The following is a 71,361-nucleotide window of genomic DNA, read 5'->3' as shown; positions in this document are numbered from 1 at the left end:
ACTCTCAAATCTCGGGAATCATTCCTACCATAACATTAGAATTTACAATTCTTGGAAATTGAATTCCGCTCCCGTTCCCAAATTTCAATTTTGCGTTTGGTACAATTTAACATGGGAAAATTAATTAAAGGACCTTCGTGGAGGATTTCTTTCTAATTTTGTTCCTTAGTTTTTGGATTTCTCTTAATAGTCTATTTAGTGAGGTTTTCTTTTTTAATCAGTCCTTAAACCCCATTCATGATATTTCCCACCATTGAATGCCCTAATCGTTCGATCTCATTGCTTTCATTAAAAAAAATTTGATTTTCGACCTATCGAGTTTCGGAGAATTCATTCCGTCAAGAAGGATTTAAGAAGGAAGAAGTTATTTTCAAATATATTTTTTTTCAAATTTTTTGAAGATGTATGCAAAAAAAAAAAAAAAAAAAAAAAAAAAAAGGATTTTTTAAAATTTTTTCTTTATTTTTGAATGAAAATCGATTAAAGATGATTCTATTGGTTTGAAATCATGTAGACAAGTCATTACCTCAAGTTTTTTCATATATTTTAATTGGAAAACTCGAAAAACGAAGTTGAATGGGTACCAACGTTGAGTTCACCAGTTTTTATTATCGAATTAATAATAAATATTGTTGAGCTCGCCAATGATGAGGGATCATTAAGAAAAACAAAAGTCTTACTAAATGGATTACTCAAAAATCGTCTAAAACTTAGGGATTATTTACAAAAAGATCACTCAATTAGGGTCTTTTAAGTAATTTTTCCATTTAAAAATTAGAGATACCCCTGTTTTCAAACTGATGGAATGTCATTTCACCTTTGACTCCCACAAAAGACTAGTGAAAATGACCTAAATGCCCTTATATTCAACTTGTAATTTTTTTCTTAAACCTCTTCTAACGTCTTTAGATAAAATGTTTTATCACATCTTCAATCTCAAAATTGCACATCTTTTAATTTTCAATACTCAAGAGAAGAAAAGAATTTTATTTGGAGTGTTTTTTTTATAATGACTAATAGAAAAAGATGAGAAGTTTTCCAACGTGCAGTACAATATATCTGGATTTTCTTCGTAATAAAAATCAAGAATTTCTGACAAGAGGTTAAACATGAGATTATATAAGATACAACATTTTACTTTAAAAGTTGAAGCCAAGTGCATTTTGGTCAGTCTATCATAAAAGACCAAAATCAAGGGTAAGTATGTCATTAACTTGGAAACCCTGGGATCTCTAATTTCCTCTAATCTACCTAAATATAGCTCATAACGATCTTCATAAAAACTAAAGAGTACAATCCAAGGCAAGAAAAGAAGAGGGACCCTCCTTAGCCGTAAGAACAAAAAGCAAGGACATATCCCAACATTTGGAACTTTACTTTTTGGGATAATGTTCCCACCGTCTTAGATTGTGGTCTAAAACCATCCATAGAGGCACAAGAGCTACATAAAGTTGTTTTGCTTAGATTCTCTCTAAAAGATGATAGATTTCATTAAAAAAAAAAAAAACAAAGGGAAGGCGAGCCTTCTACTTCAACCTTCCCATGAGATGATATAAATAAAAAGGGAAAATACTGGAGTAACATTCGAATTGACATCATTTTACACATTGCTGACATGGATGTGTGTATAGAACAATAGATGCTTTTCATCTAGATACGAGTGAGAAGCATCTATGGTTCTGTGCTAGTGGTGTCAATGGGTTGGTTTCGGTTCAATTCCTAAGGAACTTGGAACCATAACCATTAATATTAGTTTAGTTCGGTTCCGGTTCTTATCGGTTCCCGGGTCTGGTTCCAAAATAAATGGAATCAGAATCATAAAAAATCACGGGTACCCATCGGTTCCGATTCTCAAGAATCAAATGAGAAAAAAAGTATTTCAAATCATTATAATAGAAAATTTCTTTAAAAAACTTTACATATTATCAACAAAATTATTAACTTAATTATTATTTGTTATACTAAATATACAAATTAATGAATTTTTTTCAAAAGTAAAAAATTTATCTTTGTTAAAAGTAATAAATTTTTAGAAGAATAACTCATTTTAAGCTTCAATTGATAATCTATACGAAAAATTGAAGAATTGTATGTAAGATGCATTTATTTTGAAATAAAAATACCTTAAATCTTCTATAGTATGGAAATAAGTGACAAAATAAATCAGTTTCAGGTACCCGCGGTTCGGTTTTGGTTCCATTTATATTGGAACCTAACGGTTCTGATTCCTATCGGTTTGGTTCCATTTTAAACCCGGTCCTAATCGGTTCCAATAAAAAGGGATCCGGAACGGAGTTTTCAGTTCCAGTTCTGATTCAGTTAAATGGGTACCCATTGACACCCCTATTCTGTGCACACCAATTTGTGAAACGATGTCAATTTCAATGTTACTCCAGCACGACTCATAAGTTAAGTGACTGACTAGTTGCACACCACTCATAAATTGTTATTTATATTAATATGAAAATTTCCTATAGTGCCCTTCAGGTGATATAATTTAAGCAAAGTAATATAGTTTAGAGTTGACTTATCGTTTTGATATTTCTTTTTACAACTTTGATCAAATGAAGCTATACGGTTTAGAAATCCTCTATTAGTTAAATATGTATTAATGCCAATACATAACTAATTCATGCATCACAGGTGCATTCCCCAAAGGATTGATGAAATAGATGCATTTTGATAATGTTCAACTTGCAATGGTTTATGGCAATGTTTTAAAAAATTTGTGAAATACATAGTTTTAGATTTTCTGATCTGCGCTATCACATGTTATATGGCTTCGGCTTGAGTTTTTTACGACTCTTAAATGTGAACATTAGAAAAGCTCATTTTCTCGCACCGTCGCTTAGTGTAGATGGAGGTGCATCTTTTGGTTTTAAATTTTGACTTTTATAGCAATGTATGTGAAAATCTAATTGGAGACATTTCATGTTGCTTCTAGTTATCTGAGATTAGAAAAACTCAAAAATTATCTGTATTGATGTTACTAGAGTAATCAAGTGAATAAGATAGAAACCTTAAAGAATACTTCAAATAATATAAAGAAAAGACACCAAAATTGATTCCAACTGGTTGAATCATTGCAATTACCGGATGAGTCAATGAGTTGATATGGATTACTCGTTTGACTCGGACTCGTCATCCAACAAAGCACTGCTTAACAAGCAAAAGCCTTTTGATGACAATGACGAATAGTTAAATGTACTAAGATGCGTTGCTTTGCTTAGCATGGGCTTGTGGAACTATGCCTATATGTTGTTGGTTTTGCAAACCACTCCTATAAGATTCATGTTCATACTTTAATATATTCATTGCTTACTTAACAAGTCCAAAGTACATATTTCAAGTTTCAACTAGCATATTAAGCATGAAGATCATATTCCAATGCTGTTCATATCACTTTCTCATGGATCCTCGATTGTTCGATGCAGTGACATCAGGCGAAATCAATGTCCTCAAGCAACTTGCAGATGAAAATCCCAATGTCCTCCTCCAACAAACTCCACAGAAGAACACAGCCCTTCACATTGCAACCACATTTGGACCCATTGAGTTGGTTCAAGAGGTCCACACCAGATGTCAAACACTATTGATGCAACCGAACTTGAAAGGTGATACACCCCTACATATAGCGGCGAGGGAAGGTAGGTATGATATAATTCAACTTCTGATTAATTATAAGAGTGGTACAACATTCTATGGAGATGTCGAAAGTGGTGGACTTGATGCTGCGGCGGGGGTATTGAGGATAAAAAATATGAAGGAAGACACGGCATTGCACGAGGCACTGCGAAGTGGTCACCTTGAGATTGCTAAGTTGCTGATTACAGCTGACCATGAACTGCCGAGATTTGTTAATTGTACTGGCGAGTCAGCAATGTATTTAGCTGTGGAGAAAGGAATGGTCGAGATCATAGATTTGATCTTTCAACATTGTCCCTTATGTGCACATTGTGGTCCCAACGGGTGGACTGCTTTGCGTGCATCAATTGTTCTTCAACATCATGGTAATTACATGCCAAAAGCTTTGGGAATAAGAGCCTAATTTTTTCGACCCCACAAGATCCTCTGGAGCACAATAATCCTTAGCCCTCCGGGAACACATCTTTGTGTAATTTTTTTTTTCTTTTCTGAATTACTATCCAGAATGGTGTCCTGTTCCTATAGCAAAATACGGTGTCAACATGGGAGGTGTTTATTCAAAAGAAATACATTGGGCTGCGTGCCAAAACACACCAAGTAGAAACTGTTTTTGTGCTATAGGAACAGGACACCGTTTTGGATCCTGACTCTCTTTTTCTTAGCACATATCACTGTATCGTCATTTGTCATTGGACATGCGTCCTATACCCCCTAGGAGGAGAGTGGATCCTCTTTAGCATGTTTTTCTTATAGCACTTTTTTGAAAAAGTGCCACATTGAAAACAATAACACCTCAGCTCTCTATGGTTTGTAGCCTCAATCAGATTTAAAATTAATAATAATAAAAATCTTATTTTGACTTGATCAAAGGCTTTGAAAATGGACAATCAATGAACTTACATGTTTAAATTGAATGATTTTGTTGTGTTGGTGTTCTGTTTTTCTAGGGTCCAACATATATGTTAAAGGTATGGACTACATGGGAAGAGAAATACAGATTACCTTGCAATCGACTAAGGGGAAAAAAGAATGAAATAGACTGCTTAGATAACCTGTATTTCTGTTCCAATTTCAACTGATTGTTCGTGCTGGAATTTCTTTTTTCAGATTGTTGTACTAAAGGTACAACCAAACCATCACATGGTCTAAAATTTACAAAAATGGATAAGTTATTTAACTACAATAATCCATACTATCAATATCTATCTCCATTAAAAATAAATTTTATCGAAAATTTTCATAATATGTAACATTGACTTTCAATCTATTAATTGGTTTAGTATTCACTTCTGTTCTTCAATTTCTTTTTAATGATATGCTAGATATCACAAAATTACTACTTCTCAAAAGCCCAAGGCTAATCAAAGAGGCAGATAACAATGGCTGGACTCCACTTCACTATGCGGTACACTTGGGTTACATTGTGATAGTTCAACAGTTACTTGAATCCGATAGCTCTGTTGCCTACGTCTTAGACAGTGAAAACATCTCAGCTCTTCACATTGCAGCCCATCAAGGTAACATTGATGCAGTCAAAATGATCATTCGATTCTGCCCAGATTCTTCTGAACTGCTCGATAAAAAAGGTCGAAATGCTCTTCATGTTGCCACCTTATTTGGTCGAGATAATGTCGTGAGATACTTCTTAGAAACACGAAAACTGGGAAACCTTATAAATGAGGCAGATAGTGAAGGAAACACACCTTTACATCTTGCCAGCATCTATGGCCAATATAAGATTGTGAAAATTTTGATGCAAGACATTAGAGTAGATTCTGCAGCCATGAACAAGGACAACAAGACTGCTCTCAATGCTGCTGAATCAGAATTTAACAAGGGCATAGATCTACTAAGGGTATACTCTCTTCACAAAACTAATCATCATCTTTTTCATCATCATCATCATCATCAATTTAGTGCTGTCAATGGGTCGTCTGATTGGGTTTTTATCAGATCTCAATATCAAGATCCAAATCTAATTTGATAGCAATTGGATCCAGAACGAATTGGATCAAACTCATTTTAAATGAGCTTCATATATTTTGTTGAGTGTTGTATTATCCGCCTCCGCTCCCGGGTGTAACGTGCTCACATATCGTGTCCCAATTCGACCCGTGACCCTCTTATATTAATAGTTGTGCCTCCCCTATAAGATTTGTTTTTTGGGGTAAATGGTTTGTCAACATGGTATTAGAGCACTAGGTATAAGTCACCGGTTTGCTTGAAGGAATTTCCCACCCAAGGTGTTGAGTGTTGTGTTATCCACCTCCGCACCCAAGTGTAATGTGCTCACGTATCATGCCCCAGTTCAACCTGTGACCCTCTTATATTCATAGTTGCGCTTTCCCCGTAAGATTAGTCTTTTAGGGTAAATGGTTTGTCAACATATTTAAACAAAATATCTATATGATAAAACACAAACGGTATGTGGATCCCACTCCAGCTATAGTGGAGTGGAGTCCACATTACCCCACTTTATTGCCTTTCCTCTCTCTCCCCCCCACATCAACTTTTTTTTGACTGATCCCCCTTCAACTTTATTGTCGTTCCTTTCCTACGCCCCCCCCCCCCCCCCCCCCCTCTTTCAATAAGAAAATGTTGAACTAACTTCATTGGACATTGCATTGACGTCATAGCTCACAAAGAATCATTTTTTTTTCATTGTATGATTCTCTGGGCACTGCCATGTCAGTACAACGATGAACGTAGCGTCTAGTGAAGTCAATCTAGAATGACTCTTTTCAATAATATCATTCCAATTAAATTTTTTTTTTTTTTGTTTTTTCCAATCATACCCTCTAACATTACTATCTTTCCTGTTTTACACTTTAACCCCATAGAGGATGCCCTTGTCATTGGCATGGGCTAATATAATATAATTTACATATTTTCTCACATTTTACTTGATGAAGGCTGTATTGGTTATGGTTGACCCAAAACCAATACGACATATTATAAAATCAGATCATTTTGGAACTCAAATCCTAGATCCAAATCCGTAGTTATTGGATCAGATTTGGATCTCAACCAATCCATCGACAACCCTGATCATATATACACACCTAAAACAATGAGGAATATTGTGTAGTGCAGTTTCGTACCAAATGGAATTTGAAGAATGGGGGTGCAAAGTGGAGTCCTCGGCCACCGATCAAAGGTGGAAATATGGATGCACAAAAGCAGTATGTCTGTAACTACAATATGTTGATAGCAAATGCAAGGATGCATGTTCTCAAGGACATAGGCACAACTAACTTAGTTGTAGCAACGATCATCGCCACTGTTACCTTCGCAGCTGGTTTCACAATGCCGGGTGGTTACAATGGTGATGATAAAGGGCCTAACCACGGCATGGCAACCTTGGCAACAAGTCTAGCTTTCAAAACTTTTGTGATATCGGACACCATAGCTTTTTGTTGCTCAGCTATCTCTATGTATCTTTTCTTGGTTGCTGTCCTTTGGGATAATCTGATTCCTATGGCTTACACTGTGACGATTGCAACACAGCTCACGCTCTACGCTATATGGGGGATGCTAATAGCATTTAATTCGGGCTTGTATTCAGTGTTAGCTCATGCCCCTGCACTTGCCATTTCTGTGTGTGTTATCAGTAGTACTTTGTTCTTAATTCTTTCTAGTTATACCAAGTGGATTCTTCCACGCTTGTAATCATCGTCGAGATGTTTTATTTTATTTTTATTTTTTCTTGTTATGCAAGTGATATCAAATAAATGGGATTTGTTTAAGTTGATCCATATCTCCATGAGATAATTTTTATTTTTATTTATTTTTATTATATTTTTTCTTGGCATTCAGTTAGAAGTGGATGGATTTTTGGACTGAAAAATGATCGAGGGCTTCCCTGGAGGTCATCCATCTTAGTACTATATACTTTAGTCTAAACACGCTTAACTATGGAGTTCTGATGGTTTGACATTGAAGCATGTAATTCGCATTCTTACAATTGGCTCGCCCAAGTCTATACTTTGAGTCATCTAGTAGGTCGACTCAGTCTACATGAGCTGAGTTGAATCGAATTGAATTATTGAGCCTTAAAACTACGCCATAATAGGATAGCCAACCTCAAGGTCCATCACTTCCCACCAATCTAGAACACAACACAACAGAACAGAACACTAGTCACGATCTGCCTTTGGAATGGATTCTCGTTTGTTCGATGCAGCAACATCAGGCAAACTCGATCTCCTCAAGAAACTCGCAAATGAAAATCCATGCATCTTGTTCCAACTAACTCCACAAAAAAACACTGCCCTTCACATTGCAGCAACATCAGGACACAGTATTGAGATGGTTCAAGAGATCCACTCCATATGTCCATTGCTTTTGACGCACCAAAATTCCAACGGTGACACACCACTTCATAAAGCTGCGAGGGCAGGTAGGTGTGAAATAGTTCAACTTCTCATCAATTACATGTGTAGGGATGTCGAAAGCTGTGGGAAGTTGTGGATAAAAAATATGAAGAACGACAACGCTTTGCACGAGGCACTTCGAAGTGGTCACCTTGAGATTGCTAAGTTGTTGATTATAGCTGATCATGTACTGTGGAATACCATTAATAGTGCTGGCGAGTCACCACTTTATCTTGCGACGGAGAAAGGAATGGTGGAGGTGGTTGATCTGATCTTACATAAGTGTCCGTCGCCTTATTATTGTGGACCAAATTTATTGACTGCTTTGCACTCAGCAATTGTTCTTCAGTATCATGGTAATTAATTGTTGGGTGAATTACCATTTCGTGAGTTGAAAATGAGTTATATATGATTCCAGCTCACTGTTCATTTTAATTATCAAAATGTGAATGATCACGTTTTTGTTAAAAAAATTTCAGAACAGTAACAAATTCGGCGGTTTTAAAGTGACTATTTCGCAGGTTTAAAGTGACTATTTCCAATTAGTCACTTCAAACCTGTTAAATTATCACTCAAAAAACCTTTGAATTCGTTACGGTTCACGTTTTGGTAATAAAATGAACGGTGAGCTGGAATTGTAAATTCATCAAAAGTTGATCACTTTTTCGTAAATCTCCCTTAATTATTTAGACTTAGATCATCTTAGGTTCCATTTGGAAGAAGCTTCGTGTTATACTAACATCGTTCCACACTGAACTGAAAGAAATCTATGGTTATGCTAAACGCAGTGTGGAACGAAGTCAATTCAGTGAAGAGTTGGAAACTTTGAAAAAAGAGTTGCAATCATGGACTCATGGTTTTAAAAGACTCGCACTAATGCTTTCAAAAAGCAACCGAATTTAATAAAAGAAAAGGAGTTGAACAACACTCACTTTCTACAACACTCTGCCTTCAGCATTTCCTCGAGTGTACAAAACCAGTATCTCGAGGGAAAGCATTTATGGTTATGTAGACATAATGTTGAGGGTACTTGTAGTGTATGTGAACACCTTTGTGAAGCTCACTTAATAATTTGATCAAATGCCTATTGAGTATTTCACCAAACACCTATACCTTCCAAGATCTTATTTGATAGTGGCAATGAAGGATAACCCAACTAATAGTAGCAAATGCAAAGAAGATAAACAACCACCAAAAAAAAAAAAAAAAAAAAGAGTAAGAATACAATACCCACAACACGAGATCTTATGTGGTTCACCTAAACGTTACGCCCATGTAGGTATGAGCATTGGAGCTTGATTTCATTATGAAGAAAACAGGGCAAATTGATACAAGGACTCCCTTTATCACTTACTTCACCTTCTTCTAGGTCTCAATCTTCCCAAACCTCTCAACCTTTTCTCTCTTGGATTTTCTCTATTTCTCTACTCTCTTCTCTAGAAAAGACTTAGACTTAAGGTTATATTTTTTACAACAGAAGTAAACAAAAATCCTTCTCAAAGAACCACATAAGTGGGATACTTATATAAATTACAAGCCCAACCCAAATTACCTTGGACCGACCCAAAAACACATAAACACTTGGACAGAGCCCAATATGTTTTGAGCCATACCTCAACAATGTTATCGTCAAAGAAAAGAGTTTTTCTTAAAATTTGTCCAAAATGGATGGCCACCAAATTCCAAATTTAAAATGCAAAAGGTGAAATTTAACTTTTATTTTTCAAATTGTTTTAAGTTCATGAAATTTTGAAATTTTGTGCTCTACGTCATCATGTTTACAGATCCCTTAAGGTGGTGAGGTCAGCACTAGGTAAAAAAGAAGTAAATTCCACGCGACTCTTTTAAACACTATTTGAAAATAGGACTACATTCAATAGACCTTGGCATTGAATTTACCCTTTTTCACATAGTGCAGGAAGGTGTTCTTCATAATTTTAAACCAATTTTAAATAATTGACTTGTCTAAGACGATTTGACAATGTGTTTTGAAGCCATGGTTGCAACTCATGATTCAACCCCAATTCATTGTTTGGCCCACAAAGTCCTACAAGTTGATACGATTCCAAGAACATCGCCAACTCCTAAATTTGGTGGAGTTGCAACTCCCACCTAAAAGGGTGGGAATTACAATTCCTTCCCTCCAACTTTGCTTGGACCAACTAATCATCTACTATTTAACCTGCACTTACATTCCTATTTCTAGCCTCCTAATACTTACTAATGAAAACTAAGCTAATTATGCGTCAAGTTTTGCTCTGATGTTCTTTTATTCCTTTTTAATTGGTAGATATCACAAAATTACTACTTCAAAAAATTCCAGAGTCGATCAAAGATGCAGATAGCAATGGTTGGACTCCACTTCACTATGCTGTACACTTGGGTCATATTGGGATACTTCAACAGATACTAGAATCCGATAGTTCTGTTGCCTACACCTTAGACAGAGACAACATCTCAGCTCTTCACATTGCAGCCCATCAAGGCAGCATTGATGCAATCAAAATGATCATTCGATTCTGCCCAGATTCTTTTGAACTGCTCGACAAGAAAGGCCGTAACACTCTTCATGTTGCCAGCTTATTTGGTCAAGATAATGTTGTAAGATACTTCTTAGAAATCAAGAAACTTGGCTACCTTATAAATGAGGCAGATAATGAAGGAAACACGCCTTTACATCTTGCCAGCATCTATGGCCAATATAAGATTGTGAAAATTTTGATGCAAGACATTAGAGTAGATACCGGGGCCATGAACAAGGACAACATGACTGCACTCGACGCTGCTGAGTCTGAACTTGCCAAGGGCCTAGATCTCATAAGGGTATATTTCTCTATATATAAATTACACATCTTTTTCACCATTATATCATAGTCATCTATGCTTTATCCCAAATATTAAGTTTGGCTACATATATTCAATTCTACTATCCAATTATATTTGGGCCAAAGGTAAGAGAAAATATATAAATTACGTGCGTGTCTAAACCCACAAAAACAGAGATATATCACTAGATGGTTTGCATTTGAGTGATTAATAAATGCATTTTAATCCTCCAACTAACTAGAGCAGACCCATTGACAAGTTCTAAGACGCAAGTGATTGGGCTGCCAATACGGATCGTGTTTTGAATAGGAGCAAAGGTGAATCCATAACCAATCCAATAAACAATCAGATTATATATTTCATAAACAGGGCATTTTTTTGTTGTTATTATTTTTGTGTCTTTTATTGCAACCATTAGAGGATGTTTTAATTTAACTGTTATGATAAAGTTTCTTTTTGTAACGTTATAAAAATTGCCTGTGGGACAGTTTTTATTAATTATTGAGTATTCTTCTTCTAGGATTTGATATTGATAAGAGGGGTGTATTAGGGTTTCAAGGCTTGGGTTTCAAATAAAACTTGAGTGTTTTTGCATATATTGTTCTCATTTGATTCTCATAGTGAATTTTAAAGGCGAACCATGTAAAGTTTAGTGTTCCTTGTTTTTTTATCTTTAGTTATTTTAATGTATTTAATTTACTCCGTATATCGTTTTTGAACAAGTACCTCCAAAATCTCGACAATTTTAAATTAAACTATACATATTAAATTTACAAACTACTTGTATGGGTGGACTACCATTCCTTAATTTATTTATTTTCATAAAAAAAAATTAATGAAAAAGCCATATTAGGTCTTACACTAAGTGCATCTATATCTAACATCTGCAAGCATTCATGCACACATAAACATACAGTATTTTATATAATGCAGCTTCGTACTGTATGGAATTTGAAGAATGGGGGTGCAAAGAGAGGCCCCCGACAACCGATCACAAGAGGAAACATGGATCCACAAAAGCAGTATATTTGTAACTACAATATGTTAATAGCAAATCCAAGGATGCATGTCCTCAAGGAAATAGGCACAACCAACTTAGTGGTAGCAGCGATCATCTCCATCGTCACCTTCATAGCTGGCTTCACAATGCCCGCAGTTTACAATAATGAAAAAGGGAAATATTTGGGCTATGCTTTTAAAACTTTCGTGATATCGGACACCATAGCTTTCTGTTGCTCAGCTATCTCTATGTACCTTTTCTTGGTTGCAATTCTCTGGGATAATCTCGTATCGATGGCTTACACCGTGACTATTACCACAAAACTCACGCTCTATGCAATATGGGGGATGATAATAGCATTCCTTTCAGGGTTGTATGCAGTGTTGGCTCATTCTCCTGGGCTTGCCCTTGTTGTTTGTGTTATTGGTAGTAGCATGTTCTTGTTCTTTTCTAGTTATACAAAGTGGATTCTACCACACCTGTAATAATCTTCTGGATGTTAAGTCTTCTTTCTTTGCCTTTCATGTTAAGGTCTTGTTTGGATACAAAGTTAAAAGTAGAGAGTAATCGTGGATTAAAGAAGTTTGCTTTTACTTTTAAAAATGTTAAGATTTTTACGTTTTTAAAAGTAATTTTTTGAAATTAATCCAAATAAGTTTTTTAGCTTTTCAACTTACAAAAGTAAAAGAAAAAAAAATTAAGTGTAAGCAAGTTGTGATTTAACCTGTTATAATATTTGATTAAACAGGTAGATACCTCCATGATATCATTTGGCATTCAATAAGTAAGTGGTTGTGTCTTTGTATTCATACGCTTGCGTGTGTTCATGCATGCATGAGGGAAAGATAATCATAATAGCTGGGTTTGACACTAAAACATATATTTACATTTCTATAAAGGATCAGGATCAATCCATAGACTCTTAAAGAAACATGAAATCTTGATCATTAAAACACGAAATCCAAGATTTGTGATAAAACATCTATCCTGGTTGAGGATATATTATGTATCCCATAGATAATTCATGACAGTTGGATTTTACGCTCAAGTGTTGGGATTTTGTGTGTTTTGAAGCAATTTCATATTATATAGAATGGAACCCCAAGGGGGTTGTTGTGTATGTGAACACCTTTGTGAAGCTCACTTAGTAATTTGATCAAATACTTATTGGGTATTGAAAAGTTTATTATGAATTGAAAACCCAAATCAATGATCTCAGGTTTAAACTCTTAATAAATAAAAACTTGATACATATAGTTAAGTAACCACCCGAACTACAATATCAAACTGATTAGGTGCATGGAGTTACAGCATAACTAACTCCATGATCTCCCAACTAAACTAAGATAATGATTTGATACTACTTGAAACACTCTAATACAATACAACATAAACTAATGCTCTAAAAGGTATTTCACTAAATACTTTGTAAGTCACACCTTCCAAGACTTTGTCTGATGATGACAATGAAGGATAAACCCTACTAATAATAGCAAATGCAAAGAAAATAAACAATCACACAAAGAAAATAGTAAGAACACAATACCCACAACACGAGATCTTACGTGGTTCACCCGAAGGTTACGTCCATGGAGTTATGAGTGTTGGATCTCGATTTCACTATGAAGAAAATAAGACAAATAGAAATAATAACTCTCTTTATCACTTAGCTTCACCTTCTTCTAGATCTCAATCTTCCCAAACCTCTCAACTTCTCATCTCTTGGATTTTCTCTATTTCTCCACTCTCTTCTCTAGAAAAGACTTAGACTTAAAATTAGTTATAATAAAAGAAAATAAAATCCCTTCCTTTTAGAAGTATCACAAAGTGGGTTACTTACATAAGTTACAAGCTCAGCTTAAATTACCTTAGACCGACCCAAAAACGTACACTTTGATTGAACCTAATTTTTTTTGAGTCATACTTCAACCGGGGCCACCCTTAGGAAGGGTCGGTCAAGTAGTGTTTGAAACGCCACGAAACAATGAATTCCTTGGGGCCACCCCTCTAGGGTTTAGTTGATCCTAGACTTAACCAGTTGCATATAGGACTTTCCGAGGGGGTGGTGCATGTGAATGTGGGATTAGTCTCACCCAAAGGTTGGGTATACCCCACGATAAGGAAGAAAAAAAAATTATATGGAATAGTTTCAAGTCAAAGATTAACGGTGAAACTGTGATAGAAAGAAAATTATAAAAATGCTTGATCACATAAAGCATTTTTCATCAAGTGATTTTAAATCATGAAATTTGAGTATGTCTTGGACTACGTGATATTCTATATGATCCGCATCACGATCAATAATGGGTGGCCCAAACATTTGTGTGACAAGTATTCTAAAATTCAAAGGCCATGCAGCACAATCTTTCTGGTCCCTTGATCACTTGAAATATCTGGCTCACTATAGCTTTTTGTTGCTTAGCTATCTCTATGTATCTTTTCTTGGTTGCAGTCCTTTGGGATAATCTGATTCCTATGACTTACACCATGGAGATTGCAACACAGCTCACGTTCTATGCTACATGGGGGGATGCTAATAGCATTTAATTCGAGCTTGCATGCAGTGTTAGCTCATGCCCCTGCATTTGCCATTTAAGTGTGTGTTGTTAGTAGTATTTTGTTCTTAGTTCTTTCTAGTTATCCCAAGTGGATTCTTCCACGCCTGTAATCATCTTCTAGGTTGTGTTAAATTATTTATTTATTAAATTTCATGTTCTTCAAGTGATATCAAACAAATGGGATTTGATTAAGTTGATAGGGTCTTGTTAAACTGTGCCTTGAAGGCACACGTTAAAGTGCATTAAATACACATTGGAAACAAGCATTTGAAGGTATTTTTGGTAATAACATGACTTTTTTTAGGACAGTTTTGATTAGAAAATCAATTTTCAATGTGAATTTAGTGCACTTTAACGTGTGTCGTAATTAACAATACCCAAGTCGATACATATCTCCATGAGATTTTTTTTTTTTTTTTGGGAGATTCAGTTAGAAGTGGTTGGGTTTTATAAGTGGGTGTAATATAAGAACTTCCTAAGAGATCATCTATCTTAGTACTATATACTTTTGACTTTGAAACATGTAATTTCCACTCTGACAATTGACTCCTTCGAGTCTATATATATATATGGCGCAGTGTGAAATATTAAAAGATTATTAAAATCTGGAATCCAAAAAAAAAAAAAAAGCTCTTAAAGAGAAATTTTATTAAATTTAAGATCATCGTTAATCGCAATTACAACCCATTTTATAAAAAAGAACTTTTAATTCTAGCAAAACACGAAATTTGCCTAAAATATCTAAAAATAGTAAAAACGACCTAATCATTGAAATCAGTATTTTAAAAATTGAACCGGACTTATGGCCGACCGGGTCCAACCATAATTTTTTATTAATATCAGTCCGATTCATTTAAAACCGGAGATTCCTGGTTGGAGCGTCAAAAGCGATGATTTTTGAACTGTCGGTTTGAAAACTTCTCATATAATTGCGGAAAGCTTCTGTCTTTTATCCAACAATGACAATGACGTCTGGATTCCTTTCCCTTTGCCTTATCCAACAATGACAATGACCGTCAAAATAATATCTTTTTATGGGTAATTTAAATTTTTTAAAAAAGCTGAGTCACCAAAACATCAAGGTCTTTTAAAAAAATAATTACATAAAAGGGTTGAGTTATAATATGCTAAGAAATCCTTAAATTTCTAATTTATATTTGTCATTCATTCAATAATATTAAAAATAAAATATTTTATTTTATTTTAAATTTATATATTGTTATAGTATGTAATTCCTATTAAGTGAAACATGTATATAGAGAAAGCAGACAGATACCGAAGTGGAGAGAGGGGAGTGTAGCGTTCCGAGCTCTACTCGGAATGCATAACGTAGTTGACGAAACAAAATGAAACGATGACATCCGCTTGCTTTTTCGGATGATTTATTATTTTATTGTCAGGGACGATTAATAGATTGGGGGTGCAAGGGCAACGCTTCCGCGATACGGTACATGAGTATTATTGAAAATTTTTAATACCTATTGTATGGCTAAGGTTTACTATAAATTCATATGATGTAACCTTAATTTGACATATAGTGAAAATTCACCTCCTCGTTCTTGTGGATGTAAGTACACCGTCGAACCACGTTAAATTTGTGTGTTCTTATTTTTATCTTTTCGTACTATTCATCATAATTGCCGCACATAGCACAACATATATATTTATAATTATTTAATAAATAGAAATCAGTCTGACAAAATTGAACCTCAGTCGGACGCCGATCCAACCAATTAAGCAAAATTTCGATTGGATTATTAGTTTGGTTTTTATAACATTGGTTGAAATAGATATTACTTGACCCTAGAAACAAGGGAGAATCAACGGTTTGCGATTCTAACTTTTATAACTAAAGTTATTAACAAAATAGAAATTATCAAAAATAATAAAATTGCCTAAAAAACAAGATAGACGAATGAATTGGGCTTAAAAACAGAAACTCAATCACAAAACATTGATCTTGACAATCTTAACGTTTCCATTTAAATATAGGTATTCTCGGATGAATTTGAATTCGATACCCCTCCGGGTCCATAGACCCATGTGAGTTTAAGCCTTACGTTTGGACTTTTGACGATTTAAACATTGTATAAATTCTTTAGCAACTTATCCTACATCAGTATACTAACTTATAAGTCGAATCGGTGTACATCTGAGTTGAGTTGAATCAAATCCAATTGTGAAAGCTTTAAAACTAAGCCACTAACACTTTGTTTAAATTGAGAGAAGTAAAGAGTAGAGAAACTCACCATGTTTGGACTGAGACAACTTTGGAATTTTAAAATATTTTAAAAGAGTTAGGGGCATAATTGAAATTATAAACATTGAGTCGTGCTGGGGTGACACAGGATTTACTATGATTCTCACAATTCTGATGTGGACATGTATACATAATCTTAGATGGTTTTTACTTGTATTGTGAGAAACACATTTATGGTTATGTGCACATCCCACATCAGACTTGTGAGAATCGCAATAAATAAATACCCTATGTCACTCCAGCATTTTCCTAAAATATTTTAAAAGGATTTCTCTCTATTTCTTACCTCTTTGCTTTACTTTTGGAGTGAAAGAAAACTCACCTTTTTTTTCTTTTCCTCTTCTTCTCTCCAATTCTTTTCTCTTGTCTTCCCACTTAAGAATCCAAACAAGAGAAATGGAGAGAAACTCATTTATTTTCTCCTTTTTTCTTTCCATTTCTCTCAATCCATACAATGAGTAAGCAACCACAAAGTCCATGACTTCCCATCAGTCCAGAACAGAACACTAGTCACAATCTGCCTTTGGCATGGATGCTCATTTGTTCGATGCAGCAACATCAGGCAAACTCGATCTCCTCAAGAAACTTGCGTATGAAAACTCACAGGTCCTCCTCCAAGTAACTCCACAAAAAAACACTACCCTTCACATTGCAGCAACATCAGGACAGAGTACTGAGATGGTTCAAGAGATCCTCAACATATGTCCATCACTTTTGATCCGCCAAAACTCCAAGGGGGACACACCACTACATATAGCATTGAGGGCTGGTAAGTGTGAAATAGCTCAACTTCTCATCAATTACATGCGTAGGGAAAGTTGCAATAGTCTTGAATCAAGTTATGATGGGAAGTTGAGGATCAAAAATATGAAGGATGACACGGTATTGCACGAGGCACTACGAAGTGGTCACCTTGAGATTGCTAAGTTGTTGATTATAGCTGATCATGAACTGTCGGATTTCATTAATAGTGCTGGCGAGTCGCCACTTTATCTCGCAACGGACAAAGGAATGGCGGAGGTGGTTGATCTGATCATCTTACATAAGCATCCATTATGTGCTTATTACGCACCAAACAGATTGACTGTTTTGCACACATCAATTTCTCTTCAGTATCACGGTAATTAATTGTTTGTTTTGATTCATCTTAATTAGGTTCCATTTGAAACGTGGTTTCAAAACTCGTCCAAGACCGACATGTATCGCCCGAGTTGTCTTGACATCAGGCATGAACGAGATGAACAAGTCAACTTTTTGAACGAGATTTAAAACCCCACGTTCATTTTTCTGATTTTTGAACGAGACGTCTCAAACATATCAAAAACCTTGTCCGAGAAGACTTGGTATCTGGCATGCATGAGACGAGGCACAAAACGAGTTTTAAAACCATGATTTGAGAGAAAGAGAATTATAAAAAGAAAAATGTTGTAAACTTTAAAAAAAGAGTCGTGTTGGGGTGACACATACGGAGACACAAAAGTGACAAATGATGTGATGTCATGCACATTACTGTTGATGCTTTTCTACGAGATATGAGTAAAAAGCATCTACGGTTATGTGCATGCCACCACATCATTTTTAGCACCTTTGTGTCATTCCACCATTTTCCTTAAAACAAAAACGAGTTGCAATCATGTTTTAAAAGACTCCCAGTCTCCCACTAATGCTTTCCAAAGGAAAAGCAGCCGACTTTAATAAAAGAAAAGAAACAGGTCATGATGCACTACAATGACTTTCCAGTTTCCACAACTCTGCCTTAAGCATTCCTCGAGTATATATGTCCCTCGTATCCCGAGGAAATGCATTTAGGCTTGATTAATGCTGAAGTGACCTCAATCTATACCTCATATTACACTTCATGATGTGAAAGTGGACAGGAACCATATATGCTTTTTCACTCGTATCTTGATGAAAAGCATCTATGGTTCCTATCCACTTTCACGTCATGAAGTCCGATATGAGGTTCTAGCTAAAGGTCACTCCAGCACTTTTTAGGGTTTTGTACAGTGTTATTGTCAAAGAAAAATGCTACACTATCTTCCTAGCTACGACACCATGGTGTTTTTGTAGGATATCAGTGTAATGCACTCATTTGGTAATTTCTTGCCCAACCCATTTAAACTTTAGGAGTAGATCCTTTGTAGCACTTTTTTCCTGTAACGCCCTGTAGACAGTTAAGATAGTGTCACCTCAACCATACACTTAAATTATGTAGTTGAAATTGTTTGAAAATTAGAGGTTTGGTGACCATCCATTTCCAAAGTCTTGGATCTTGTAAAAATAAACATTTTTTTTTTCCAAATCTGATCTCAACCATGACTATAGATCTGAATATTTATTTATTTATTTGTGGACTGTAGAAGAAAAGCTACAGAGGATCTGTTCCCCTAAACTCTAATCGATAGATGATTACCATATGTATTCATTTTTTATCGGTGACCTCCTACTAATTGGGATGCATTTTGAGAAGTTGGGGTTGAACACCCTTGCCAAGGCTTGTTGGCTCCCTGTGGACCATCGTCTTGGTCAAACTAAGAAAAGAAAAAAAACTTTTCTTGATTTAATCAAGGGCTTTGAAAGTGAGTGGGCATGTTGAACTTCCAAATTTAAAAATCTAAATCCACTGAAATTTTTTTTTTCTAATTTATTTTTATTGTTTAATTTTGTGCTCTACATCCCTATGACATCTAATTATGTTTTAGAATGCCACAAGAATGGGTGATGTATGCTTCAACCCCGATTCATTGTTTGGCTTACAAAGTCCTACAAGTTGATGCAATTCCTAGAAAACCACAAACTCCTAAATTTGGTGGAGTTGCAACTCCCACCTAAAAGGATTGGAGATACAATTCCTTCCCTCCAACGTTGCTTAGACAACTAATCATCCCATATTTAACCTACACGTGCATTCCTGGCCCCCTAACATGTATTAATGAAAACTAAGCCAATTATGATTGTTCAATTTTGCTCTTATGTTCTTCCCTTCCCTTCTAAATGCTAGATATCACAAATTTACTACTTCACAAAAAACCATGGTTGATCAAAGAAGCAGATAACAATGGTTGGACTCCACTTCACTATGCTGTACACTTGGGTTATATTGGGATACTTCAACAGTTACTAGAATCCGATAGTTCTGTTGCCTACACCTTAGACAGAGAAAAGATCTCAGCTCTTCACATTGCAGCCCATCAAGGTAACATTGATGCAATCAAAATGATCATTAGATTTTGCCCAGATTCTTTTGAACTGCTCGATGAGAAAGGCCGTAATGCTCTTCATGTTGCCACCTTATTTGGTCAAGATAATGTTGTTAGATACTTCTTAGAAATCAACAAACTTGGTAACCTTATAAATGAGGCAGATAATGAAGGAAACACACCTTTACATCTTGCCAGCATCTATGGCCAATATAAGATTGTGAAAATTTTGATACAAGACATTCGAGTAGATACCGGGGCCATGAACAAGGACAACATGACTGCACTCGACGCTGCTGAGTCTGAACTTGCCAAGGGCCTAGATCTCGTAAGGGTATGTTTCTCAATATACAAATTACTCATCTTTTTCACCATTATATCATAGTCATCTATGCTTCATCCCAAATATTAAGGTTGGCTACATATATTCTATTTTACCATCCAATTATATTCTGAGCCATAGTTAAGAGAAAAATTTATAAATTACATGTCTGTCTAAACCCACAAAACAATGATTTATCACTAGATGGTTTGCATTTTAGTGATTAATAAATGCATTTTAATCCTCCAATTAACTAGAGCATCCCCCTTGAGAACTTCCAAGAAGAAAGTGATTGGGCTGCCAATGAACCATGCTTTGCATCGAAGCAAAGGACCATAACCAACCCAATAAACAATCAGATAATAAATTTCATAAACTGGACATTTTTTGTTATTTTTGTGTCTTTTTATCCCTACCATTAGATGATGTTTTAATTTAACTGTTATGATAAAGTTTCTTTTTGTAACCTTATAAAAAAATGCGTATGGGACAGTTTTTATTAATTATCGAGTATTATTCTTCTAGGATTTGAGTGTGACAGGAGGGGTGTATTAGGGTTTCAAGGCTTGGGTTTGAAATAAACATTGAGTGTTTTTTCATGTATTGTTCTCATTTGATTCTCATAGTGAATAAGATCTAAACTGTACATACTAAATTTACACACATTAATCATAATCATCAAGAATTGAGTGGGTTTTTGAATTTTTGAATGTCAATCCCAGATCAAACATCAAAAGATTTCCACCACAAAATGAATCACAAACTACTGATATGGGTGGAATACCATTCCTTAAAAAAAAGTCATCAAAAAATTAAACGAAAAAGCCATATTAGATCTTACACTAAGTGCATCTATATCTAACATCTGCAAATGTTCATGCACACATAAACATACAGTATTTTATATAATGCAGCTTCGTACCGTATGGAGTTTGAAGAATGGGGGTGCAAAGAGAGGGTCCCAACAACCGATAACAAGAGGAAACATGGATCCACAAAAGCAGTATATTTGTAACTGCAATATGTTGATAGCAAATCCAAGGATGCATGTCCTCAAGGAAATAGGCACAATAAACTTAGTGGTAGCAGTGATCATCTCCATTGTCACCTTCATAGCTGGCTTCACAATGCCCGCAGTTTACAGTAGTGAAAAGGGGAAAGATTTGGACTATGCTTTTAAAACTTTCATGATTTCAGACACCATAGCTTTCTGTTGCTCAACTATCTCTGTATACCTTTTCTTGGTTGCAGTTCTCTGGGATAATCTCATACCGATGGCTTACACCATGACTATTATCACAAAACTTACACTCTACACGATATGGGGGATGATAATAGCATTCCTTTCAGGGTTGTATGCAGTGTTGGCTCATTCTCCTGGGCTTGCCCTTGTTGTTTGTGTTATTGGTAGTATCATGTTCTTGCTCTTTTCTAGTTATACAAAGTGGATTCTACCACGCCTGTAACAATCTTCAGGATGTTAAGTCTTCTTTCTTTGCCCTTCATGTTAAGGTCTTGTTTGGATACAAAGTAAAAAATGTAGAATGTAATTGTGGAATACAGAAGTTTTGTTTTACTTTTAAAAATGTTATGATTTTTACGTCTTTAAAAGTAATTTTTGAAATTAATCTAAGCAAGTTTTTTAGCTTTTCAAATTACAAAAGTTAAAGAAAAAAAGAATAAAGCCTAAGCAAGTTGTGATTTTATCTGTTATAATATTTGATACCATTTGGCATTTAATAAGTGTTTGTGTGTGTTCATGCATGCATGAGGGAAAGATGGTCATAATAGCTGGGTTTTACATTTCTAGAAGGGTCGAATTGATCCATAGACTTTTAAACAAACATGAAATCCTGATCATTAAAACACGAAATCTAACATTTGGGATAAATCACATCAATCCTGACTCCCAAAGATAATTTATGACAGTTGGATTTTACATTTAAGTGTTGGGATTTTGTGTGTTTTGAAGCAATTTCATATTATATGGAATAGTGTCAAGCCAAAGATTAATGGTGAAAGCGTGATGCAAAGAAAATTATAAAAATGCTTGATCACATAAAGCATTTTTCATCATTGATTTTAAAACATGAAATTTGAGTATGTCTTAGTCTATGTGATATTCTATATGATCTGCATAATAATGGGCGACCCAAACATTTGTGGATAAGTATAGCAAAATTCATAGTCCATGTAACAGAATCTTTATTGTGTATGTGAATACCTTTGTGAAGCTCACTTAGTAATTTGATTAAACACCTATTAGGTATTTCACCGACACCTTGTATGCTACACTTTCCAAAATCTTGTTTGATAATAACAATGATATTATTGGGCAAATCTAACTAATAGTAGCCAATGCAAAGAATATAAACAGTAACACAAAGATAGAGTAAGAACACAATACTTACAACAAGATATTTTACGTGGTTCACTTAAAGACTACGTCCATAGAGGTATGAGCGTTGAAGTCCAATTTCACTATCAAGAAAACAGGACAAATTGATAGAAGGAAACACATCTATCACTTAGCTTCACATTCTTCTAGGTCTCAATGTTCCCAAATCTTTAAATCTCACCTCTCTTGAGTTTTCTTTCTTTCTTTACTTTTTTTTATAGAAAAGATTTAAACTTAGAGTTTTAACAAAAGAAAATAAAACCCCATTATTTTAAAAGTACTATATAATGGGCCACTTACATAAATTACAAGTCCAACACAAACTACCTTGGACTGGCCCAAAAACACACATACTTAGATTGAGTCTAATAATTTTGAGCCTTACATCAACAATCTTTCTAATCCTTTGATCACTTGAAATATCTGGCTTGCCCATAACTTATCGTTATACCAAAAATCAACTTGATTGGTGATTTGTAAAATTGGATATCATAGTCGAAGAGATACTCAAATTTAACGGATAAAAATACCAGTCCAAAAAATGCTCAAACATCCAAGTTTTCTTATGGGGATCCAACAAGGGTTAACAGATACTCAAGGGATCAGTGGGCAGAAATAGAAAGACTTTTCAAATATCCAACTACGTACGATTGATCTCACACAATGTTCAACATATGGCTGAGATGGTAAGAAATCCCCTTTGGGTTCAAAGAAAACAACGACTAGAATTTTCCTCAAAAAAACCCTCCATATGGAATTTGTTGGTGCACATCAAACTTTAACATTTGTGCGCATGTATTTTAGTTAATAAGGAAACTTATTAATGACACCTATTTAGTTTAATGTATAATAAAAACAAATCACAAGGCCTTATTAAGAGAAAATATTTCATGAACATTAAAATCTTGCAAAAATCTTTGGACATAATCATATCTTTACTATATCAAGTAAGGGTCCCGTTCGGCACCCTAAGTTTTACCACACACTTTAACAAACGCGTTTTGTCTTACATGGGTTAGAAGTTTCGGAATGAGCTGATTTTTGGTGAGGATGATCTCTATGGTGAGGAGATCATCCTCACCAAAAATCAGCTCATTCCAAAACTTCTAACCCCATCAAAATTGATTTACAAAAAATGGACGGTCCACGATTTTTCAACGTGTAAACATGGGGCTAAACATCTCGGAATGGGCTGATTTTTGGGGAGGATGATCTTCTAATCATAGAGATCATCCTCACCAAAAATCAGCCCATTCCAAAACTTCTAACCCATGTAGGACAAAAAACGTTTGTTAAAGTGTGTGGTAAAACTTAGGGTGCTGAACATTTCCCATCAAGTAATAATACATGCCTTTTGTAAATAAGGAAACTTATTAATGACACCGATTTGGTTCAATGTGAACTAAAAACAAATCAAGAATGATTATCGATGAAATACACGTTTCATGAATATTACAATCTCACAACAACTTATTCACGTTGATCCGATCCACTATCTCTGCGGATTTCCACACTCGATTCCCTTGATTCATACCATTGGATTTTTGAGCATCTAAATGGATTATAGTTTCTACTACATATATACACGGTAAAATGCAAAAAATAAGAGGGGAAAAAACAAGAATTGATTGGTTGGATGCATGCCACAAACACATCAAAATAGTTATATTGCCAAGAAAGATTTCATACAAAAATAAGAAAAAAGAAAATAGGAAAATTATTAATGACACCTACTTGGTAAAGTATACTAAAAACAAATTAGTAAAAAGAAAGATTTGATTGCTGTAAATCTTACAAAAATCTTTTGATCATTAGGTGTCACACATGTGTGGCATCTATATATAAATGACTTTCTATAAAATATTTTTCTTTATAAACCACACCATTGTAGGATGAATTGTGATAACATGGTTAAGAGGTATTCCCCTTTCATTAGAGATGGAGTGACTATTCTCAATTTGGTTTTCTTTCTTCGTGATCGTTAAGTTCATACCATTTCATGAATGTGTGTCAGGAAAGAAACAAAAGCCGGGAGGTTCCAGGCTTTCATCCACACTGATCAGGGCAATTTAAGTCCCATTTTATCGTTGTTCATGCCATCTCATTCTTTTTTTTCTTTTGTTGTGTATAAAAGAATGAGATCAATTATAGGCGGGCATTCTATTTTCATGTATCAACCATGTTTTTTTGTTGATTTGTATGTTTTTACTTACCATTACGAATATAATGAGATTAAGTTTTGTCACCTCTCTCTCACTCATATATACATGTTATAAAACACACCCATACCATCGCTCCTGGCCGACTTCCTATCACTACAATGACCTATAGGCAATGTAATGGCGTTTGTCTCTTTGGGGTGGGGCCATAAACCTCAGATTATGAATCCAAACAAGAAAAGGCAATATAAAAAGTGTAGTGATTTTCTAACTCCCCCTCTGATCAGAAACTCTCCCAAACTCCTGACCTGTTGTGCATAGAACCATATATATATTTTTTCTCAGGATACACAATTGCACATATTATGATGTGCAATTGTGTATCCCGAGAAAAATCTATGATTTTAGGCACAACCACGTCAGGAGAGTTTGGGAGAGCCATTTTATCATTATTCATATAAAAGAATAATGGTTTTCTGAAGCCCCCCCCCCCCCCCCCCCCCGACATATGCTCCGTGACATGGCATGTGCTATAACCATAGATATTTTCCTTGGGATACACAACTGCACACATTTATGGGGATGCACAATTGTGTATCCTAAGGAAAAAAAATCTATGGTTGTAGCCCATGCCATGTCAGGGAGCATATGTCAGAGGGGGAGTCAGAAAATCACGACTCATAAAAATGAGGTCGTGCCATATATTGGCCTGAATACAATCGTGTAGGCTAAGAACAAGCTGAACTTCAACCTCCATAAATTTTAAGGCCCAACCCAGCCATTAGATATGTCAGACTTGAGATAGGATTCATAGGCCATAGTGACATTGGTCCATCCCAAACCTTAATTCAGAGTGGTCGCTCTTTTTAAGATCACAGAGTTCCATGTGAAATGTGTCCTAGTGGATTGCAGGGTTGCAACCTGGGCGGAATGGAGGATAAATCTAGGCTCAACCCAAGTAGTAGAACCCTCAACCTGAACATCTGTCTTAAGCTCCCGAACCCAAATCCAAACCCAACCTGAGCTTGATCTTCTAAAATCTTGAGTTCGGGTTAGCCCGAATTAGGTAATTTATGGCCATTTGGTCAGGTTGGGCTAGTTGAATAATCCCAATTTCAGTTTGATTAGCAAATAAATTTAATACTTCAAAAAAAAAAAATATATATATATATATATATACTAACATCAAAAAGAAAATCACTAGTATATAAAAAAAAAATATGCTGAAGTAACCTCTGGCTGGAACCTCATATAGCACTTCCTGACGTGGAAGTGTATCGGAACCACAGATGCTTTTCATCGAGATATGAGTGAAAAAGCATATATGGTTCCTATCCACTTTCATGTCAATAAGTGCAATATGATGCTCAAGCTTGAGGTCACTCCAGCACGACTCTATAAAAAAATTCACACAACATTCAAATCCACCATTAAGATCATATTTAGACAAACCATACTAAATCAAAGCCTAAATTAATAATATTCAATTCTCCACAAGCCTGACAAATGCAAGGATGTTTTTAACTACGATATGTTGATCACAAGAGGAAAATTAGCATATTGGATGTCCAAAAGTAGTATGTCAAGGTCCTCGACAACTGATCACAATTCACAAGGGGAAACATATTGGATGCACAAAAGCAGTATGTCTGTAACTACAATATGTGGATAGCAAATGCAAGGATGCATGTTCTCAAGGTCATAGGCACAACTAACTTAGTTGTAGCAATGATCATCGCCACTATTACCTTTGCAGCTGGTTTCACAATGCTGGGTGGTTACAATAGTGATAATAAAGAGCCTAACCAGGGCATGGCAACCTTGGCAACAAGTCTAGCTTTCAAACCTTTTGTGATATCTGACATCATAGCTTTTTGTTGCTCAGCTATCTCTATGTATCTTTTCTTGGGGGCAGTCCCTTGGGATAATCTGATTCCTATGGCTTACACTGTGACGATTGCAACACAGCTCACGCTCTACGCTATATGGGGGATGCTAATAGCATTTAATTCGGGTTTGTATGCAGTGTTAGCTCATGCCCCTGCACTTGCCAATATTTGTGTGTGTTGTCAGTAGTAGGTTTGTTCTTAGTTCTTTCTAGTTATATATACCAAGTGGATTCTTCCATGCCTGTAATCATCTTCTAGATGTTGTTTTAAACCTTTTATTTATTTATTGAATTTCATGTTCTACAAGTGATATCAAACAAATGGGATTTTATTAAGTTGATGGGGTCTTGTTAACACGTGCCCTGTTAACAAGGCACATGTTAAAGTGCGTAAATACACATTGGAAACAAGCATTTGAGGGTATTTTTGGTAATAAAAAGAATTTTTGAGGGGAAAAAACTTTGAAGTGGGCAGCCGCTTCAAAATTCTGAAAGAACCCTCTCCATTGGATTACACATGACATTTCCAAGGAGGTATTTCAAATTTTGGTAGAAATATAGGAGCGTGAAATAAATTCTAAACACTGCGTGCTTTGTAATGGGGAGGGTTCCTTCAAAGTTGGATTCTTTTTTAGGGCAGTTTTGGTAGGAAAATCAATTTCTAATTGGAATTTAATACACTTTAACGTGTGCCCTAATTAAAAAAAAAAAACCCTCTGTGAGACCTTTTTTTTTTGTTGAAAAAAACTTTGAAGTGCCCACTTCAAAATTTTGAAGGAACCCTCTCCATTGGATTACGTGTGGCATTTCCAAGGAGGTGTTCAGTTAGACGTAGATGGGTTTTATAAGGGAGTGCAACATGAGAACTTCCCAAGAGGTCATCCATCTTAGTACTATATACTTTTGTGAAAACACGCTTAATTACAGAGTTCTGATGGGATTTGATAAATTATTAGAAGTAAAGTAAATGGTTGTTTGACATTGAAACATGTAAGAGTGATGATAATCTGACTTAGCACGTGGCAACTCAATCGACTTACCTGATGTGACAGGCTCGGGAACCATAGATGTGCTCTCCTCCTTGGGATACAGCACTACGGTTCCCCATAAAAAGGTGCAGTTTTGTATCCCGAGGAGAGCAGATTTATGGTTTCCAAGCCTGTCACGTTAGATAAGTCAATTGAGTATGCCACGTGCCTAAGTCATTCACAACTCAACATGTAATCTCCATTCTTACAATTGACTTGGCTGAGGCTATATTCGGAGTATATTAGCTCATAAGAAGACTCAGGGTACATCTGAGTTAAGTTGAATCGAATCTAATTGCGAAAGCTTTAAAACTACGCCACAAAGTCCATCACTTCCCAGCAATCCAGAACAGAGCATGAGTCACAATCTGCCTTTGGAATGGATCCTCATTTGTTCGATGCAGCAACATCAGGCAAACTCAATCACCTCAAGAAACTTGCAGATGAAAATCCACACAAAAAAACACTGCAGTGACGTAGTCGTAGTTTCTCTGAACAAACAGTGTTGTAGGATGTCAGTGTAAGACTATTCTTAATAAAATTCCTATAGATTAATGCTGGAGTGACCTCAGTGGGGGACACAAGGGGGACATCTTGACGTGGTGGCATGTGCATACCCATAGATGTGTTTTCTCCGAGATATGAATAAAACGCATCTATGGACATGCGCGCCACCATGTCAAGGTGTCCCCCGTGTGTCCCCCACTGTGGCCACTCTAGCACGACTCAAATTCCTAATGTGCCCATATGGTCATGAATCGTGATTATCTGACGCTCTTTTCTTTTTCGTACAATCCCTTCAAAGAATTGTAGGACATATATTTATGAAATTGCATGTTTCTATGAAGGGAGTGTACAAAAAAGGAGAGTCGGATTATCACTACTCTTTGGTTATTTCTTATCGAACCCATTAAAACTCTAATTGATAGATGATTACTGAATGTATTCATTTTTTATCAGTAACCTCTTACTATGGGGCTACGTCAATCAAAGCCTACTACGGCCATAGAGTTCTGTGTCTATCCCTCTTCGTTAGGTGGTGTATTCAATGCAATTTCGGATAAGCGTAAGCTAGTAAATGCAAAATAAGCTTTTTTGTTAGGGACTTTGGATCTGAAACAGAATAAGTCAGCTTCAAAGCCCTACGCGCTAAGGTTTCAAGATCTGGAGTGTAAACCTTTTAAAATCACCCTTGAATAAGGCTGGTTGGCTCCCTGTGGACCATCATTTTGGTCAAAAAATATATTTTTTTTTATAAAAAAAAAAAACTTTTCTTAATTTGATCAAAGGCTTTGAAAATGAGTGTGCATGTTGAACTTCCAAGTTCAAAAAAGACTAAGCTAATTATGATTGTTCAGTTTTGCTCTTATATTCTTTTCTTTTCAAATGCTAGATATCACAAAATTACAACTTCAAAAAATGCCAGAGTTGATAAAAATGGTTGGACTCCACTTCACTATGCTGTACACTTGGGTTATATTGGGATACTTCAACAGCTACTTGAATCCGATGGTTCTTAGACAGAGGCAACATCTCAGCTCTTCACATTGCAGCCCATCAAGGCAGCATTGATGCAATCAAAATGATCATTAGATTCTGCCCAGATTCTTTTGAACTGCTAGATGGGGAAGGCCATAACGCTCTTCATGTTGCCACCTTATTTGGTCAAGATAATGTTGTAAAATACTTCTTAGAAATCAAGAAACATGGAAACCTTATAAATGAGGCAGATAATGAAGGAAACATACCTTTACATCTTGCCAGCATCTACGGCCAATATAAGATTGTGAAAATTTTGATGCAAGACATTAGAGTAGATGCCGGGGCCAAGAACAAGGACAACATGACTGCACTCGACGCTGCTGAGTCTGAACTTGCAAGGGCCTAAATCTTGTAATGGTGTATATTTCTCAACATATAAATTAATGATCATTTGCACCATTATCATAGTCATCTATGCTTTATCCCAAATATTAAGGTTGGCCACATGCATCCAGTTTTACCATTCACCTATATCTTGAGATGTAGATAAGAAAAAAATATATCAATTACACGTATGAAACCATAGATCTAACACTACATGGTTTGCATTTTAAGTGATTAAAGGATCCGATACAAAGTGTTGTGTGAATTACTAGACCAGACCACTTGACAAGTTCCAAGAGGCACTTAGCCCCAAGGGATTGGCCTAGTGGCAAGCTGAGCCTTGATAAGCTCCTCAGGAAGGGTAGGTCAAGTGTTCGAAACCCCACGAAGCTATGAATTCCTTGGGACCACCCTCCAGGGTCAATTAACCCTTGACTCAACCAGTTTGCACAAAGGACTTTCCGAGGGGGTGGTGCTTGTGACTGTGGGATTAGTCCTACCCAAAGGGTGAGCCTACCTGCGATATCCAAAAAAAAAAAAGTTCCAAGAGGTGATTGAGTGATAGAGCGATCGATGGATCATGCTTTAATGGGATCTAGGTGAATTCATAACCAATCAGATAAACAATATTAAATTGTATCTCACCCCAAACCCGATTTGATTCTAGTAAAATTAGGTCTAGATTAGACCAGGTCTCATAAATAAAACAATTTTGTTGTAGGGTTTGAGAGAGATGGGGACTATGGTTTCAGGGCTCGTATTTGGGATTAAAATTTGAGTATTTTCCCGTGCACTATTCCATTTAGTTCTCATAGTGAAGAAGATCTGATGGATCACTCCCCATGGGCACAGGCTTCAAAGTCAAATCACTTAAATCTTGGTGTTCCTTCATTTTGATCTTTAATTGTTTTACTATTTTCTCAGGACATTTTATTCAACAGGTGTCTTCAAAATCTCTACAAGTTTAAATATAAATATACATATTATTCGTAACCGTCAAAAATTCAGTGGGGTTTTCAATTCTTGAATATCAATCCCAGAAAGAACTCAAAAAATTTCTTCCACACGACTAATCACTAACTACAGATGTGGGCGGACTAGCAATCCTACATGAATATTTTGTTCATAAAAAACAATGAAAAACTATATAATTAGATCTTAACAATAATTGTGCATCCTGCAAAAGCCAGTGCGTACCCACATATTTGTACATTTATGCACATATAAACATAAAGGTATTTTATAATGCAGCTTCGTACCCTATGGAGTTTGAAGAATGGTGGTGCAAAGCGAGGGCCCCGACAATTGATCACAAGAGGAAACATGGATGCACAAAAGCAGTTTATTTGTAATTACAATATGTTGATGCAAGAATGCTTGGGAGGCATGGCCTGAGGAAATAGGCACAGCCAACTCATTGGTAGCAGCGGTCATCAACATCGTCACCTTCATAGCTGGTTTCACAATGCCCGCAATTTACAATAGCCAAAAAGGGAAAGATTTGGGCTATGCTTTCAAAATTTTCGTGATATCGGACACTATGGCTTTCTGTTGCTCAGCTATCTCCATGTATCTTTTCTTGGTTGCAATTCTCTGGGAATATCTCAAGCCGATGGCTTGCACCGCGACTATTACCACAAAACTCACGCTCTATGCGATATGGGGTTATTATAATAGCATTCCTTTCAGGGTTGTATGGAGTGTTGGCCCATTCTCGTGGGCTTGCCCTTCTTGTTTGTGTTATTGGTGGCTGCATGTTCCTGCTCTTTTCCAACTATACAAAGCGGATTCTACCTAAGGCTGCAACCTGGGCGGGCTGGCCCGAATGCAAGCTGGGCTCAAGCTGATAGATGGGTGAGCCTGGGTCGAGTTATATAGAAAATAAGTTGAGCGTGGGTTTGAATATCTCAATCCAATTTTAATTCCGGTTGAGGGTACAAGCAACCCAACTCAACCCGAACCCGATGCCATATATAATATATAAATATTTTTATATTAATTATAGATATTTTATTCCATCTTATTATTATGAATTGTGGACAATTAGTTAATATTAATGTGAACTTTGGTTTAATATGGTTTGTGGTTTGTCTACAGATTCTCTCAATGATGGACGTGAAGATTGTATGTGATTTTATTTACTAGTAGTTTTGTTTTTGATTTTGTATATATATTTTTAATATATTAAATTTATTTGTTAATCAAAATGAATTATGGTTATTCAACTAGACTAAACCACCCAAAATTATTTAAACTTGGGCTAACCTGAACTCAGCCTGATTTTATAATATTAAGCTCGAGTTGAGCTTGGGTTAGTGAGCTTAGGCTCGATGGTCGGGTTGAGTTGAGCTCGGCTTGAGGGTTCTTCTACTTGGGTTGAGCCTGGGTTTACCCTCCAACCTGTCCAGGTTGCAACCCTAATTCTACCACGCCTACAATAATCTTGAGTATGTTAAGTTTTTTCTTTGCCTTTTGTGTCAAGGTCCCGTTTGGATAGAAAATAGAATTGTCTTGTCCAATAAAGGTTAACAAATGCTCAAGGGGTGAATGTCAAACATATGGAATTTTATTGCTTCACATCAAACTTTACATTTGTGCATGAATTTTAGCGCCCAATTTGTCTAATGAGTGTTTTTCACATAGCTCCCGTGGGATTTTATATATAAAAATGATGGTTATTGACTCTTATAGTCGGTTGATTTAAGTAATTTTAATGAGAATTTTGAGTAAAAGCCAAACATCCATAAATCTAGGAGTAGAGTCAGGTCTAGGTTCTGAGCATCAACCCACTTCCGAAAATGATACAAAGTTAGTTGTTTGGGTCATAATAGTATTAACCTGTCTAACACTATTATTAAATGGATTGGGTCTAGGTTTTGGGTATCAACCCACTTAATACATTTTAAAAAAAATGTCATTAAGGTGTAATTTTAAATATATCAACAATTATTTAAGAATTTTTTAAATTACATTTTTTCAAGAATTTCTAAAAACTTTTTCATAATACATTTTTTTTTTTCAAATTCTATAAAATATAAAAGGTGTTATTAAGATATTTTTAAAGTAATAAATAATTTAACTTTAATTTGAGAAAGAAAAAAAAAATTCTTACTAAGTTATTTATTTATATTTATAATTTTTTACTATTTTTTTCATTAAAATCTAGAGGTATGTAATGTTTGATTCATAAAATGGACAAAATGACCTTAAGGAGATTTAAGATCTTACTTAGTAAGGCTAGCATGTCTCATGTGATAATGAAACACACTTTGTTTAGCCAATAATAACATTAATAATAATATTGAAAAATTATTTCCTTACTAAGGAAAGTTTTATAATGACCACATTACATTCGAAAACATGATCTAATGCCACATGTTGTAAACGACAAAATTCTATGAGCTTTGAAAAAAAAATCAAAAGAAAGTTATTTTTCACCATTGAACTTGATTTACAGTTGTGTGACATTATTTTTATCAATATATATATATATATAGGGTCCCGTTCAGCACCCTAAGTTTTACCACACACTTTAACAAACGTGTTTTGTCTTACATGGGTTAGAAGTTTTGGAATGGGCTGATTTTTGGTGAGGATGATCTCTATGGTGAGGAGATCATCCTCACCAAAAATCAGCTCATTCCAAAACTTCTAACCCCATAAAAAATGGTTTACAAAAAATGGACGGTCCACAATTTTTCAACGTGTAAACATGGGGCTAAACATTTCGGAATGGGCTGATTTTTGGGGAGGATGATCTTCTAATCATAGAGATCATCCTCACCAAAAATCAGCCCATTCCAAAACTTCTAACCCATGTAGGACAAAAAACATTTGTTAAAGTGTGTGGTAAAACTTAGGGTGCTGAACATTTCTCATATATATATATAGGGAAATGTTCAGCAACAAACATTTTGACAAACATTTTGGCAAAACATTTTTCAAAATATGGGTTAGAGGTTTAGGAATGGGCTGATTTTTGGTGAGGATGATCTCTACGGTGAGGAGATCATCATCACCAAAAATCAGCCCATTCCAAAACTTCTAATCCATCAAAAATGGTTTACAAAAAATGGATGGTTCACGATTTTTCAACTTGTAAACATGGGGCTAGAAGTTTTGGAATGGGCTGATTTTTTGTAAGGATGATCTCCTCACTGTAGAGATCATCCTCACCAAAAATCAGCCCATTCCAAAACCTCTAACCCATGTTTTGAAAAATGTTTTTAAAAATGTTTTGCCAAAATGTTTGTCAAAATGTTTGTTGCTGAACGGGACCCATATATATATATGTGATTTAAATGAAACTTTTTTTTTTTAATAAAGATTAAAATTTTATTAAATAGGTAATATATGAATTGGGCCAAGTATACCTATTTATAAATGGCTTGAGTTTGGATTTAAGTTTTTGATACGATTATTAAATGGATTAGGTTTGGGTTTGATAAACGACCCGACCCATTGCCACCCTTTCACACAATGTACTACCAAACTGAATTTGTTGATGCAGTAATTTGATCTCCATCCATGGATTAGTATGATTAAATGGCCAACACGTTTTCTTTGTAATGCGAGTCATCATGAATGTTACACAAAAGTGACACCAACTATCCTCATGGGACCCATCAAGGGTGCAACTCAGCGGTAAAACGTAGCGACAAGAGTATGCTCCTCTTGGTCTTAATTGTGAGTTTGAAACTGAGTGGATAAAATTGACACACGGGATTGCAGGTTCAACGTGGGCCCCTAGGAGACTTAGTCTCACTAATGTGGGGATACTCCCCTAGTAAAAAACAAAAAACTATCCTCTTGGGAAAGAGATACCTTTTGTCAAATAAGGAAACTTATGGATGACACCTATTTGGTTAGATGTATACTAAAAACAAATCAAAAGAGGTTATTAAGAAAAAAAAGACTTCATGAACATCTAAAACTTGCAAAACTCTTTGGGTATTAAGTGCCATATCTGCATGCCCTTTGTTAATAAGGAATCCTATTAATGACACCAATTTGATTCAATGTGTACGAGAAACAAATCCAAAGTACCTTCCCAAAAAAAAAAAAAAAAATTCAAAAGTGGTTATTAAGAAAAAAAAGATTTCATGAATATTAAATCTTTGGGCATTAAGCATCAATGTATCATATCTAAGGGGGGTGGGGGAGAATTGCTTGGTTCAATGTATAGTACAAACAAATTAAAATAGTTATTGCCAAGATAGATTTCATACAACAAAATAAGAAAACAAAATAGGAAACTTATTAATGACACTTACTGTGCAATGTATCCTAAAAACAAATGAAAATGATTACTACAAAGAAAGATTTGATTAGTTTTTACAAAAATCTTTTAATCATTAAGTATCATATACGTGCTGTAATTTTCCATAGAAGATTTTTCTATATAAACCCCACCATTGTAGTATGAAGTGTGATAACATGGTTAAGAGTTGTTTTTCGATTTGTAAAGATGGAGGCAGTATTCTCAATTTGGTTTGCTATGTTGGGGATCGTTCTTCATGCCATTTCATACATGTCTGTCAGGATAGAAAAGAAAGCCGTGAAGTTTCAGGCTTTCATCCCCACCATGTATGGGATATTTATCAGTTATGGGATCGAGTCCTTTTTTTTTTATGAGAGATTCCATTGACACATGGACTTTTACTTACAACACACCAATCCTTATGAAATTACATGTAAATTGGTGTGTTAATATAATATATCTTCTTTTTATATTCTAAAATGACCCGAAGAGTTGAGTAACTTTTTTATTTATTTTTTTGACTTTAGTGGGCTGCACGTGACATTAATTAAATATACACTTTATATGGAGGGACACATAGAAATTCGAAAATATGACTTAGGAAGCAAATCCCGTCACTTTTACCATCTCAACTAACCCCTAGTAGGTGATTGAGTACCACCACTTAGATGAAGGTTTTGAAGGAAATACGAACTTTTGAAAAATGATCATGGGAATTTTATTTACTTTGAAAAAATGAATTCCACCGTCTTAGATTTACTCAAAGGAAAATATAAAAAAGAGAGTTGATTTTTATATTGAGGGGGTGTGGGTAGTCAGTGTGAGAATAACATTTGGGAAGGAAAATATTTTCCTGCAAAGTGGGGTTGGATAAGATTTTCTCTTCAAGGAGAAAAATCAGTTTTTGATTTTCAAAAAAATGCAAATAAAATGGCAAATCACTTTCCTTGAAGATGATTTTTTAAGAAAAGTCATTTTCCTACCCATTTTCCACGATTAATCTTTAAATGGTAAAAGAAGATGCAAATAGAAGTAAGATATAAATGTGACTACAAAACTAGGCAACCAATTCTTTAAGATCAACCAATCACACCTCAAACTAATGATTTTCAACTAGAAAGCCTTCACTTGGTCAAAACTCGGCTGATGTGGCAATGATGTAACCATAGAGCTTTTTTCCGGAGGCAAGACCCTAGTCAAGGTGGAGCTCTTGCCTCCAAAGAACTCACCTCCTACGATATTTTATACGCCGACTCCTTCTCAATCAAAGAATCGGAATAGAGAAATCTGACTACACTACACCTGATGGTACTACACTATCTATCAATAAAAATTCTGAAACTCTTGCATCGAAATATATATCTTTCCTTGGGAAACACAACTTCACATCCCTATAAAAGATGTGCAGTTGTGTATCCTGAGAAAAAAATATCTATAGTTACATGTCACTACCACGTCAGCCGAGTGAAGACATTCTAGTTAGAAAATCAGTACTCTTGCTACATAGTCTGAACTCTAGAAACATAACTATGCTAATGCTGCCACCAATCGACACCAATTTGAGTGTTTAAAAAAGGCGCCGAAGAAAAAATGTTAAAGCTAATGCACGATTTTGATACTAAGTGGAACTGTTTCTTTCGAGGTATGGATCCTGTGCTCTAGGAGTTATATAACTTTTCCAACTCCATATCTCCTATTTTTTCATTCATGTGACACTCTTACGCCAGGACCCACCTATCCACTAATATTTGACCTACTCTTTGATGTCCCTACAAAGCAAGAATCATCCTGATTGGTGATTTCTAGTCTCTAATTCAAACTTTTCTTTTAATTTCCATCATGGCCTCCTAAGCAATTAGCTCGGGTCAAATATTAGTCAGTGAGCTCAAAAAGGTGCCACCTGGCAAAAATTGGGAACCTAGAGTTAGATAAGGTTACCCAACTCCTGGAGCAGATTATCAGCTTATATGATCATTGATCACATATTGACTCATTAACCTTTGAACACAACACGCCACTAACGTCCAAAAAAATATCCACGTACCCACAACCACCGCACTTGGACAAGTGGTGGGACAAACATTCAAGAGCCAAGTGGGCCCAAAAAGGATCTACGTGGCACTTCACTACTTCCCGTACTAAATTACTTCCAGTCTTACCTTTTCATGTCTCTCCCTATATATATTAGTACCCTTAAGGAGAGGACTACAATCAAAATAAGTCCTATAGTTTCTTAACAAAGATGGCCTCCAATTCAAAAGTTTTATGTGTTTCTATGATAATTTTCTTATTTGCTTGGCACACTCACGTTAGAGAGACACATGGAGCTGGTGAGTGCGGGAAGACACCTGTTGGTACCGCAGCCGCTAGCTTGAGCCCATGCCTTGGGGCCGCGGGAAGTCTCACGGCCCAAGTTCCCCCAACTTGTTGTGCCAAGGTAACAGCATTGCTCAAGACCTCCCCCAAGTGCTTATGTGCAGTTTTGTTGTCGCCCTTGGCAAAGCAAGCTGGAATTAAGCCTGCCATTGCGATCACTATTCCGAAGCGTTGTAACATCAAGAGCAGACCAGCCGGGAAAAAATGTGGACGTAAGTGACCTACAATTTAGTCTCATTATTTCAATTAAAATATTATATATTATCTATCTTTGTTTAACATCTTCAATTTGCATGTTCCTTCAAACTAATAATTCTATTAGTCTTCATTTTACGTAATCATTTCAATTGATTTTTCTTAATTTATCACTTATTTAATAATTATTAGTTAGGAAATTTTGTTTGATCTAATATAGAGTATCTATGATTAAAAAAAAAAAAAAACAGATTGAAAGTATAGCACATAATGAGACCGAATAGAGGGTTGTTTGATTAGGAATGGCAACGGGGAGTGATTTTCACTATACCCAACCTCAGACTAGCCCCGATTACATTTACTCACCCTGAAACCGCTCTGACTCCGACTCAAGTCATATTTTTTTGCCCCACACCGGACCTTGCCTGTAATAGGTTTTCCCCGAACCAATCCGTCCCACCCCCACCAGCTCAGCCCATTCCATTGTCTATACATAAAAATTTTAAAAAGTACTTAAAGAAGGTTTGAATCTGAGATCAAATTTATGCGTCTTATAATTACCAAGTTAAGTGATGATTATTATTTTATATAATAATATATATTATCACAGTGGGAAATATCAAAATCGTCCTCGTCTTGAAATCGAATTGATTTTTTATTTTTAATACAAAATTACCCCAGAATAGTTTAAAGTAGTAAAAACCGACCCTTTAGGAGGCAGGGCACCGGCAGATCGGGGCAAAATTGCCATCCCTATCTTTAATCAAATAAAAATTATAGGCTGACTATGTTAGTCAAGCTAGAAGTCTTACTAGGGCTTCTGGGCCTTCCGCATGGAAGGAAAGTCGATTATATCTTGATTACTAACCTCATTTTCTCTCCATGCGCTCTGAAGGGGCTATAGCTGGTTTTCCCTCCAAATGGAGCGCACAAAAGCCGTACCAACCTTGACTACGTTAGTCAGGCTAGCCCTACTCTAAATCGAATAAACCTTACAATAATTAACATTAACACTTCAGACTAGCAAGTGTAATCCGTCCTATTGTGGGTCTAACTCAACTCTGACCGAATTATTAAAATATTCAATAATGTGGCATGTGTACCATAGATTTTTCCTTGGGATACAAAACTACACATCCCCATAAACATGTGCGGATGTATTAGTCAGTGAGTTGTTAACTGAGCCTCCGCTTATCAGTTAGAAGCCAAGGCCATCATATTTGCACTTATATAGCAAATATTGACTAATACAAAGGAGGGTGGGGTACTTTAGTACCATAAAATTATTTTTATCAACGAAAATTAAAAAAGTGTGGTAACATGGTTAAGAATATATATCATAAAACTATGAGTTGTGATAATATGACTCATTAGATGGCATACTCAATTGACTCCTTGACATTGACAAGTTTGAGAATCATAGATCTGTACGTATCGGGATACATGATTGCATTGCCTCATAAAAAGTGTATCCCGAGGGACTTATGTATCCCGAGGCATACAAATCTACTGTTCATGAACTTATCAACGTTAAGGAGTCAATTGAGTATGCCACCTAACAAGTCATATTATCACTACTCTAAAAATACATGTCCATCAACTTAAAATAAAAAAAAGTGTTCATAAGATGGTTAAGAATATATATATAGAATAATGTTGAAGAGACATCGGGAAAAGCATCTGTGGTTCCCATACACTTTCATGTCAGGGTGTACTTTTTTAATGATAACTAACAAATAATAAAAAATTCTTACGATAGATAAGATCAAAGAAAATATTTTCTCAAGAACTTAAAATTTTTTAGAAAATGGATTTCATCTTTAAATGTTTTTAGTTTTTTATTGCACCTAGGACAATGTCAATTGGTTTTCATTTTTGGGGGTAGGGATAATCATGATAGAATAACATTATGGATTTTTACACGTAACGGAAAATCATCTTTTTATGTGGTTGGGTGTGATAATATTTTCTTGTTAAGGAGGAAAACTATTTTCTATAAGAAAAATTGATTTCCCTACCAAATATGCAATCACAGATCTGTATTCTATATTTTTCTATATCAACGGTCAACTTATTATCAAGAGAGATTCACCCGACAAACCTAACTATTGCACTTTTATTACAAAAAGACTCCATTGGACTTCTGGCAACTCCAAAGGAATCTTGCTTTATGAAGTTCGTTACCCACCGAACCTCACTTTATAAAGTAGGGGAGTTTTGTAATAAAATTGCAATAGATAGGTCTGCCCAGTGAATCTCTCTATTATCAATTGAGAAACTCCTAATCTCTTTAATAAACTATTTGAATTTCTCATTAATCTCCTTGACTTTCCCTATACAGCTTATGTACTTCCATGAGGATGGGATCGAACTCCTGCAATGAAGAAGAATAGTAGATCTAATGTAAGGTTGATGAAACCATTTAAATAAAAGTTTTCATGTAGCAGGTCATGGGAGAGTGACCAATGTAACAAGTATCATCTTTAATGTTCTAGTTGAAGTAATAATAATTTTATTCTAATAAGAGCAAGTACTTGAAGCTTATTTGCTAAATGCCTTCCTCTTCCATTTTTATTAATTGGTGACTTACGTTAACGAGTCACTCTTGCAAATGAATTAAAACCTCGTGATTGAAATCCAAATCTAACTTCGTAAATCCATTTAGTTATATCTAAAGAAGTGTTGATTATTAATGTTAGTATACACATTGTCACTCTAACTACCTCAATTTCTCATTTTACTATCTAAATGATAAAAACACAACGGTTATCTTCTCCAATGTCGTCAATTTCACACAAGCTTAATGAATAAACTCAACTTTTTTTTATTGGTAAGCATGTTTTTAAAAGTTCCGTAACTTAGTGCTGGTGAGATTTGAATCCAAGTATTTGGTACCATCATCCAAAGACTTTACCAACTAAGTTGGTTGACACCTGTAAATAATTTCAACTTTATTACTTCTCTTCTCTTTTTTCAAGAATACTATGAAGGGATAAAATCATCTCACATCCAGATCGTTCATCCATACTATCAACACGCATATCGAGACAGACATGTGACATCATTTGAAGAGAATTTTATCTTATTAAAGAAGAATCTCAATTTACAAGGATTCTTTCCTTTTTTTTATGTAATTATTAATTTGGACAGAGGCAATGTGGTCAATTATAACTTAATTAGAGTTAAAGACTCTTTTTGGGATTTTTCTATTTAAAGGTCTAAAAACCATTATAAAGGAAGAGGAAAAAATGGAGGAAGAAGGTAGAGAAAGAGACCAAGGTGAGGAGGTCATGTAACCATGAGATCTATAGCGAAACGGCTCTCCAAACCTGTGAACGTAGATACGTTTGTCGAACCACATAAAAAAAATTTGTCTTCTTTGTTTCCCAAATTTTTATTATTATTTTATGGATTAAATATCAAAATCGTGATCCAGGTCGATTTATAACAAAATCAACCTCTACAAATACCCTTTAAATTTTATTCATAATTGTAGACATCCCATTTTTGCACTCGCCTGATTAATCAACTCGTCAACCTGATCGCAACGGTTCTCAATGATGGATGTTTATTCATTTGCTTTATTTTATTACCAGATATGTTTCAGAAATCCGGATGAGATATCTCAAACTGACAAAACTTAGAAATCACGCTATGCTATGAAAACACGACCCCAGAAACATAGAAATCATCATCTTGCAGACCAAAAAGAAGCTTCACGATTAAAATCACTAAAAATGATCAAATTACCAAAATACCCCTAACATCAAAACAACCCTAGAGCCTACGTTACGCTTAGAAAAACCCTTTCAAACACATAAAACAACAAATCGAAACCAAAGAAATCATTTCGCCAACTTTCACAGAATTCGACAAAATTACGAAAATACCCCTCGTAAAGTTCCTGACCATTTCACACAAAAAAAACTTCATAAATGACAAAAATCAATAGTCCCATTCAATTCCTTACAAAAAAGTGATTTTAAAACATCCTAGAACATCAAAAATCGACTTAAAACGCGAAAAGTCTTCTCCAAGGGCAAAACGATAATTTCACAATTTTTATAATTAAAATTTTCGAAATTAATAAATAAAATATTAAATAATTAAAGTGAAACATTAATGAAATTAATTTAAAATTTTGAACAAAAGAAATCGATCAATTAGACTTTCAGGCAAAATTGTTGAGGGTTGCCAAGATATTTCTTTAAAGATCCCTTCATTTGGGGGTCCAAAGAATTAAAGATATAATAAAGGGGGGTTCTCCAAAAAATTAAATTCAACTAAGCAAAACTAAAATCAATGTATTAAAATCAATCAAATAAGACTAAAGTCAAAATTAAAATCAATTAAGCAAGACTAAAGTCAAGATATTAAAGTCAATCAATTAAGACTAAAATCAAAATCTTAAAGTCAATCAAATAAGACCAAAAGTCAAAATCTTAATAGAGTTATAATTAAATAATAACTCTATCTAAAAGAATTCTAACTAAAATATAACTTTACCTAAAACAGTTCTAATTAAAATACAATTCTACCTAATAGAGTTCTAACTAAAATACAACTCTAACTAAAAGAATTATAATCAAACACTAATTCTATCTAAATTAACCCTTAAAAAAAATCTATAAATAGAGGTCTCCACACCCTATTTTCGTATTCAAGAAAAAATCCTAAGAGAAGTAGGTTAAAAAGCCTCCCTAACCTCTCATAAACCCTAGTTTTGGAGCCCCAACTCCTTACCTAACACCCATACTTCAATTTTAGCTCGGAAAACATCTAGAAATCTCTCAAAAACACCCTAAAATCCATAACAAATTCGAAGAATCCAGATCCAAGAAAGAGATACCTTGCCTCGGAGATCAGAAATCAGATCCGAAGATAGAACGGAGTAAGGAGTACGGTACAAAGATCAATTTTTGTTAGATCTGAGGGAATAAGATCTTTGCGTATCGAAGGTAAAATTTCTGTTATTTTTCTATCTAAGTTTTTGTTAGCAATGTAATCTTATTTGGGATAAGTAGAGATCAGCATTGGCCGGGCGGGGTTAGTGCCTAACACCTTCCAACCCCGTAATGTGATCCCCGAATTCAATTTTTCTTCAGTAGATTAGTTTATTTATCCGTTTAGAGTCGGTATTCGGTTCCTAGACCGTAATAACTAGGTGGCGACTCCCAAACCTCAAAGGTCAAAAGCGAATCCGTGCACCCTGCGGATCGAGGGCGCTTTCAATAATTCACTCCAACTTTATTGTCTTTCCTCTTTTACTCTCTTAATAATCACAAAGAGGATGAGAGCAAACTCTAGTATATATAAAATATAACTCAAAGCTTTAAACTCACCAATGCCCTTACTTGAACCTTGAAGAATTGGTTCGAGTCTCAATTAGCCAAATCAAGAACTTACAATAGTTTGTCTTTAATCATCTAAAAACTCAAACTAACCAATACCTACATTTGGTATTGGGTCCTTTATATTTGAAATACATATATATATATATATATATATATAAAATAAATCTTATATGAAACTTAACTTCAAATTCCACAAGAACTAAAATCAGAGGCTATTACTCAATAAGATCCTACCAAATCGGCCCGAAAAAACTCAAGGTGAAAACTCGATAAGAACCTACCGATTAGGACATTATAGGAACCTATTGAGCCCTTCTAGGTAAATTTGGCAACATTATACCAAATCTCTATTGGAGAATTCAATACTGAACTATCAAATGAAGTTTCATTTTATTTTTGTCTTGGTTGTTGAGATCCTAACAATCCCTAGACCAGAAGTGGAGGTTTCCATGATAATTTCTAACTTAGTAAGTTCTAAGGGTATTGCTTATTGGATATCAAATTAAAAGTGCTCTGAACACATATACTATTGGAAAATTCAACACATTTGGAGGGAGGGTAATGCTATAGCTAACACCCTTGCAAAGTTCGCAATGTAATCGTGTTTTTCTAACACTTTTAACGACGATGTTAATCTCCCTTTCCTAGCAAGATCTTGCTCTGTAGGTGACAATCTTTCTCTTCCGTTTGTTTATTTGGGACTAATGGGGAGTCCCCTTCTGTACATTCTTTTTATAATACAAAATCTTACTTGCTTGGAAAAGAAAAGTTTTGATTCTTGTACACGAAATCCTAGTAGACGCAAAGGAGAAGAAGACTGAATGAGGTTTGATTGGGGTGGTGGGTGCAAAGATTAACTGAAAAAAGGTGGGTGCACAGAATATTTTGTAATTTTGGAGAAATCCAAGGAGTGAGAAGGTGAGCACAAATGGTGGGTGTAAATAGCCCAGCCTAAAACTAAATTGACCCAACAACTATACATCAAATTTTCTGAATGAAGGCACTTGTTTACTATTCTTTAATGTTAATTTATAAGCCATGCTGCCTGAAAATTTTCTAAACTCAAGCAGTCCCAAGACTCAATTGAGATAACATAGCTGATGTTGTTCACAAGCTCTGCGCCAAAGAACGAAGTGTAAGTGTGTAACAAGAATGCTAACAGACCCACATTATTTGATTCTCTTGCACGAGAAAACCATAATGCTAAAATAATTGCAATCAATACCATCAGTTAAACATCCAAAACAGCGCAAGCTTTGAAACCGAGCAATCATGTTACCTTTTGGTTGAATCGAGACTTTCCCGAGAAGGATGAAATCCTGTTTGAACCCATAGAGACTGAACCACATTGAACAACCTCTGAATGTTTACAATCATCAATCCTCCTGCCTCCACCACTCTAGAGAGACGGAATCAATGGACGTGTGAGAAAACATAATCAAACTCATTGAAAGTGATTTCAATCATAACTGACTCAACTTCCTTTCAAAATTCATTTTACATCCATCATCGTCCTTCAAGATGGCACCATGCTCTTCTGTTGTGCAGCCTCGAGTTTAGGCAAAACTTCGGAGACCACCTTTTGCAGGGAGACATGATTCACACAACCATTGCTTCCATTTACAGTTCTTGAAAGGAGTATGGCTTCAGATATGTCTACATTCTCGTTCAGAAACATGTTTGATAAGTCATCTTCATTCAGGTTTGAATCCTTTACAAGCTCAATAACTTTTTCCAAGGTGGCAACATTCCTACCAGCCCCACAGCCCATGGCAGTTGCAGCACCCACCGCATTCGCAAGTGCCAATGTATTAACCGTAGGCATCTCATGTAGAAACCCAAATGCAATAGCGGCTACAAAACTATCTCCGCATCCAACCGTGTCGATTACATTCACCTGGTGAGAATTCAGAATTCTAATTAAAGGTTCAAACCAAATGAATCTTAATGATTATATTGATTAGAAGTAATAAATCGAAAAAGATGAAGCAAAATAAAAAGAAGTTGCCCAGTTTGTTACATCCAGTCCCCAGTGTGGCAAAGGATTTGAACTAAATTGCAAGAAACAGATACCTTGAATGCAGGTGCACAGGAAATACTAGATGCTGTTATCAGAATAGAACCCTTTGAGCCCATTTTGACAATCACCCATTTCGTGCGCACCCCTTTCTTAAGCAACTCCTGTCCTGACAGAATTGGATTTGGGATGCCAGTCAATGATTGAGCCTGGAAAATCATTGTAAGAGCAGAGTGGATCAGGTGGGACCATGGAGGGTTAAACACTACACATGTAAAATCTGAAAGCAATAGCAAATGTGAAAGGGGAACAATATATATATATTGGGAATAAATTGGAAATTACTAATCACAAACACTGGCAAACAGCATCCGTGATGATTCTCGGGTAAAGGACATTTGCCTAGAATTTACGTGATGGTTTTCCTGTGAATTGGTGAATGTATTTGAATACCAATTCTTCGGTTTTAGTAGTCTTTGGTATAGAATTTTGCTCAATTTAGCATTTCATTTATTGAAACGATGTATCAAATCTGAGGGTTTAGAATATAACTCAGCATTCTACCCAATAAAAAATATCTTATTACTAACTTATTGGAGAAACTCATACCGATCAGAAAAAACCACAAAATTTTGCGCATGAAGAATCCACTGTAAAGTGGCATTATATCCCTCAAACCGAGATGGTAAAAATGGCATTATTCCAGAAACATAATTATATTCGTTTTATATAAGTAAAAGCAAATATCATTAAAAAAGAAGCAGCCACTACACATCAAGTAAAGGACTCACAAGAGGTCAAGACAATTATGTAATGAGGAGAAAGGGAAAAAAGAGAAACCCGAGTCCTACTTTCAACAGAAACCCAAAACAGCCATCGGTTATAGTATCACATGAATACCATCTAAACACAAAATGGTGAAAAATACAAAACGGTGAAAAAAGGACCCCTTGAATTCTTTGATCACTCTTGACTGGTAAAGCGTAGTTGATTTAATATCCATAATGAGGTCAATAGATGTATCTACTATGAAAGGCACAACTAAATACTAAAAAAAGACTTTAGACAATATAATCAAACATCAATTGTGCTCTCTCTAATAACAACGATGACATTGAACGAGATTAGGAAGGCCATACAAAATAGTAGTATATACTATATAAAACTATTGAAGCACCAAGAACGTCGGTGTTGCTAGCTAACTTCTCAACCCCTATAAAGAAACTTCAGTGACTCCACGTCCCTCAAAGGACTAAGAGAAAAATTAAACAAAATAATAGCTTTGGAAGTTCAACTTTGGGCAAGGTGAGTACAAGGAAGGTAGAGTCATTATTATTTTTATTATCTATAAAGTAAAGATAGTTCCAACAAAATAAATAATAGGATGCCGAAGAAAACCTCATCAGAAGTTAGAAGAAGAACATCACTCATCTTCAAGTACTGGTCAAGTGCCCTTTGCTGTTTGGGTGTTCCAGTATAAAGAGTCCTTCCCCGTGGTCCAGGATCAAAAAAAATTGTTGTCCCTACTTCTATGGCATATTCCAGAGCTGACATAATCAAACTAGGGGAAAGTTCATCAAAGGCATAACCATTACAGAACAGAATCTTCGATCGTTTGATTGCCATTTTTACTTCTTCAGAGAGTTTGCTTAGCCAACTGAATGCAGGATCCTTGCTAAAATCAGCTCGACTGATAAAGGAACACAGATGCAGTGAGATAACACTTTATCTTTCATTATAGAAGTGAAAAACCGACATAAAATTCTTATTAGAAATCATAAAAGACCTACATTTAAAATATAAAAAAAAAATACTAACAAAAAACTATGAAAATTTTGAAACTTCAGTCAATCTGTTTTACCTGCAGAAACCATGTCTTTGTAGAGGATCCACCAAAACCCAGCATAAAAGTGTCTCATAAGAGGCACTAGCATTAACAGAGTCAGTACCTTCACTCATTCCAACCATACCAATGCCCTCATCATGAAGCACATCAAGGAGGAAGCGTCCATAGATTTCATTACCCACATGACCAAGTGTGAGACAACAAAGACCGAGTCTTGCTGCAGCAATAGCCATATTGCAGTTCCCACCAGCTTCCCAGTATTGCTATTTGAATGACCATATTACCATGTCAACCAGTAGATTCTAGGTGAAAAAATACAGCAAACTGGAAAACTAATATAGTTCCATTGTCCAGAAAACAAATCCATTGGGTTTGGGTGGGGGAAAATTTAGTCAAAGGAAAGTGCATATAGAAAAAAAAAATGAATATTGAAATGTCGGAAAACAAAATATGTAGAAACCAAAATATTTTTCTTTACTTAACTAATAGGGCTTTAGTTTATTGATCTCTACTCATGTTCTTGGGCTAAACCACGCTTTTGGGCCCATAGTAAGGGGCATTCTAGAGAATCTAGCAAAGCATTTTTGGGAGGGGCATATGAGTGTAAATATCAAATTTAGAGAGGGACATTTGAGGTAAAAATTTAAGAGAAAAATCTGGAGAGAGAGAGAGAGAGAGTGTGTGTGTGTGTGTGTATGGTACATACCAACCATTTTGTAATGGAAAAATATGTCTCTTATTTGGGTATATTCTTTCCATCTTTTTGCTTTCCTTTATTATGGAAATTTCACCCCTAAAAAGGAAGAATTCCCATGTCCTTGAAATTTAAAAAAAAAATTCCCTTGTCTTTTTAGCCTAGTTTAGAAAGCTTCTTTTAGTAAATCAATAAGAGAAAGAGAAAATTCTTAGTTTTCTAATTTTTGACCAATCATCAACTTAGTAGAAAGGGAGAAAATGGGGAGAAGAAAAAGGGACGTAAGTAATGTGGAGACTCTCCCATAAAGTAATCTCCTTAACTTTTTCTTTTCTTTTCATCTTCATCTTCTCTATTTTACTTTAATTCATTTACTATATTAGCTTAACTTTTGTGTATTTTCTTCTTTTGAGCTAAGTAGAAGAAGAAGACCACGAGGTTAAGGTGGTGTGAAGAACGCGTGACTCAAGCGGAAAGGATCTAGAATTCAATCAAGGTAGGATTTGACTCCCTTTAACTTAGTTTAATAATGATATAAAGGAAGTAAACCATACATGCATATATCTCGTCATTAAAGCATAATTTTTTATTTTTTTAAAAATGATGATAATTATATAATCTAATGATATTGTATGCGTAAATGTTGGTATGATTTTGGTTATGCCATGATAAGGATGAACGGTCCACATGATTTTTGAGTTGTATAAGTATGATACATTATTTTTTCATGAGGACAAATGGTGGTGTAAAGCAAGTAGGATGTAGACCCTTAGGTACAAGACCTTTGAGCCCTCGATGAAGGCCCTAGAATGGGGTAGTTTGCGGTTTCGCCAGACCGGGGATAAAATGGCTGAATTGAGTATGGCGGTTTAGCCAAACCGAGGATAAAATGAATAGAATGGTTGATAAGAAAATGATTTTGCAATTTTGTTATTTATGAAGTGTTGAAATAATTGTTTTGTTTTATTTTATTATCATTATACCATGTGCAACTCGATGTATTCCTTTTTTTTACCATGTGGAGGGGGTGTTATTATTATTTTTTTACTATGTGAAGGGGTGTCATATCACTCCTATTGGGTTTCACCGCTCACCGACGTTTTATATCAAAATTTTCAGATTTCGATGAAGACACATTAGGGGCGTTGAAATCGTGTTCGGAGATTTGCTATGTTTTCTTTCTGAAGTTGATTTGCTTTCATAATTAAGGGTGTATGGGGTTTTGGGGAGAATAGTTGAAGTTATCTTATGCTTATTAGAGTTGTTTTAAACCAATTTAATGAACAAATGTGTTGGATTCTCATCTTAAGGATTTTGGTTATTAATTGACTTAGAAAAGAAGATCTATAATGTAATTGATTCCTTTTAACATGTTTTACGAGGAAGGTTATAAAATTTTCATTTGTTATCGAAATGATGTGATACCACTTGGAGAAATTCTATAACTCATACACGCATACCCTTATATTTTTCTGGATTTAAAAAAAAAAATTTATTATATTTTTAAAAAAAATCGTTCTTGTTGTTGCTGTTAGTGGACAGCAGAAATGAAGAGAAAACAAAACCTACTTTATTTCATCGCACTCCCTACTTAGACTTCACCTTTGGTTCTGATTTTTTTTTTTTTTTTTGAGGATTAAATTTTGGAAGTAAACTTCGACATAGCCTTGGTTTCATAACATTTTAATGACAGAAATATTTATTTCGGATTTTACCGTCTAACCTATTGAATAGGACTGTAGGAAACCCATTCTGTACCTCTGTTTTTGTAAAAATATTTCACATGCCAAGCCCTGATTTTAAAATACATTTCATATTTTTCTTAGGTTCCACATTTCAGTAACTTCTATAGAATTTAAAATCTCTACCTTCCAATAAGAACTGAAGTGTGTAAAAAATTTAGAAGTCACGCGATGTTAAATCCTAATTTGTGTCATAGTACAGAACCTTTCTTCGGTATTTTCATACCAGAAAAATAAATATTTTCTTTGGTTTAGCATTTTATACTATGGATATTTCAATCATCTTTCCAAAATGGGGTGTTGCATTAAATTCCGATAAAAATTGAGCAAGTTATGAATTTTTGATTGAAGGTGTGTTGGGCTTCCTATGTGAATGTTTCCAAGAAATGGAGTAAATGAACAATGATCAAAATGGAGTAAATAATGAAATGAATGAAAAAAAGAACATAACTATATATGATGAGAATACAATTACCACCATTGAGATCCAACATTCTATGGTATGTAAATTAGGTATGAGTACTTGAAAATTCACAACTACATAGTCAGATTTTTTGCTTTTGTTGTATTCTACTTGCTTCATCCGGCATGTCATCTCAATACCTGAAACTTCTTCACAGTTTCTCTTCTAGTGCTTAGTATAATATTTTAGTTATTACAAAACACCAATACATAATCATAGTTTTATGGTGTTGAATACCAACGTATATTGTATGAATTTTATTTGCTTGCTCTAGTTACAAATAAAGTAGCTGCACAAATTCAAGTTAAGATCCTTAATCATTAATATCAAAGTCTTATCTTGAAGATTGGGGGTTGGATGAACCAATCTTGTTTGTCTCCAATTTTGTCATTACAAGTGTGTTCATATCTACTTTCACTGCCTCAATTCACTTTCTTCGGTCTCCCTTTCACTCTTTTAGAACCTTCAACTTGCACATCTGTTCTAATAGGGTGTAGTTGGCCTTCCTTGTACATGATTAAGCCATCTCAGTCGACTTTTTCTTAGTATATCACCTATCAAGATTGCTCCTACATGTTCACAAATGCATTGACTTCTAAGTTTACATTTTATTTCCACTCAACCATTTTTGCATCTTTTTTTCTTTTTTTGTTGCTATGCTCAGTCTATGTTGCATCTTGATTATCCACAATCTAGCTTCATAAAGTATAATTGTTCATAGTACCATATTATAAAAATTTCCTTTTATTTTGATGTGAATGTTCAATCACATAGCACTTCAAAAGCACAACTCCACTTCAACCAACCAATTCTGATTCTATGGGCAACCTCCCCAATCTATCAATAGTTATGTATAACAAAAACATAGTTAACTAAGGGATGTTTCAAGTATTTCCTGACCATCGATTTTCCCTAGAAATTCCTCTCCATGGGTGTCAGTGTGCCACTACTAAAGTCGCACTCCACATATTCGGTCTTGTATCTACTCGAATTCCAACGCAGCTCTCCAAAGTCCTAGTTTAGCATTGCCTCCCTCCTTGATCTCATCAACCAACTCATGGTATTTCAACCTAAGTTTCATTAGCTACTTATAACCAGCTATGCCTTATCTAAATCATTGGATCGGTCAACATTAACTATATGATAGGATCCTTGATTTTTAAAGCAATTTAAAGAAAAAACTGCACCCAAATCTCAAGGAACCTATCACATTCCTATGTAGACCTGTATATAAATCCTTGAGGAGGATATCCATAAAGAAGAAATATTTGATCATCTTCAAGCAACTGATTATTACGAAAAATTGGGAAATCTATGGAAATCAGAAAATCTTGTAATTGTAATTGTGGAGGGTATTTCTCGTAAAGCATCAGGGAATAATGCGTAGCACATTGGGATTGTAAACAAAGGAGGAGTGCCGAGGTTCTGCTTCCGAGACCCAACTAAATAGGAAGGTCGGATGATGGCAAAACCCAGAATAACAGAAGGGCGGACCACGGAAGCTCGGAGTAAGGGACAATCAAGGAAAAATTTGGTCAATCGAATCCCCGGAAGTCAGGGATTCGACCGCAGAGAAAGCGGGAATTTGAGGGGGGAAGGGAAGATCCCACTCTATAAATATGAGGGTGATGGGCACCAAAAAGGTAGGCAACTCCTTCCCCTAAAACTCTATACCACTTTTTGTACTAAGGTTCTGACTTGGTATTCGGAGATGTGTTGTTCCAGGCACACCCAAGAGCAAAGGAGTAAGAAATCAACCAATCAGTGAGAATCTCGAGGTAGTGCAAGTTTTTGCATTTACAGTAATTGTAAATTTTTCAGATCAATACCGTCTCTAATCAATTAAACACCCACAATAGCATTTCCATAATAGAGACAAAAAATTGAGAGGAAAAAAATACTAACAATTAAATATATTTTTTTCCTTTAATGATTGATCTCAGTGTATTTTCTTTAAATTAAAATACGCCCAATTTCAAGACAAATGTAACGAATGTATTTTTAAGAGAAAAGAATATATTTTTCACCAATTTTCAAGTAAACCGAGAATTTGAAGACCTACCTTATCGGGATGAGAAGCAGACAACTGTTCCATATAAGCTAGTCTTTCCTCAATCGATGGCGGAGGCAAGCTTGGAACGTTGAGGACGACATCAACGCAGAGGTTCCCGAGAGTCGCGATATCGGCATCCTTAACTATGGGGCTTCTCGATTTCTCATCTTCAGCGAGATTATCCGAGAAGCTTAGAGAATTGGAGCGATTGTTTGGGATCGAAGTTTCAATTCCCTTGCAGTTATAGATCGAAGGAGCATTATTTTTAGAAGAAATTGGAGAGAAAATAGCATTAATGATTCGAGAGTTTTGAGAAAGAGGAGATTTACGGGAAGAAATGTTGCAAAAAATGGGGAATTTGAGGGTTTGAAGATGCATTGGACCTCTGCGTGAGAGAGAGAGAGAGAGACTGTTACGCTATTGTTTGATAATGAAAAATGGCTCTAAGAATTGGGGACATGGAGTCGGTCAAGTTGAAGGTGAACTTTTATATCCCAATAATGGCTAATATTCTCCAAATGGGGGCTTTATTACTTGCTATTGTCCGGGTTTATTCCAACCAAGCACCACCATGATTTTAAAACTCGTCCATGCTAGGGCGGGTAAAACTGCAGTAAAGACACCTTGGGAAATGGGAATAAGTATTTAAGGGTATTTTGGTAAAAAGTAATTTCATTTAATTGAAATTTTTTTGGATATTATAAAAATATATATTTTTTAAAATAAGTCCATTTTCACATATATTACAAATTAACTCTAGATTAAAGAATGTATCATAATATAAAAATAATCTTTCTATTGTTAAATTATAAGTATTGATGGTAAGAGTTATGAGTTTAAGAATGATAATCGGAATTATTTGACTCATGGATCTCCAAATTTGAGTGAGCTTATTTTAAGTAGGGGTGCACATGGTTCGGATTGGTTCGGATTTTGACAAAATTGGAACCGAACCAAACATGATCGGTTCTACAAATTTGAAACCGAACCAATCCAATTGCTCTATAGAACCGAACCAATCCAATCCAATCTTGGTTCGGATTGGTTCGGATCGGTTCTCGGTTCTCATACTTATTAAAGATAGATACTTTCTTCCTCAATCCAAGCATTCTATCTCCTCCAATCTTCAAACCTTAAAAATAAGTAGGACTTTTTTTAAACGTGGACTTTGGGATAATAAAAAAATTAAAAAAAAGAAGAAGAAAGAAATAAAAAATTGAAATTTTTATTTTTTAAATAATTATATATATATATATATATATATAATTGGTTCGGTTTTCGGATTGGTTCGGTTCTATTATATCATAATCTGGAACCGAACCAAATTAATCGGATTTTTTTTTCTTCGATCCGTACCTGAACCATGTGTGTGTTTAATCCGAACCAATCCAATCCAAAAGCTTCGGATTGGTTCGGATCTCGGATATTATCCAATCCAATGTGCACCCCTAATTTTAAGGGACTGGGTACTAAGGGAGAAAGATTTTTGTGAGGTGAAAGGGGTATTAAGAAAAGGTGAGGGGCATTGAGAAATAAAAACAATTATGGGGGAGGCGGACTTAGAAAATTCTTTCTAAGTCTTAAGATACCGCCCAAAATCAAGTTGAATTTATAAAGATACAACTGTACAACAGGGTTTTTATTTAATAAATTTCCTTAAATGGCATGATGCAACACTGTAATTGCCGAACTAAGCAGTTTTTAATGTTAAAAGCGGTGAATCACCGATTAAATCGATGATTCAATTATGAACACGATTAATCCTACTTCGTTGTACCCTCAAATTGAGGAATTTTGTGACTGTTTTTAAAAGAGATTTACTTGGCATACCCAATTGTTGCATTTCTATAACAAAAACTCTCTTGAAATTTTGACAACTCCAAGGGAACATTACTTTATGAAGTTTGTTACCCACCAAACCTCACGTTATCAAGTTTGCGACCCGAGCAAACTTGGAGTGGGAATCCACGTCATAAAATTCAAATTTATGTTGTTAATTTGTTATTTAACAACATACATGGGCGTGGATTATAACCACATCAATTTGTGGCATCCAAAAAAATGATCTAATGTCGCAAGATATAAACGACAAAATTTAAGGATTTAGAAAAAAAAAATGTTCCTTTTCACCATTGAATTTTATGTTTAAATTTAGGGGTTTGGTGGTTGTCTATTTTTGACACCTATGATCAAGTTCAAAAAGAGATATATATATATAGGGTCCCGTTCGCCACCCTTAGTTTTACCACACACTTTAACAAACGCGTTTTGTCTTACATGGGTTAGAAGTTTCGGAATGAGCTGATTTTTGGTGAGGATGATCTCTATGGTGAGGAGATCATCCTCACCAAAAATCAGCTCATTCCAAAACTTCTAACCCCATCAAAATTGATTTACAAAAAATGAACGGTCCACAATTTTTCAACGTGTAAACATGGGGCTAAACATTTCGGAATGGGCTGATTTTTGGGGAGGATGATCTTCTAATCATAGAGATCATCCTCACCAAAAATCAGCTCATTCCAAAACTTCTAACCCATGTAGGACAAAAAACGTTTGTTAAAGTGTGTGGTAAAACTTAGGGTGCTGAACATTTCCCATATATATATATATATATATATATATATATATATATATATATTAATTGTTTTGAATATGGGTTTTTTCATGAAATTTGGAATCTTACAAAGTTAGTCCTGATGGCATGATCCATAAAGTAAGGTTTGGTTTGTTCAAGTAACAAACTTGATAAAGTAAGAGAGTTTTTGTAATAAAGTTGCAACAGATAGGTTTGCTCAATAATTTTTTTTTTTTTTTTCGAAGATATTTTCAGTACACAATTGAGTTTCCCAAGTGTATTAATTTTCTATAAGTAAATTTAATCAAGGATTTCATAGAGTATTTATTGACCAATCGCGAACCCAAGTGTATTGAGTGCATCCTCAATTTACAAAACTACCCTTGTTAAGATTCATGAGATTGGTCATCCAAGATTCTATGATATTTCAAGCTGACTTTTTTGTTAGTGGTAAGCCTGTTGTCTAAGACTATGTTACATAACTCGTTAATTCATTTGATTCGAATTCAATTTCTTGGTTGGCACTCTAGAATGAACTCGATTCATGGTAGGAGGTAGTGAATGCCAAATCAAAATATTTCTCCACTTTGATTTTCATTTGGTGGATGAACACAGCCTACTCGCAACCTAACCATACCACAATTAGGCACCAGCTTGGCGCATATTTGAATATTCTAATTGGGAAGTTAGACACTGCATGCCCTTAACCAAGATTCTCAATCTTTAAGGTGCATGAGAATTACTTCTCAGAATCTATTCTCAAATAATACATATATTATGTACTTGAAAATAAAGTCTCAATTAGTTTTTTTTTTTTTTGTTAAACATATCTCGAAAAGACATGTTTTTTATCAACAGATTAATATATGATAATTTTATTGGTCAATGTCTTGTTGGCAAAGTGCATCACCTTCTTTTTCCCATCCATTTTCTTATACAACATTGAATTAATCGTGGAATCATGCTTACGTAACTGAAATTGACATTGTTCCATATATTGGTGTACACAAAACCATAGATACTTCTCACTCGTATCTTGATGAAAGGTAATTATGGTTCTGTACATACATTCACATCAATAATGTGTGAAACAATGTCAATTTCAATGTTACTTCAACATTTTCCTTAATCGAGTGTGCTAGTACGACCAGTTAGAAACCCAACTTCTTTACTTCCTCTCTTGTGGCTACACTAAGGCTCACATTTGTCGTTCATAAGTGACATGTACACATTTTTTTTTTATGTTCCAACAATTATATTTGTTTAAGGATATTAAATGTGTTACATAAACATTTTCTTACAAGACTTATATTGGATTTTTTCTATATTTAGAGTATACAATTTTTGACATAGATTGATGTTGAATGTTTCCTTCTAGAAGATGACTAATGAGAATTTTAATGAAGATAAATTGACTTTTAACAAAAATGAGATCATGTTGAGAATTTTTTAGTAGATATAATTAATTCACATATTCTTTATTTTTCCTTCAACATTTTCTCGAGATTTCTACACAAACATACCATGCTTGAAGTACGCAAGGATTTAACTTGACTGAGCTCAATGGGATAGGTTGATTCAAACTGGCCTCAACTAGTCCTTTCCCATCCAAAATTGATTCTTAAAATCATATGGTTGAAACTCTGAGATGAAAAATGTTTTCCTATCCCACCATGCAAAAATGATGTTTCAGTTTCTAATGCTATTCTCTCACGATTACCTCACCCTCAAAATAAAAATTTTCTGAAACTCAACTTGACTTAAATGCCCATCAAATCAAGTTGATAACTTGGGAGTTGACTTGAATTAGTCAATAAAAATAGAAAAATGTTGAAGTAACATTAAAATTGACATCAATTCTCACATTGTTGATATGGATGTATGTATGGAGCCATAGATACTTTTCACTAGGATACGAGTGAAACATCTATGGTTATGTGTGCATCTCTACATCAGCAATATGAGAATCAATGTCAATTTTAATGTTACTCCAGCACGACTCATAAAAATATGTTAAATTTATAAATAAATAAACATAATATTTATTTTTTGTTATACACAAAATATTATGTATGACCTAATAACTCAAGATTTTGAATTGCTACGATGCATTTTTTTTACCTGGCTTTACAAGTTGTTTCATCAAGTTTTGGAGTCTAGTCATCTAAAAATCAATCGAGTCAAATGAGTTGAGTATTGAATTAAAACAAAATTTAAAACTATTCTAAAATCGAATCTCTCTATTTAATATATTTTCTAAATGCAATCAAAAGGTAGAGTTCATTTTCCTACAAACTTTCACTTTTTCGTGTGATTGATTTCAAATTATGGAAAAAAGAATTAAGGACCTATCAACAACAATTGATTTTTATTACATAAGAACAGCTCATGATGTTTATATCGGTTTATTAAGCTTCTTTGCATTTGGTATTGAGTAGACCTCATACAATAATCGTACTAGTTCTATCGTATCTTTTGTTTCATTTTTTACAAGAGTCAAGATCCAAAACGGTATCTAGTTCCTATAACATGGGAACGGTGTCTATATGCAGGGGAATTGCCCCCACAGAACTTTGAGACACCCCTATATTTTCAACTAATTACATGCCCCATTTGTCCCCACTCCCTCACCTCTCTCCCCATTTGCCCCCACACCTTCATCTCCCTCCAATTTTTGCCCCCACACCTTCATCTCCCTCCATTCACAACTATATAACTAATCATAGTTTGCCCTCATTACAAGAAAATCCTGGCTCCGCCCCTGTCTATATGGTGTGTTTTGATAGAAGTTGAGACACATTGAGCTCCTAACAAAGTCACAGCCCAATGCGCTTGTTTTCCAATAATAATGTGCCATGTAGACAACAACTTTCCTATTTCCTTAAACACAAATTCCTTACGATCATGCATAATTAAAGACCCTAGTGAGGAAAAGGTTGTCGGCCATGTCACCTATCCACTTCAAATGAACGGTATAAGATTTCCACATCATCATCCCATGTGGCAAGGAATTCCAATATTAACAGGCATACAGTCTGGGGTGACAATCCAGCCAAAACTTTCGCCTTACAAGGGAAACAATAAGGAGATTTTGGTCAACTAAATAATATTTTCAGATGGTTTCAATTTTCAACGGTCGATTAATTCTATGATAGGGCGTCTATGTAATTTGAAACTCATCGTAAAATTTTTATTTATTTACAAAAATACTCTTTTCTTGTTTATTATTTTTATTATAAATAATGGTGTCCTGGAATTGCTGTCTTTTCTTTTGATCCTTCACCATGTTCGAGAAAAGGTACCGATCTAAACTTTTCTTATTGGAATTCTCCTCTTATGAAAATCAAAATTCATTTTTTCATGAATTTTCATTCTTGTTTTGAGAATCTCTTTTTTATTTTCCTCTGATTGGGGAAATATATTCTGTTCTGTTTGATTCTGTTGTGCCCTTTCGGTCTTCGTCCGTGTCTGTAAGTACCGCACACCTCTTAATTTGTCCGTTTAGCTTCAAAATTAAGAGCGGATCTAGGCTGAAAAAATTCAAGATTTTGATTTGGATTGGTTATTTTGATCTATCAATCGATCGGAAAATTGGTTTATTATTATAGGTGATCTTCTCCTGAAATTGAGTTTTTTTTTATATTATAAAACATATCTGATGATCAGGTTTGTTCGTGCTTTTGATTGATTTCCCCCATTGTATAGTTTTTTATGTGCCGATTCTTGAAATGTTGTTTTGTATCTGAATGGGTTCTTTTTGTTTCTTGAGAATTATAGTAAATGGGCAACTTTTTTGTTTAGTCACAATTTTACTTAAAAAGGCTTTATTTTGGGGTTTCTTATTATATCTGATAGATTTTTAATTGTCTCTTCCGAATATTACTTAATGCAATGTGTTTTAGGGTTCTTAATCCTCTTTTACAAATGGGTTATTGTTTGTGTAGAATTGTACTGAAGAGTTCCTTTTGTTTCTTCAGAACTTTCCTAATGGGCCGTGTTTTTGTGTTTTTTTAATTCTGTAAGAAATTGATTTTTTTTTTTTGTAAGAATTTTACTTTGTGAGTTTCTTTTACGTTTTTGATCCTCTCTGAGAAATGGGATCCTTTGGTTCTTTAGAAATTTTTTTAATTGGGCTTTAATTTTGGGTTTTTTAATCCTCTCTTGAGAATGGGTTCTTTTCATTTTTTTTTAATAATATAACTACTTGGCCTTTGTTAAAAAGTTTTTCTATATCATTTCTGAGAAATGGGTGGTTTCTTTTGTTTTGAAAATTTCAAATAGTTTCGCCTTGTTTAGGTTTTTGTTTAATTTCTAACTCTTGCCTTTTAACTTTTGGATGCATTTCTGTGTTAGTACTTTTTTGTTTGTTTCTGAATTGTATGCTATTTCCTGTATTTAAGTTGTTGATTTTTTTTTTTTTTTTGCTTGCAGTGTTGAATTGAGGACTGAATTTTTCAAGTTTTGGGTGGATTGGGATTTGTTTCCTTCCGAGCAACAAACGTATATCTTGATTTACACATTTTGGGCACTTAATTGATTGTCAGACTAATAATCTGGGCATGGCCGCAAGGAGGACTTCATCTGTTAGAGTACAGAGAGATTCCCGGGGTTTCACATCTGCTCTCTCTTCTGCTATTCTTGAGTGGTTGTTGATTTTTCTATTGTTCATTGATGCTTTATTCTCGTACTTAGTGACAAAATTTGCTCATTACTGCGAATTGCAAACCCCGTGTCTTCTATGCTCAAGACTCGATCATTTCCTTGGTGACGAGAAACCCGGATTCTATAGGGATTTAATTTGTGGTGCCCATAAATTGGAGTTCTCGTCATTGGTTTTTTGTAAGATTCACGATAAACTTGCCGATGTACATGGAATGTGTGCAAGTTGCCTCTTATCATTTGCAACAGACAAGAAGTACAACTCCAAAACATACAAGTTGTTGATTGGTGAATTGGGGACTGATCTTGATTCTTCGATTAAAAAACACTGTTCTTGTTGTAATGAACCATGGGCATCAAGGTCTTGTTCACAAGGATTGGTTCAAACCAAACCAATTGGGTCCAAGGTTGCCAAACGCGAGACTCCTTTACCAGCTTCTACTGGACATAGTGGTTTAAACCTTTATGATGGATTGAAGAAGAGAAGGGTGAAACCATCTGGGTCAATGACATCTTCTTATGTGGAAAATCGCATTTTCGATCCTTTGTCTCATGTAGGATACACTGAGCTAAAAATTACATCTGATTCCGAGTCGGAATTTCCGTTCTCTGATGATGATGATATAAGTGCCCTTCTTCATGAAAAAGATGATCTCAAGGAAGAGTTTTTAGCTCAATGTATTCAGCCAGAGCCTCTCATAATTAGTCCTGACAGTATATTCAAAACTCCATCTGATGGTTTGGCCCCAGAGAAGCTGATCGATCAACTTGATATAGGCGAGCCCCATGTTGTGACATCTTCAGTCTCTACTATTGCTATAGGGCATGGTTTAGAGGAACTTAACTGGCATCAAGTTGAACGAAAGGCCGATCCTCCTGCGTTATCTGAGCTTATCTCACTGCATGATGCTCCTTCATCATCCAATATAGTGGAAGTGCGAGTTGAAGTATCAGAAGAGACCCGTATGTTTGAATCTTTCATGTCTTGGTTTCTCCGTTTTTATCTTATGTTACATTATATTTACCTTTGTACTTGATGAAATGGGTTGTTGCAGTAGATGTTTCTGCAACTGAAATTGGGGAAGCCTGTAAGCCGAAAAGTTGTTTGGCCACAATCGTGGGACCTGGTTTAGAAAAAGATATGGTTGTTGAAGTATCAAGAGAGACTTGTGAGTTAAAATACTGTCAAGTTGTTTCCATCTTTTTTTTTTTTTTTTGGATGTGTAATCTTTTTTCTTTAATGGGTAAGCTTGACTTGAACCCACGACCTCAAAGTTGTTTTGCAATGGTGTCAAACCAACTAAGCTATGGGTCCAAGCCCACCCCCCCTCTTTTTTTTTGTAATCTTGTGTTACATTATATTTATCTTTTTGATCTTTCTCTTATATGAAAAATGGTTGTTGCAGTGGAAATTTTGAGAACTGGTGATATTGGACAGACATCCATCACTGAGAGTGAGGAAGTCTGTGAGAAAGAAAGTGGGCTGACCACAACAACTGGACTGGGTTTGAAAACCGACCAGGGTTCAAATGAAACCAGTTCATTAGTATCCAATTTAGTGGATTTAAGTGATGCTTACAAGATAGCTGTTGGTAACAAAGGAAGTCAGGTATGCAGTACCCTTGGAGAACAACTTATTAACAAGGATTCTGCAAAGCTTAGTGAGGATCTAAAGCTTTTTCTTTCACAAATTCCTTCTACTCGAGGGCTTGAGGTATCATCAAATGACATGAGTCCCAGAATATATGGGCTTGGGGAGGAATTAAAGATGCTTGATGCGTCTAGCTCTATGGGACTAGACATGCTTCAAAGGAGAATCACAATTGAGAGAAATGAGTCGGGCTTTGAGTCTTTGGATGGAAGCATTGTAAGTGAAATTGAAGGTGAAAGTGTGTTGGATCGGTTGAAGAGGCAGGTTGAATATGACCGAAAATTTATGAATGCTTTATATAAGGAACTTGAAGAAGAAAGAAATGCTTCTGCAATTTCTGCAAATCAAGCAATGGCCATGATTACTAGGTTGCAAGAGGAGAAAGCGGCTCTTCATATGGAAGCGTTGCAGTACCTACGAATGATGGAAGAGCAAGCTGAGTATGACATTGAAGCACTCCAAAAAGCAAATGAGCTCCTTGCTGAAAGGGAGAAAGACATACAAGATTTAGAAGCCGAGCTTGAGAATTATAGAAAAAGTTTCCCAGATGAATCAATGGTGGAGACAACACAGGAGTCGGTGTGCCATGGGAAGGAGGGAAACATGAGAGTGGAGCATTCGGATGCACGTTGCATTGAAAATAGCTCCTACGTTCCTTGTAATTCATCCCCCATAAAGAACTCCGATGACAAAAATAAAAATGACAAACTTGATGTGGGGTATGGGGATAAGGGTATGAGTGTTGTCGGGGATTCAAAATTGTTAGATTTTGAAGAGGAGAAGTTATATATTTCACAATGTTTGAAGAAGTTGGAGAAGAAGCTTAATATTTTTTCTAATAATGGGGTATCTAATGGTGGATATTCTGGAAAGAAAGAACATGGAATAAATGGTCTGGAATACTTTAATGAGGCAGCTCAAGGTATCAGTCACAAGGAGGAGGATGAGATCTCAGTGCAAAAGGAATCATCTATAACTAGAGATGGTCCTCAAATTGTTAGCGAAGAAAATCATCATCTTGATTGTGATGGGAAAGACTCTATAAATGGTAGAGCAACTGATTTGGTTTCTCTTGAAAATGAAGTATTGGACCTAAATGAGAGATTGGAGGCGCTCGAGACAGACCGGAATTTTCTCGAGCATGCTATTAATTCGCTTCGAAATGGTGATGAAGGAGTACATTTTATTCAGGAGATGGCTAGTCACCTTCGAGAATTACGTAATATTGGCTTAAGAGGAAGAGAATAGGCTGCTTGCCTGAGCCTTAATGTTTTATCAGCTTAAAGGTATATTTTTTACTGAATAATTTAATTTTGTTAATTTACTTGATTGATTCTGTTGAAAAGTTGGCCATTCCATGATTGGAAATCCTTGCTAATATCAAGTTTACTTTTCCACATAGTATGTTTTGATATGAAAATATATGAAGATACATTACACTAAATAATTTTTAGTGCTTAACTAAAAGATACTTCATTTACTCTTAAATTGAAGTAATCGACAATGATATGTACCCATGATTAAGTATCCTAATCTCGCACAGCTTCTGAAATTGATAAGATTTTTTCCAAGGTGTTAAACTTGCCCCTAGTTGGTTTTTAATTGAGGTGTTTAGAGTGAAAGGTGAACTTTTCTATGGAAATTGTTGGGGTGTGTGTTAGGAAGAAAGGCATGAGAGGATTTTTTTAAAGTAAAAATAATAATTCAACGAAGAGAGTAAAAAAATAATGTTTTTTTATTTTTAATTTTTATGTTACTTTGGGTACAACAAAGGCTATGGAACAAGGGGTTGAATCATTTATTTGATGGTGCCATTGGACAAGATTCTAATGTTAGATTTCTCATAAGTGTGCTGTAATTTATTTCTAATAGATGCTGGATGTCTTGAGATGAGAGGAAAGCTTCAATATGCTCTTTCTTTTATACAATTCCATTGGATAAATTTAGAATAAAAATAGCCGGTTCTCTCTTCTGAATTATTAGGGTTTTTCTGATGGATATGATTTGGTGAGTTTGCAAGTTTGGTCTAGTGGGCATCTTTTATGAAGGGATGAAATCCTTTGTGGTATACTTTCATAATTTTGTTGGGGAGTTCAGAAATAAGATAGTAGTGTAAAATGTTTGAATGTTTTATTATTATAAAGTCCCTAGTGCCTGAAGAAGGTGGATACAACTTATTTTCGAAGCAACCTAGCAAAAAATTTCAACTATCTCCAGTCTCCTAAAATATATCACAGAATTACTGCTCTCGATCCATGTTTCTGGGAATAGTGACTTTCAAACAAATGGTGCAATGTTGAATTATGAGTATAGTATTAAATTTGATCATATTTCCATTAAATACTTGCATTTCCACAGGGTTTGACAAGAAATTCAACCGGCAGCTTTTTGTGTCCAAATTTCTGTGGAAATAAACCTTCATTTCACGAAATGTTTTGGTGAAGTAGTAAATTTCATCCGAAGTAATCATCAAATTTCAAACCACAAATAATTTTACTTTACTTGTCTAAAGTGCTTATAAATTACACGAGATCTATTTATTTGTAGAAATGAATTATTGTTGATTAGGTCTATATATAATTTTATCTTGATCTATTCTAAGTATGTTATCATATAAATATCAGCACGCTAATTCAATAATTGATAATTCCAATTAGTTGGATACATTTGTAATCTTCAAACTGTTACAAATAGAAAATATATGATAATGCCCGACTGTAATGCTTACATCATAGTCCTATCAATTTAAGTAAGTGTTTTAATATTAAGTCTATGTAGTTAATAGGACATGATATTCTCATTTCCATTTATAATATAGTGGTTTCTGGCTATCTGGCTTTGAAATACCCGTGTCAGTGTGTAGCAAAGTGAAATTGATCTCATTTCTACACTCCAATTCCTGCTGGATGCACGCCAATGGGAACGTTCAATAAGTCTATTGGAATTGGCTCTGTATCAATGGAATCTCATCATCCATACATAACGAATTGGTATGGTATATTCATACCATAACATAGGAACAGTAAGAACTCAAATTCTTATCGATACTGGAACTCATAGGGAAGCAAATGGATTTATGGATGGAATATGGTTGTTTACTGCAGTTTAATTATCTATGAGTGTGTTTTCATGCTTGTTTAATCATTTCCTACAATTTTAATGGAAATTTTCTCAATATTCCTGTCATTTCCATAATCCATGATTTATTTATTTTCCGGTAAAAGCCTGTTTTTAGTGAGATCAGTAACTCAGTGACAATGGGAATGAACGTAGTCTATGGTATCATCACCTGACAAAATTTACCAACTAAGTTAGCTGGCACCTCCTTTCTATGAAAATTATAATTCCACACATTGATTAAAATATTTATATTTCCAACCTGACAGAAATAGACATTGTAACCAAATTTAATACCTTGGCTATAAAATTTAATCTTATCGGTTAAAATAGTTTGACTCTTTGGGGGATAGAAACCCCAAAATCACATCTTTTGATCAATTTGTGATTTTTCTAGCAATCATGAATAGAAATCTGCGAATATGACTTTGATTGGTTGTTGGAGAAAATTTTCATATCCATTGGTAAAGTGGAAGATTTTTTTCTTCTCTCATTATTTATGCATTTACTCTGGAACTGTATATAAACAAGGATTTTTGGGTTGATAATTCCCAAAATTATGGAAATTTTCAATTTCCTCTTTTCTTGATAGGTACAAGTATGAAGTGGTGGGATCTTTTCCCCCAGATCTGTGGGTTAAAAATTTGCATAGTATTATGGAAAATATTCAACCGTGGATGATTTAACTTCCTTCATTCATGTCTCAATCATCCATGGTTGTATATGAAGACTTGCATATTATCTAGCATCACCTGATCTACAACATGATTAATTATTATTTTCCAAATATATATATATGGGGGGCGTTCAATGGCAAACTTTTTAGCAAACTTTTTGGCAAAACATTTTTCAAAACAGGGGTTAGAGGTTTTGGAATGGGCTGATTTTTGGTGAGGATGATCTCTACGGTGAGGAGATCATCATCACCAAAAATCAGCCCATTCCAAAACTTCTAACCCCATCAAAAACAGTTTACAAAAAATGGACGGTCCATGAGTTTTCAGCTTGTAAACATAGGTTAGAAGTTTTGGAATGGGCTGATTTTTGGTGAGGATGATCTCCTCACCGTAGAGATCATCCTCACCAAAAATCAGCCCATTCCAAAACCTCTAAGCCATGTTTTGAAAAATGTTTAGAAGTTTTGGAATGGGCTGATTTTTGGTGAGGATAATCTCCTCACCGTAGAAATCATCCTCACCAAAAATCAGCCCATTCCAAAACCTCTAACTCATGTTTTGAAGAAAAAAATTGCCAAAAAGTTGGCCATTGAACGGCCCCCTATATATATATATATATATATATATATATATATATATAAATGTAATGAAATTAAAAACCTAAAGAAATTAAAAAAAAAAAAAAAAAACAGGAATTTTTAGTGCATCAAATTAATGCACTTAAGATTTACTCTAAGCATATTGGGATGCTTATTTAATTAATATGTTCTAATTGGTTGAATATAGTTTTATTCATCAATGATTAACAAATTAAAAAAACAAATTAATGTGCACAAGCATGGTAGTTAATATTTAATAGCATGCATCATTTGAGCATGTCTTTTATTATTATTTTTTTTCCTCTCAAGGAAAGCTCACATATTGCATTTTGATGAATATGCTTGTTTTTATTTTATTTTTATGAGCATGAATATGATCATTTTCATATGTACCTAAAGTTGATTTTAGTTGTGAAGCTCTCAAATACCTGCATCAATGTGTAAAACTATGTATCTTCACTTCATGCTCCATATGGTTTTTATTAAGTTTGAAGGTTTATGAGGTATTTCTATGCCTTTTTCCATCACGCCCTGAAGTTTACAACAATATCCGGTATCCGCCATTTAATCAATATTCTCGTGGGAAACAATGGTCGCAATATTTCCATTTTCAAGCTGACCCAAATGAACTATGAAATCTTGCCAACGAACAACAAAATGGGCAATGAAATCAGAAATTGGTACCTTTCTCTTGTTCAATTGGACAATTTTATTTATTTATTTTTTAATGAAGTGGTGATCTATAGGAATTTTTTATTTTTTTTGGGTAATTACATAGAGATTCTAATTTTCAACATTTCAATGAGATCATCTTTTGGAATTTGGTAGAGTTTTCTTTTGCATTGTTCTCTCACACACTAGAATGCTAATGATCTGGTCAGTTCTATGATAGCGGTGCAAGTAGAGACTTCCTGTTCTACATAAAGATCTACCTCCTCATTTTTTGTTCTCTCTTATTCCTTCATTTATAAATAGAATAACTTCTCTTATAAACGAGTGATAAGTCTGGGAGATGATCATTGGATGTGCAGGAGCAATTTTATTAACTTTTGATTACTTATTGTTAATTTTGCAGATACCTCAAAAGGAATTTCATTCCAGAAGAAAGAACATCAACTAAGGCATCATTCAAGGCTTAGGTATAAAGGAGAATGATCATGTGAACATGACCAGCTTGTTTTCTCCAAAGAAAACAACATTTTCCCATAAAGTTGCCAACATTCTGTGTTGCATTCTGAAAGTGTGCTCTTTCTGTCGATTTCGGTTCTTTCTTTACTGGATTTCAATATTCTATTTGACATGTTTTGCATCCTAACTTGGTTTTACTCTGATTGTGGAGTTGGTGGTGAGGCTTGGTTTTTGTGATTGTTTTGGAGAGGTGAGTCTTTGTAGAATGGGTTGGTTTTGGTTTGTAAAAATATTACTTTTATTGCTGTGAAGGTTGGCTTCAATTTGCCAACCTTTTGTCCCTTGTAAATTCAAAACAAACAGTTTAGAATATATATATATTTTTTTGCTCAGTGGTTTATGTGCAATGGAGTTTCACATTTTATCGTTCAAAATTAAACATCTCTGGGATAAACATTCATCATCTTTTTTATTTATCTTTGGATATGCTTGTGTAAGTAGACGACTATAATCATCATTGATTCTTTTGATTGTGAGTGAAGAAATATCCCTATATATATATATTTTTTAACACTAAGCAGTAGAAATTGTTTGCTCGGGACCGAGGTATAGCTGATAGCTTCATTAATACCCACAAATGTATCGAGATGGATGAGATCGACATAAACTACAATTAAATATCTACAACTTCTTTCTTATTGTTTCCTTAAAATTTCTCTATGTTGGAGTATAATATGTATTTTTAAATAAACATAACCACTAAAACTTTTTAATAATATTTTTCCATCCCCTTTTTAAATAAGTATTTATATAAATCATAAGCCCAATCATAAGGTCGTTCATAGGCCCACCCATAAAGCCTGTTCATAAAGCTGTATATTGGCCCGGCCCGGAGCTTGATGAGTCTCCCCAAAACCCAATTTGCTCCACCTTCGGTTCCTCTCTCTCTCTCTCTCTCTCATGATTCAAACCCTAACCATAATTGACTTGACATTTGAGATCTAGAGAGATAAAACCCCTAACCATTGAATCGCTCCACTTGTTTTGCGAGTTTGGCAACATAAACGAAGTTCTCATGTTCTTTAGAGGAAGTCATGATTGATCTGCAAAATTAAGATTTCGGATTACTCGGATTCATTTATTTGTAGGCTTGAAGAAGAGACCTCTTTCTCTCTTTCTCCTGTTGAGTGAAACTAAGATGGTGAACTCACAGATCTGGTTCGAAATCTAAGATCTACAGCATATAGAGTATAGATTTGCCTTTAAAATCAATGTTTTGGAACAACAGGAGGAATCCAAACCTAGGTTTTTATTAAATAAGGTGTTGGTGTTGGATTGGATTTGGTTCAATGATACATTGATCTGATCAGATCAGAACGGATTCAATTCATCAAGTAAAAATTCTGGATCGATAATGATATAATACTAATCCAGTATCAAACCGATTTATTGCCAGCCCTAATAACAACTAAAGATATGTTAAACCAATCGATCAACAATGTGAGAAATGAAGTAAGCGTCACTTGTCTACTAGCTTAGTTGGTAAAGTCCTTAGGATGATGATACCATAGACTTAAGTTTAATACTTGCCAAACTTGAGTTGCTTATCTCATTAAAAACAAGACTACCACCGAAAAAAGAAGAAAGTGACATATAAATTTGGAGAGTCTTGATTTATTTTATTTTATGTATTTCTCTTGAAACTATATCATTAATATTGGACAACATCAAGTCCACCAATCACATATCACAAAATAGAAAAGGATCATGATCCCATTACACTTATTACCTTTTTCTTTATTGACCACTTTCTCTTTACGCGTACCAAAGGGTTCTATTTTTGGAAGCGGATTCTCTATTGTACACGTTCCTGTAACATCCTGTAGCACACTTTGAATAGTTGGAAGAGCATCACATTAGCGACAAAATTAGATCTCACCACTTAAAATATGGGGAGATCATTAGCCGTCCATTTTTAAAGGCTTGGATCTCAATTAAAAACATGTTTTTTGAATTTTTTTTTAAATCAGATCTAAGTCATGGTCACAAGAGGCTGAGATGTTAAATTTTTTTTTAAAAATACCTCTCTCCCATCCTTTGAAAGTGTGCTACAAGGTAGCTACAGGAACGTGTGCGATAGAGGATCCGCTTCCTCTATTTTTCCACAAAGGAAAAAATGGGTTGGCGTGGTGTCAAATCCATAACATAATAATGATGGTAGTATCTTAGAACTTAGAGTCGTGATGAATGCATGCGGCCTTTGTACGAGGTTGGGTGCGCGATTGACGTGGCAAGGGCACAAAATAATAGATCGTTTTCCTCGGGATACATTGGAGAAAGATGTGTGGTTTTGTGCCCTTGCCACGTACCCAACTGCGTGCATTCACCATTATTCTAGAACTTATTATGGTGATTTTTCAATCATGCACGTCTTGAGATTGGTGTATTAATTTTGATATTAACAATCACTGCTCGAGATATAGGTATGATAACAAATAACAATCATTCTTTGAGATATTTTATAGAACTTTGGCTCTTCAGCCAGGGATGTTATGTGTTTTGCATGTTACATTTGACTTGGAGAGTTTCCTTTGGATCTGGTAGCGCGATCTCATGAAGTTTGGTCGTTCTACATGTAATGCTTATGTTCTTAGTCTTGTGAAGTTTGGTTGAGCTACATTGATTATATTATGAAAATCGTGAAAATTTGGAGTTCAATGATCATTAATTTTTAAATCTGATGGAACTCATGAACCTTGTATGCCTGATTTGTTTGTTAGTTTTTTTCATTTATTTTAAAATGGCCTCTCCACTATGGAAAGATTAATACAGGGAACTACAGGAAAAGAATAATACAAAGAATCTGCTCCATATTATATTGAGGTGACTTAAATTGTTTGACTGAGTTATTTGACTTTTTTTTTTTTCTTTGTTGCTCCTAATGGAAAAACAAGAGTTATTTAATCTTGTATATCAAGCAAATTCTTATGAAAGCCATCACTAAATATAAGGCAAGTCTTAGAGATTAGAATTTTAAGGAAAATGAAAACACCTATCATGGGGTTCTGAAACAAATATTCTAATTGGATTTAGGGGTGGAGTCAAGATTTATTTCGAGGGGGCAATATATATATTTATATAGGGAGCCATTATAGAGCCAATTAGTTGGCCAACACATTTTGTCCTACATGGGTTAGAAGTTTTGAAATGGGTTAATTTTTGGTGAAGATGATCTATATGATGAGGAGATCATCCTCACCAAAAATCAACTCATTCAAAAACTTCTAATCTTATCAAAAGTGCTTTACAAAAAATGGACAATCCATGATTCTTAAACTCTTAAACATAAGGTTAGAAGTTATAGAATTGGCTGATTTTTTGTGAGGATGATCTCCTCACCATAGAGATCATCCACACAAAAAATTATCTCATTTTGAAAATTTGACCGTTGAATATTAATTTTAAAATTGGGAGTTCGGTATCTATCCATTTCAACACCTTGGATCAAACTTAAGGCTATGCTTGCATTGACAAAAGTGGAGAGAAGAAAAACTCATTAAGAGAAGAGAAGAGAATGGAAGAGAAGACAAGGGAAATTCAATTTCTTTCCACCATGTTTGGATTGATAGGAAAGAACTTGAGACAACTTTGAAATTTTAAAATACTTAAAAGAGATTTAGGGGTAGAATTGGAATTATAAAATATTTAAAAATGATTTCTCTCTATTTCTCTCTCCTCTTCTCTCCACTTTTGGAGAGAAAGAAAAAGTGAGATATAAATTTGGATGGTACCATGATGTATTTCTCTTGAAAATATATCATTAATGTTCGATAGTATCTTACAACGAAATAGAAAGAGAGTATGACCCCACTTACCACTTATTACCTTTTTCTTTATTGACTACTTTCTCTTTGTCGGTAACAAAGTGGTTCTATTTTTCCACAGGCAAATATGGGTTGGTGTGGTGTCAAATTCAAAACATGACGATGATGGTAGTGTCTTGAAGCTTATTGCAGTGATTTTTCAATCACACACTTCTTGAGATTGGTGTATTAATTGTAACCATAACAATTCCTGGTCATGATAGTTACAATAATCTTGACAAATGACAATCATTCTTTGAGATATTTTCTAGAACGTCCGCTCTACAACCAGGGATGTTGTATGTTTTGCATGTTGGAAAGCTCCCTCAAGATTTTGGTCGCTCAACCTCATGAAGTTTGGCCGATCTACATACGATGCAATGCATATGTTCTAAGTTTTGTAGTTCCTTGTGGTAAAATTTGATGTTTGAGAGAGCGCCACGGGATAGAGGCATCAAAATCCCTTCATTGAAACTTTGGAGTTCAATGATCATTCATTTTTAAATCTAATGGGTCATGAACCTTAAGTGGGTGATGTGTTAGTTTTTTTTTTATTTCTAACATGGGCTCTCCCTTATGAAAAATATTAATATAGGGATATAAGAGAACAAAAAAAAGTACTACAAAGAATCCGGTCCTTACTCTATTGGGGGGTATCTGGTGAAGATCTAGACACTTCGATTTTTGTTCTCCCCACCCCTCTTTTTTTTTCCTAATGGGAAAATAAGAGTTATTTAACCTTTTATGAAAGCTATCACTAAACATAAAACAAATACTACAAATAAGAATTATAAGGAAAATGAAAGCACCTATCATGGGGTTGTCAAACAATTAATCTAGCTGGATTACCTTAATTTCCGTTGGATTGTAATTGGATCATAGTGGATGGTTCTAACAGTGTTGTTTATACTGTAATAAAAAGTTGATATTGGTAAAGGTGGATAAATTTGAAACAAACAATAAGGAAGAAAATAATTCGCCCATTATTGCATCTTATGTAAGTCTAAGTGTTCAATTCCATATATCAAGTAAGGCATGAATGATTCATTCTTTTAATGGCCTCAAGAAAATTGACAAAATGCACTTCAGGATAATACCATGTTTTCACCATGAATTATAGACAATTTTAGTTGAACATAATATCGTTTTGGCCCACTCGGCACAAGAATATAGCTGGGATCATAACAAAGATTTATTCAACTTTTTCTTTTGAATTTTATTGCTAGTAGTGGGTGGAGGCGGTGCTGGCTACCCTACAATTCTAATCAGAAATCTATGATGATACAAGTAAAGCATTATGCCTAGGTCCCACAAGCGATGTGATGTGTTCAGATGAGATATATCTAGTTGTACTAGTAGCTTAATACCTACGAAATAAATCCAATATTCGAAGGAAATTATAAAATAAATCCTCAAAGATAATTCTCGTGGAATGTATATATTTTTTAAAGATAATTCTTATAATTAATCCACAAAATACATCAAATTTTAATGTATATTTTTGTTTTCTTTAAGAAATCTCATATCTTGAATGTGCACAATTAAATTTATGTTTAACCAATTAAT

At 34.8% G+C, this 71,361-nt stretch overlaps 8 protein-coding genes across 15 annotated transcripts in view; 6 read left to right on the top strand and 2 right to left on the bottom strand.

The window, feature by feature from the left end:
• LOC147402167 (uncharacterized) overlaps positions 1-93 on the bottom strand; it is a 3,212-nt gene extending 3,119 nt beyond the window's left edge. Inside the window, exon 1 of one of the 2 annotated variants that reach the window (XM_086443703.1) lies at positions 1-93. This exon is cut by the window's left edge and continues 101 nt beyond it. The gene's annotated coding sequence lies outside the window, so the exon portion shown is untranslated. The other variant, XM_086443702.1, reaches the window with a different exon arrangement.
• A 3,262-nt stretch (positions 94-3,355) lies between these two features.
• On the top strand, positions 3,356-7,399 carry LOC147402166 (uncharacterized). The gene is made up of 3 exons (XM_086443701.1): positions 3,356-4,010; positions 4,968-5,500; positions 6,739-7,399. The coding sequence occupies exons 1-3, from the start codon at positions 3,371-3,373 to the stop codon at positions 7,312-7,314; spliced, it is 1,749 nt and encodes a 582-aa protein (XP_086299827.1). The 5' UTR covers positions 3,356-3,370; the 3' UTR covers positions 7,315-7,399.
• A 326-nt stretch (positions 7,400-7,725) lies between these two features.
• On the top strand, positions 7,726-12,400 carry LOC147402165 (uncharacterized). Its single transcript, XM_086443700.1, has 3 exons — positions 7,726-8,374; positions 10,309-10,841; positions 11,778-12,400. The coding sequence occupies exons 1-3, from the start codon at positions 7,804-7,806 to the stop codon at positions 12,327-12,329; spliced, it is 1,656 nt and encodes a 551-aa protein (XP_086299826.1). The 5' UTR covers positions 7,726-7,803; the 3' UTR covers positions 12,330-12,400.
• A 4,565-nt stretch (positions 12,401-16,965) lies between these two features.
• Positions 16,966-21,751, top strand: LOC147402164 (uncharacterized). Of its 3 annotated transcripts, none has more exons than XM_086443698.1 (3): positions 16,966-17,431; positions 19,664-20,196; positions 21,099-21,751. In XM_086443698.1, the coding sequence occupies exons 1-3, from the start codon at positions 17,191-17,193 to the stop codon at positions 21,648-21,650; spliced, it is 1,326 nt and encodes a 441-aa protein (XP_086299824.1). In that variant the 5' UTR covers positions 16,966-17,190; the 3' UTR covers positions 21,651-21,751. The 3 variants fall into 3 exon arrangements, with proteins under 3 accessions (XP_086299824.1, XP_086299823.1, XP_086299825.1); XM_086443697.1 differs by having other exon boundaries at positions 16,977-17,782; XM_086443699.1 differs by having other exon boundaries at positions 16,982-17,782; positions 21,436-21,611.
• Positions 21,752-26,403: 4,652 nt separating this feature from the next.
• Positions 26,404-26,817, top strand: LOC147402163 (protein ACCELERATED CELL DEATH 6-like). Its single transcript, XM_086444480.1, has one exon. The coding sequence runs from the start codon at positions 26,404-26,406 to the stop codon at positions 26,815-26,817; it is 414 nt and encodes a 137-aa protein (XP_086300606.1).
• A 10,161-nt stretch (positions 26,818-36,978) lies between these two features.
• On the top strand, positions 36,979-39,907 carry LOC147402162 (uncharacterized). Its single transcript, XM_086443696.1, has 2 exons — positions 36,979-37,371; positions 39,696-39,907. Exons 1-2 carry the CDS (start codon positions 37,026-37,028, stop codon positions 39,710-39,712), a joined length of 363 nt encoding a protein of 120 aa, XP_086299822.1. The 5' UTR covers positions 36,979-37,025; the 3' UTR covers positions 39,713-39,907.
• A 2,621-nt stretch (positions 39,908-42,528) lies between these two features.
• LOC147402161 (pfkB-like carbohydrate kinase family protein) lies at positions 42,529-52,050 on the bottom strand. 2 transcript variants are annotated; one of them, XR_015178829.1, is made up of 6 exons: positions 51,533-52,050; positions 46,587-46,834; positions 46,124-46,415; positions 44,782-44,934; positions 43,988-44,605; positions 42,533-43,824 (listed from the first exon to the last, which is right to left on the bottom strand). XR_015178829.1 is itself a non-coding variant. In XM_086443695.1 (5 exons), the coding sequence occupies exons 1-5, from the start codon at positions 51,899-51,901 to the stop codon at positions 44,225-44,227; spliced, it is 1,443 nt and encodes a 480-aa protein (XP_086299821.1). In that variant the 5' UTR covers positions 51,902-52,050; the 3' UTR covers positions 42,529-44,224. The 2 variants fall into 2 exon arrangements, 1 of the variants encoding a protein (XP_086299821.1); XM_086443695.1 differs by having other exon boundaries at positions 42,529-44,605.
• A 5,190-nt stretch (positions 52,051-57,240) lies between these two features.
• LOC147402160 (putative myosin-binding protein 4) lies at positions 57,241-66,324 on the top strand. Of its 4 annotated transcripts, none has more exons than XM_086443694.1 (5): positions 57,241-57,399; positions 58,533-59,723; positions 59,819-59,929; positions 60,167-61,697; positions 65,880-66,324. In XM_086443694.1, exons 2-4 carry the CDS (start codon positions 58,661-58,663, stop codon positions 61,657-61,659), a joined length of 2,667 nt encoding a protein of 888 aa, XP_086299820.1. In that variant the 5' UTR covers positions 57,241-57,399; positions 58,533-58,660; the 3' UTR covers positions 61,660-61,697; positions 65,880-66,324. The 4 variants fall into 4 exon arrangements, with proteins under 4 accessions (XP_086299820.1, XP_086299816.1, XP_086299818.1 ...); XM_086443690.1 differs by having other exon boundaries at positions 59,816-59,929; XM_086443692.1 differs by lacking the exon at positions 57,241-57,399 and adding an exon at positions 57,415-57,571 and having other exon boundaries at positions 59,816-59,929.
• Positions 66,325-71,361: the final 5,037 nt, after the last annotated feature.

This window comes from Akebia trifoliata, chromosome 5, assembly GCF_017979445.1.
Source record: "Akebia trifoliata isolate Shusen 1 chromosome 5, ASM1797944v1, whole genome shotgun sequence".
NCBI lineage: Eukaryota > Viridiplantae > Streptophyta > Magnoliopsida > Ranunculales > Lardizabalaceae > Akebia > Akebia trifoliata.
Note: the sequence above shows the minus strand (reverse complement) of the source record. Positions and strands in the feature narration are given on the sequence as shown.

Coding starts and splice junctions, on each gene's coding strand:
- LOC147402166 (XM_086443701.1), top strand. CDS start 3,371: ATGAAGATCATATTCCAATGCTGTTCATATCACTTTCTCATGGATCCT. Junction 4,011..4,967: donor AATTGTTCTTCAACATCATG/GTAATTACATGC, acceptor ATGATATGCTAG/ATATCACAAAATTACTACTT. Junction 5,501..6,738: donor AGGGCATAGATCTACTAAGG/GTATACTCTCTT, acceptor TGTGTAGTGCAG/TTTCGTACCAAATGGAATTT.
- LOC147402165 (XM_086443700.1), top strand. CDS start 7,804: ATGGATTCTCGTTTGTTCGATGCAGCAACATCAGGCAAACTCGATCTC. Junction 8,375..10,308: donor AATTGTTCTTCAGTATCATG/GTAATTAATTGT, acceptor TTTAATTGGTAG/ATATCACAAAATTACTACTT. Junction 10,842..11,777: donor AGGGCCTAGATCTCATAAGG/GTATATTTCTCT, acceptor TATATAATGCAG/CTTCGTACTGTATGGAATTT.
- LOC147402164 (XM_086443697.1), top strand. CDS start 17,191: ATGGATGCTCATTTGTTCGATGCAGCAACATCAGGCAAACTCGATCTC. Junction 17,783..19,663: donor AATTTCTCTTCAGTATCACG/GTAATTAATTGT, acceptor TCTAAATGCTAG/ATATCACAAATTTACTACTT. Junction 20,197..21,098: donor AGGGCCTAGATCTCGTAAGG/GTATGTTTCTCA, acceptor TATATAATGCAG/CTTCGTACCGTATGGAGTTT.
- LOC147402163 (XM_086444480.1), top strand. CDS start 26,404: ATGTGGATAGCAAATGCAAGGATGCATGTTCTCAAGGTCATAGGCACA.
- LOC147402162 (XM_086443696.1), top strand. CDS start 37,026: ATGGCCTCCAATTCAAAAGTTTTATGTGTTTCTATGATAATTTTCTTA.
- LOC147402161 (XM_086443695.1), bottom strand. CDS start 51,901: ATGCATCTTCAAACCCTCAAATTCCCCATTTTTTGCAACATTTCTTCC. Junction 46,835..51,532: donor CTGCTTCTCATCCCGATAAG/GTAGGTCTTCAA, acceptor TCATTCAAATAG/CAATACTGGGAAGCTGGTGG. Junction 46,416..46,586: donor CAAAGACATGGTTTCTGCAG/GTAAAACAGATT, acceptor TTCCTTTATCAG/TCGAGCTGATTTTAGCAAGG.
- LOC147402160 (XM_086443690.1), top strand. CDS start 58,661: ATGGCCGCAAGGAGGACTTCATCTGTTAGAGTACAGAGAGATTCCCGG. Junction 59,724..59,815: donor TGAAGTATCAGAAGAGACCC/GTATGTTTGAAT, acceptor GGGTTGTTGCAG/TAGATGTTTCTGCAACTGAA. Junction 59,930..60,166: donor TGAAGTATCAAGAGAGACTT/GTGAGTTAAAAT, acceptor TGGTTGTTGCAG/TGGAAATTTTGAGAACTGGT.